The 72,089-nt window shown below is 46.7% G+C and overlaps 2 protein-coding genes and 1 pseudogene across 5 annotated transcripts in view; 2 read left to right on the top strand and 1 right to left on the bottom strand.

The window, feature by feature from the left end:
• The first annotated feature begins 16,201 nt into the window (after positions 1 to 16,201).
• LOC140217241 (uncharacterized) lies at positions 16,202 to 23,031 on the top strand (annotated as a pseudogene).
• Positions 23,032 to 27,605: 4,574 nt separating this feature from the next.
• Bcat (Branched chain amino acid transaminase) lies at positions 27,606 to 66,538 on the top strand. Its single transcript, XM_072287896.1, has 11 exons — positions 27,606 to 27,966; positions 28,801 to 28,869; positions 29,486 to 29,692; positions 32,358 to 32,468; positions 36,295 to 36,414; positions 38,621 to 38,781; positions 39,241 to 39,383; positions 47,313 to 47,398; positions 50,899 to 50,967; positions 58,853 to 58,999; positions 61,594 to 66,538. The coding sequence occupies exons 1-11, from the start codon at positions 27,931 to 27,933 to the stop codon at positions 61,633 to 61,635; spliced, it is 1,191 nt and encodes a 396-aa protein (XP_072143997.1). The 5' UTR covers positions 27,606 to 27,930; the 3' UTR covers positions 61,636 to 66,538.
• Positions 66,539 to 69,323: 2,785 nt separating this feature from the next.
• LOC126536561 (uncharacterized) overlaps positions 69,324 to 72,089 on the bottom strand; it is a 161,188-nt gene continuing 158,422 nt past the window's right edge. For all 4 annotated transcript variants that reach the window (XM_055074097.2, XM_050183578.3, XM_050183579.3 and 1 more), the window contains 2 exons: positions 71,694 to 71,906; positions 69,324 to 69,802 (listed from right to left, as the gene is read on the bottom strand). In XM_055074097.2, coding sequence (XP_054930072.2) covers positions 69,767 to 69,802; positions 71,694 to 71,906 — 249 coding nt within the window. In that variant the 3' untranslated portion in view covers positions 69,324 to 69,766. The remainder of the gene's footprint in view (positions 69,803 to 71,693; positions 71,907 to 72,089) is intronic.

The raw sequence follows: 72,089 nt of genomic DNA, 5'->3' as shown, positions 1-72,089 counted from the left end.
AGTTATCCAAGGAACGGCAGGGTTCCCGGAACTAATCGAATTGTTATCGCCGTCGTCGTCCACGCCTCATTTTCAACACAGGTGCGCCGCTCGTAGCTTCGTAGCAGGCTGAACTTAGCTCAAGGGGAGAGGGTGCAGCCAGAAAGCCTTAAGTTCTCTAGAGGATGTTGTTGGAGCGCGGTCGCCGCGAGGGTAAGGGAAAACGACGTTCGGATTGAAATTTCAAACCTTTCCGAGGCGCGTAGCGATGCGACACTTTGCAAACACGAACGCTAGCGCGCATTGTACGCTCTGCGCTTGTCAGCTCAACATGGCCAGACCTGGTGAGAGGCCCTTTACTACATACCTTTACTGTCGTATAGTGATACTGTTCGTGTGCGTGCTGTGATTGTGTGCTTAATATGGGGTGTCTAGAATTTTCCCTTGATTATATTCTTCCTTATTCTTTTCATAGTAGCCGACCCTAAAAAGGACCTACCATCATATTTTTTTCGACATCTTAAATAAAAAGAAAATATACGAGGTCCACGATCGTCACCCCTAGCATCGTAACCTGCTGGGCGCGCTTCAATGAACTTATGGAAAGCTGCTACAATGAACCTGTGGCTGACATCCAACTGACACGCAGTAAATGAAAATTGGTTTGATGTCCAATAAAGTAAATAATTCGATTAGTAAAGGCGGAAATACGGGGAACGAACTGCGAAGGTAGGAAATGGAGTGAAATAATTGAGAATTCTTTCTTTCATGGGGATTTTTATACCGTTACGACATGGTGGCGACAGTTAATTTTTTAGGGGGGGGGGGGGAGGGAAAGTTATGGACAGTAAATCGAGATCTCGGATGTCTTTCTACATAAGTCTAAAGTACTTCTTCAAGTAGAATTTGTATGAGAGCTGTCTTGGAAAACACTCGCTCATTTTTTAGGTGTTTCTTTTTAATTGTTATGCAGAAAAGACGAACGCCGTGTGCTGCAGCCACATCGCCATCTCTCTGCCAGTAGCAGAGTTCACGGAGCCGGAGCCTCGACCGGTTTGTGAAAACGCTGCTGTGTCCAGCTATCCCGTTGCCTTGTAGTTATAATTCATGTCACTCGAAAACTTGCAATATGTTCTCTCCTTCTGCTGTGTTGTGGTTTACAGGGACAACAAAAATATGGCGTCCGGGCGATCTGGAGTCTCTGCGCTTTATCTTCTTGCGATTTATCGCAAAGATGAGATCAAGTAGAGGTTCAAACGTGCCGTAGGGTTACAGCCATAGCTCACAAAATTAAAGCCAACACTTTGTGCATACGATCTGGCAGTTACGGGTTTGAGACACCAATGGCGCTGAAGCTCCAGGACACAATAATTTCTATATGCAATATACAGCGACTGAACAAAGCAGATGAAATAAAAATGTAACTCCTTTGTTGTTGTTTTTCGCTAAGTCAACGTTAATTAATTAAATTATGTAATGTTACGTGCCCAAAACAGGACCTGATTATGAGGCATGCCGTTGTGGGCAATGGTATAGTGGGGGACTCCAGATTAATTTTGAACACCAGCTTGGGTTCTTTAACGTGCACCTAAATCTAAGTACACGGGTGTTCTTGCATTTCGCCCCCATCGAATTAAATGCGGCCGCCGTGGCCGGGATTTGATCCCGCGACCTCGTGCTCAGCAGCGCAACATCAAGGCCACTAAGCAACCACGGCGGGTGGCATGTCGACGTTAGTGCTTGAGAAGGTCCTACCACACATGCGAGTTGCCCTGGTCTCCGTTGCTTTGGTCAAGCCCCATACCGGATGGAGTCAAGCCGGTGTTGGCAAAGAGTTTGTTTGCGCTTGTTGAAATAACGAACCATGCCTTCGGCTTACTTTGACACAGATCTTAGGAAAGATCCTTCTATCATTTGGTAAGTGCGTAACAAGATTCACATATCGGTTGCGAGGCTGCTTGGTTTGTTCCATGGGTTTTCAAGCGCCCGGTGTGGTGTATAGCGCGTGTTAGCTAGTTAGCTATTTAATTTCCTGATGGTACCTCGTGCCCAGATATATAGACAACGTCTGTTGGTATACGGATGTGTTTGATAGCACTCGTGCATAGTTCTTTGGGAACTTGCCCTCTCTTCAGGATCTTGCGCACTTGCAAATCCATATATTTGTGCGGGTGATTTTGTTAAGCGTATGTTGCAAGGATTGCTGCGAGTTCGGCCGGTTAGTTTCCAGTGGGGGCACGCATCCTTTATAAAGGTTGATGTTACTGTCAGCTATTACCGGGGCCTCGTCACTGACGCTAACATCGGTGTATATGTGTGCAAAGCATTGGTTTATTTGGGTGTGGTTCTGGCTGCCTTGAACCCTTTGTCTGCGTGTTGACGCGGGTCTCTGGGCTTGGGAACTTGCGCAATGTTTAGAAGTTCTTTTGTGTTTGGCATTACTGAGCGTAGTTCTGGCTTATAAAGAAGTGTATACTGTTAACATAATTTTTCAAAACCCAATTTTAATTCATTTAGCGGAAAAGGTTGCTTATTGCTAAAGACGATGAAAGCAAAGCGTCCGCCTTGAATTGAGCGCAATAACATCAGCGTCGGTACGTCTTTGTGACGTCCAAGTATATCTACTCCTCTTTGGGTCATCCTGTCGCTAGCTCTCGAAGCTTCGTACCTTGAATGCTTATTTCATTTAGGAAGCGATTGTCGCCATGCATGGGAGCGGTCCAAACATTTGCATTTTTCTTTTCTTTTTATTTCTTTTTTTTTTTTCGCACGTCGCCAGTCCGTGGTTCGCTTTTGCCCATTTGAACCAGTGGGTGCCCGGAGTTGGGTTACCAATTCGAAATCACTATATCCGTGCAGACGCAGACGCTGTTAAAATGCCTGACATCACGATGAACCAAAGTGCTATTATTGGCACTAAAAAAATCTGCGATATTCTCGACTTCCGACGTGTTCGCTTCTTGTACCAATCAGAGAGGGCGTAGCTAGCGACCCTGTGACCAAACCAGAGCTGGTGAGACAGCGAATTTGACAATACGGTGGAATTTTGACAGTGTCCAATGTCAGGAATAGCATCCCTGGTGTGGGAACTTGAAGGCGATTTGTCGCCACTGCCGTCTTTAGTGTTTGCGTATTTCCTGGCTTATATGTCAAGCCGCCTCTCAGAATATACCAGTGGGTTCTGCTATTGCAGAAGCGTAATTTACTAGTACAATTCAACCTCGTGTTCCTCTCAGTGCCCCTTTAAGATGGGGTCAACCGCTGTAAGGGCATGCGCCGCAGCCTTCTCACTGCCGCGCGTAGCACTCGAAGTGCTTGCAGCGCCAGGCTCTATGCAGGCCTCCGCGAAATACGTACAAGGTGGATCGTCTCTTCGTCGAGCAGTATAGCCATGTCCCTACTATTCCGCCACTGCACAACAACTACTGCAACTACAACAATTACTAATTGTAACAATAATATACGATAATAATAATAATAAGAAGAAAGAGAATATCTGCCGTGGTGAAAAGGTCAGAACTCTTGTCTGAGTGCCATTCGATGTCTATGTTAAGTCCTTTTCATGTGGGATGTGCACGGCGCCTAGACACACACAAAATTACGGCAAAAAAACTCGTCTCACGATGAATGTCGATGGTAATGCGATTGGCATTCAAGCAATGTAGCGATACACCGTATTTCTCAAGTCTCGTTTATTTAACATATGCAGTGGTCATTCTGAGACTTCCGTTGTGTAGCAAGTAGGTGACGCCCCCTCCGACATAATCTTGGTTCACCCGCCAAGCTCGGCGGCCTGCTATAGCTCGGCAGGCAACAGTGGTCACCCGCACCACATTAAACACCGACGAGCACGGCAGCTCGCCGGTCAGTAATCTTTCAGCACCACCACGCTGAGAAGCCCTCCCTTGTTCTCGACCCGGGGTGGATTGTGACACTGGCGACGAGGATGGGATCCTCGTGACTCTGGCGAAGAAGCTGGCGACAAGTACCTACGGAGCGTCCCACGCCGCCGCGAGCGGCGAAACACCGCCCCCCGTTGCTGTCGCCATGCCGCTGTACGGAAGGCTCGAGCCGTTCGAGGGAGATGGGTCCGCCTGGCAAATTTACGAGGAGCAAGTCCACGTGTTCTTCCGGGCAAACGACACACCCGAGGCCAAACAGCGGGACATTTTCCTGGCCAGCTGCGGGACCCGCGTCTTCAGCCTCTTGCTCGACCTTCTGAAGCCAGCCACGCCGCACGTTAAGACGCTGGGTGAGCTGCTTGCCATACTACGCTCGCATTTTAACCCAGCACCGTCCACACTCATGGAGCGTTTCCGCTTCAACAACCGGAGCCGCCGGGAAGGAGAGACCCTCGGGCAATTCGTTGCTGCGCTACGAGGGTTAGCGAGTGCCTGCGCCTTCGGGGACCAACTGGACTCGCTGCTCCGGGACCGTTTCGTCTGCGGTATCAACAACCCCGCCATGCAGACGCGGCTCCTGGAGCTTCCCGACCCGTCGCTGGACGACGCCGTGAAGGCAGCTCTGGCAATGGAAGCTGCCGCCAAGGACGCCGGCGAGATTTCCCGTGCGACTGGCTCACCGTCGACGGAAGCGGCGGTCAACAAATTCGCGACAAAGGGCAGTACCTGCCGTCGCTGTGGTGGTGCCCACTCCCCTTCACAGTGCCAGTTCTCTCAAGCACAATGCTTTACGCGCGGGAAAACTGGGCACCTGGCACGTGTATGCCGAAGTGGGAGGACGAACAGCAAGCAGCAGCCGGATTCAAGCCCAGGTATAACACAAGCCCGCGGCCAGGGTAGCCGTCGCAAGGGTACGCGGCGGAGGCATGCGGCAGCCAGCTCAAGCTCTTCCGCGGCCAGGCTCTACGTCGTGGCCGAGGACCCGCCGATTTTCGACATGTGGCACACAGGCTTTGTACCGTCGTCTGTGCCGCCATACATGCTGACCGTCGAAATCTGCGGGCACCCCTTTTCCATGGAGCTGGACACGGGGGCCAGCGTGTCTGTAATGGCCGGGAAGCTCTTCAAGCGGACTTTCCCCGGCGTGTCCGTCGAGGCTTCGGGCGTGATGCTGCGCAGCTACTCCGGGCAACTCTCCCAGGTCCAGGGTCAGGCACAGGTCAGCGTTCGCTTTGGCGACAGGGAGGCAACCCTTCCCCTTTACTTAACGAAGGGGTCGTCGCCGACGCTGCTGGGCCGAAACTGGATTCATGCATTGGGCGTTCGTCTGCCACAGTACCAGAAAGCCAGCCTGCATGTAGTGCAAGACGTTCCGAGCCTCCTGACCCAGTTCAAGTCCCTGTTCCAGCCAGGGGTGGGCACATTTGCCGGCACGACGGCTGGCATCTATGTACCTGAGGGAGCCCGGCCACGCTTTTTCAAGCCTCGCCCACTGCCGTTCGCCCTGAAGGACGGGGTTACCCAGGAGCTGCAACGGTTGCAGCGAGAGGGCATCCTGGTGCCCGTAAAGACATCTGAATGGGCCGCTCCCATCGTGCCAGTCTTCAAGCGAGATGGCAGTGTCAGAATCTGCGGGGATTTCAAAGTTACCATCAACCCTGTCGCTACCGTCGAGAAGTACCCGCTGCCCCGGATTGAAGATCTCTGGTCAGCATTGTCCGGTGGACAAAAGTTTACCAAGCTCGACCTCAGAGATGCTTACCAGCAGCTGGTGCTCCAGGATGCCTCCCGGAAGTATGTCACTATATCGACAACTTTGGGACTCTTTCAGTACACGCGCTTACCGTTTGGCGTGGCCTCAGCCCCAGCCATATTCCAGAGGGAGATGGACAACCTCTTCAGGGGCATGAGGCACGTGGCGGTGTACTTGGACGACATCCTGGTTACTGGCAGCGACGACGGGGACCACCTGCAGAACCTGCACAACGTCTTGGCACGACTACAGGACGCCGGCCTCAAGCTCAAGCTGGAAAAGTGTGTTTTCCTAGCCCCCAGCGTTGAGTACTTGGGACATATCATTTCCCAGGCAGGCCTAGCCCCGGCTCCCCGCAAAGTTGATGCGGTGCTCAAGGCACCTAAGCCCCAGGACAAGAAGGAGCTTCAGAGCTACCTGGGCCTCATCAACTTCTACAGGAGTTTTCTGCCGAACCTGTCGCAGCATCTACAGCCGCTCCATCTTCTGCTTCGAGATGGTCAGCAATGGGTCTGGAAGAAGGAGCAGGACCAGGCTTTCCAGCGCAGCAAGGAGCTAATCACCAAGGCTCCAGTGCTGGTGCATTTTGATCCTGCTAAGCCTGTAGTCCTTACCGTAGATGCGTCGCCGTACGGTGTGGGAGCCGTCCTGGCACACCGGGACAAAGATGGCCAGGAACACCCTGTGTCGTTTGCTTCCCGACGGCTTCATGCTGCAGAACAACGTTACAGCCAGCTGGACAAGGAAGGTTTGGCCCTCATGTTCGGTGTCGAACGCTTCCACCAGTACCTTTGGGGCCGGAAGTTCGAGGCGGTCACAGACCACAAGCCGCTGTTGGGGCTGCTGGGGCCTGACAAGGCAGTTCCTGTGCAGGCATCGCCTCGAGTAGTACGCTGGGCCTTGAGGCTGGCAGCTTACAGCTACCAGCTGGTTTACCGTCCGGGAAAGGACCTGGGACCTGCTGATGCCCTGAGCCGCCTGCCCCTGCCAGAGGTGCCTGATGCTGTTCCAGAACCTGCTGAAGTGTTCATGTTGGAACACGCGTACCCGGAGGTGCTCTCCAGATCTGCGGTATCTCAAGCGACCAGCCGGGACCCAGTCCTGTCTCAGGTGGTCAAGGCGGTGTCCCGTGGAGAGGAATTGGTGCAGCAGGCCTATAGCCACAAGGCCACTGAGCTGAGCTTGCAGCAGGGCTGCCTACTGTGGGGTTCGAGGGTGGTGATCCCACAAAGTCTCCGGTCCAGGGTTCTGCAGTTGCTGCACGCGGGTCATCCAGGGATAGAGAAGACTAAGATGGTGGCCCGGTCCCATGTTTGGTGGCCTGGCCTGGACCAAGACATCGCGCATTTGGTGCAGAGCTGCCAAATCTGCCAGGAGAATCAGCGAGCCTCGCGTCGTGTGGAAATCACCCCCTGGCCGTTTCCTCAGAGACCCTGGTCCCGCCTACATGTGGATTTTGGGGGACCCTTCAAGGGCCATTACTTCCTGGTGGTGGTGGACGCCTTTACGAAGTGTGTAGAGGTTATACCCGTCACCACCCCATCAGCAGGCGCGACCATTGCAGCGCTACGACAGGTCTTCGCCGCCCAGGGGTTGCCAGATGTCATCGTGTCCGACAATGGTCCTGCTTTCGCCAGCGCAGAGTACCTGGCCTGGCTGACGAAAAACGGAATCCGCCGGATGATGGTTCCACCGTACCACCCTGCTTCAAATGGTGCAGCCGAGCGGGTGGTGCAAACCATCAAAGACAAGCTCAAGAAGAGCCAGACTGGGGATTTCCGGACGCAGATTGCTCGGATACTATTCCAGTACCGAACCACACCTCACGATGTCACTGGCCGTGCCCCCTGTGAGCTCCTGCTGGGTCGGATGGTCAAGACACCCTTGCACGTCTTGCATCCGGACCTTCGATCCACAGTGCTTTTGAAGCAGCTGAAGCAGAAGCTGGCTGCTGACCAAGGATGCCGTCCCGGGCCTTTGCCAGAGTCGGGAGCTCCAGTTTTCGCCAGGAACTTCCGTCCTGGCTCACCCTGGTCTGCCGGACAGGTGGTGTCTCCTGCCAGCGCCTCATCGCTGCTCGTCCGCATGCCAGACGGGGCCATGTGGCATAGACACGCCGACCATGTCAGACCACGCCTCGGGACCCGGCCAGCACCCTCGACTGCCACTGAGTTCCAGCCCGCAGGAGGACTAGCGGCAGCACCAGTCGCTTCTAGCGGAGTACCACCTACCTCGGAGGCGGCAACCGTAGCCAGTGGTGCGGCACCCGTGGGACCGGTGTCAAGCCAGGCACCACTCGCAAGGCCGACCACTACGGACCCCCCGGATGGAGCAAGGCTGGCTCAGGCAGCACCCGGCGTTGCCACACCCGACCCGTCAACACCGGTGCCCAGGCAGAGTACTCGACGGCGGAGGCCACCAGACCGTTACTCGCCTGGGTAGCAGGCACCGTCGACCCAGCTAGGGTAGAGGCAGAGCCTCATAGTGTGAACTTGGACGTTTGTTTTTTATTTAACAAACAAACTGGGGGTGAGGGGTTGTAGCAAGTAGGTGACGCCCCCTCCGACATAATCTTGGTTCACCCGCCAAGCTCGGCGGCCTGCTATAGCTCGGCAGGCAACAGTGGTCACCCGCACCACATTAAACACCGACGAGCACGGCAGCTCGCCGGTCAGTAATCTTTCAGCACCACCACGCTGAGAAGCCCTCCCTTGTTCACGACCCGGGGTGGATTGTGACACGTTGCTTCGGGTGTATGCGACATGCTCCGGTATCTTCCCGCTTTGCTATGTCACTCGCTTGCCAAGGTCACCCACGAGCTTGGCGGCATGGCGATGACTGGATGACGCCGACTCAGTGACGATGATGGAATGACGGAGATGGAGCGACAAAGCGGTATGACGACAGTCGCATGACGATAATGAGATGACGAATCTGAAATGATGACGATGGTATAACGACGACAGCGTTAGGACGACGATATGAGGACCCTAGGATGACGAAGAGTGTATGAAAAAGATGGCATGACGACGAACGTATGACGGCAACTGGATGACGATACTGAATGACGACGATGACATGCCTATGACGGCATAACGACGAAGGTACGTATGACAACGGATGCATGATATCTACCATTTGACGACGACGCAATGACGACGGAGGCATGACAATGGCGGCATAACCGCGACCTAATGATGAGAGAAGATGACGTCGATAGACCGGCGAAGGCGGTATGAAGTGAAGTGAAGTGATGACGATGGTAAAACGACCGACAGCGTGACGACGATCACGTGATGACGACGGTATGACGATAGTCGGATGCAGAAAATAGAATAATAACAATGGAACAACCGTGACGTCATCTCGACGACGCTACGACAAAGAATGTATGTCTACGACACAACGACGATGCTGGATGACAGTAACATAAGGAGATAGTAATGACTGCGAGCGTTCACTACAATAGCGTGACGATGACTGTTTTATGAAGCCTGTACGATGACAATGGCGAGACGACGAGGCATGATGAGAGTCAGATGACGAAGCTGGAGTAACGAAATGGTACGACCTCGTTGGCACAATGACAATGGTATGACAACGGTGCATGATAGCGACTGTAGACGACTGTGCAATGACGACGATGGCATGACAACAGCGGCATAATCACGATTGAATGACGACAGCATAATTACGATAGAATTACAAAGAAGGATTGATGTCTGTGGAACGATGATGACGGTATAACGACGGCATGAAGACAATGGGTTGCTGAAGTGGTGACGATGGCAAAACGACAGCGTGACGACGGCGGCATGATGACAATTGTATGACAACGTCTGTGCGACGACGATGACGTGACAATCACGGCATGACAAGAGTCGGATAATGGAATGAAAATGACGACAATGGAACGACCGTTACATTATCACGACGATATATAACAACGAATGTAAGACGACAACACAATGACGATGCTGGATGACAACGATATGAGGACATTTATATGATGACGGGTGCGTCACTACACTGGCGTGGCGATGAGGGTATCATGAAGCCTATCTGACGACAATGGCGTGACGACGAAGGCATTACGATAGTCGGATGATGAAGCTGGAGGGACGACAGAACGACTCCGACGGCATCATGACGGTGGGGTGTGACAACGAATGCATGACGACTGTGCGACGACGATGGCGTGACGACGACGACCTGAGGAGAGTCGGGTGACAAAGCTGGAATAACGACGATGCAACGACCACATCCGTATCACGAGCACATACCTAGTTCCCCAAGCTGGTATAGTCAACTTGGGCCACATGTGTCGTCGTAAGATAGATAGATAGATAGATAGATAGATAGATAGATAGATAGATAGATAGATAGATAGATAGATAGATAGATAGATAGATAGATAGATAGATAGATAGATAGATAGATAGATAGATAGATAGATAGATAGATAGATAGCCTGTGAGTACCATGCTTACGTTCTTGTGTCTTGTGTTATACTGTATGTACTGTTTGTTTTACTATATATTTATTTTGACTTTCATCTTCTTTACTCTATTTTTTTTCTGAGTAGTGTTTGAGCCTTTAAGATAGCCGGTTCTAAAGAGAATTTCTCATTTCTCTTCACTCAATATAATAAATAAAACCCGTTTAGAACGTGTTGCTCACAGCCGATATTTCGAAACCTGCTGGGGACAAGAGTTTTTATATACACGTTTTTCCTATAACTGCGGACAAACAGGCGCGACTAGCTGTGCGTGAGCCGCATAATGACTACCTATACATTTTATACATGTGCGCCTTATCGCATGGCGTTGCTCTCCTTTCCTGGATGAAATAGCTGTAAAATGATTCAAGGCTAATGACCTCGTCAGACAAAAACAAAGGCCGTGCTTAAAGAATTCCGGCAAAACCAACTTTGGGTTGATATCTATGAAAGCAATAGCTTGCTTTGTTGTGCCGCTCGTAACTGCACATGCCTCTTAAGATCTGCATCTCTTTAGCGGCAAAGAGACGACGTTCGGCCTCGGCTCTGCGCCGTTTAAAGGGACACTAAAGGCAAGCATTAAGTGAACATAGTGATCGCTTACTGTTCGAGAACGTCTAAGGCGTCAATATTATCGCGAGCAGCGCTTCAGCAACCAAGAAATTGTGGCAAATGAGAGACGCCATGCGAGACTCCCCCGAAACATTCAAGCGCTAGCCATATGACATATGCACTCCTCATTATAATTCTGTAACTAGTGCTCAACAACCCGTAATAAAAATATCATTGTCTTACATTATCAGACTGAAGTAAGTGCTAAATGATCAGTTCGGTTCGATTTTTAGAAGAATAACTCATTGGTGTTACCCTTGACAACGACGCAGGTGGTCAAAAGGTTCCGTTTTCGCTCGACTCTGCCCCACCCGCGCCACCGCGTTTGAACAGTTTCGTTTACCGCTGTTGTGATCGGCGTTTACTCCGCGAAACCAGTCGCTCACGGAGAACGCGACAATGGTGAACAAGACGACGACCTCGTCAGAACCATCTCAAGCTGCGATTATACATGGCAAAGAGTTGGACACTGCCAGGACGGGCTTGTGCAATTTGCAAGGGGGCATCCCTTCACATGACCTCAGGCCCAAACTGCCTCGTCCGCGTCGGAGACTGGGTCATTTGTGCTTCCTTCTTTCCTTGTTCGTGCACAGTGATGTGCGTGTGTTTTGGGTGAATCTTCCCTCGGAGGTCAATCAGGACGATTGGCCAAGAATAGGCACATGCCAATATCACATGTACAGGGGACCACGCGTCTCCTCCTATCACGCCATATATCTCGGAGGCTCGCTTGCTAAGCGTACGGCACATAAGAGACGCTGGAGCACCTCCTGTGCTCTTGCCCTGGGCAAGCTGCTTGCTGCTTCTCCTGCGGACCTACTTTTCTCCAAAAGTCAACACAGCCTATATTCTTCAGAGCTCTCCTAGAGCCCCATGGAGATAACCGGGCTGCCGGGCTCGCTCTAGGGGCCCGTCTTGATATACTGCCCGCGGGACGGTGCTGCCAACGACCAGTCCTATTGTCTCCCTTTATCCCCCATTCCCCCCTTTATTCCCCTTGATCCCCATAGAAATGAAATATACTTCATACTCTGCGCTAACCCTGGTATCATACAAGATGTGGACGTGCCCGGCAAGGTGTGCTGCACTGACCATAGGATGGTAAGAACCAGAATTAGCCTAGACTGGAGGAGGGAAGGAATAAACTGGTGCATAAGAAGCCGATCAATGAGTTAGCAGTAAGAGGGAAAATAGAGGAATTCCGGATCATGCTACAGAACAGGCAGGCCTTAGTGTTGAAGCAATGAACGACAACCTTATGGGCATCATTAAGGATTGTGCAATAGAAGTAGGTGGTAACTTCGTTAGCCAGGATACCAGTAAGCTGTTGCAGGAGACGAAAGATCTGATCAAGAAACGCCAATGTATGAACGCCTCTAAACCTACAGCTAGAATAGAACTGGCAGAACTTTCCAAGTTAATCAACAAGCGTAAGACAGCTGACATAAGGAAGTATAATATGGACAGAATTGAACATGCTCTCAAGAACGGAGGAAGCCTAAAAGCAATGAAGAAGAAACTAGGAATAGGCAAGAATCAGATGTATGCGTTAAGAGACAAAGCCGGCAATATCATTACTAATATGGATGATATAGTTCAAGTGGATGAGGAGTTCTATATTTATACAGTACCAGTGGCACCCACGATGACAATGGAGAGAGAATAGTCTAGAAGAATTTGACATCCCACAAGTAACGCCGGAAGAAGTAAAGAAAGCCTTGGGAGTAGGAGGTAGAGATAAAGGGGAGGAAAGACAGGGAGGTTAGCCAGTGTAAGTACCGGCTGGCTACCCTGTGCTGGGGAAAGGGGTAAAGGGAATAAAAGGAGAAAGAACAAGAAGAGGAAAGGAATGGAAACCAGAAAATTCACACAGTAACCCGATACTACGCGCTACAACATTCAAAGGCGGTCGCACAATTCGCATGTCCTTAAAATCTTCAGCAAAGCCCTTAAGGCCTTGTGGGCCGAAGCCCGTCTGGACCAGTGTCCTAGAAAAGCCTTGGGAGCTATGCATAGGGGGAAGGCAGCTGGGAAGGATCAGGTAACAGCAGATTTGTTGAAGGATGGTGGGAACATTGTTCTACAAAGACTGGCCACCCTATATACACAATGCCTCATGACCTCGAGCGTACCGGAATCTTGGAGGAACGCTAACATAATCCTAATCCATAAGAAAGGGGACGCCAAAGACTTGAAGAATTATAGACCGATCAGCTTACTGTCCGTTGCCTACAAAGTATTTACTAAGGTAATCGCAAATAGGATCAGGAACACATTAGACTTCTGTCAACCAAAGGACCAGGCAGGATTCCGTAAAGGCTACTCAACAATAGACCATATTCACACTATCAATCAGGTGATAGAGAAATGTGCGGAATATAACCAACCCATATATATAGCTTTCATTGATTACGAGAAAGCGTTTGATTCAGTCTAAACCTCAGCAGTCATGGAGGCATTACGGAATCAGGGTGTAGACGAGCCGTATGTAAATAGAGTGAAAGATATCTATAGCGGCTTCACAGCCACCGCAGTCCTCCATAAAGAAAGCAACAAAATCCCAATAAAGAAAGGCGTCAGGCAGGGAGATACGGTCTCTCCAATGCTATTAACAGCGTGTTTACAGGAGGTATTCAGAGACCTGGATTGGGAAGAATTGGGGATAAAAGTTAATGTAGAATACCTTAGTAACTTGCGATTCGCTGATGATATTGCCTTGTTTAGTAAAACAGGGGACCAATTGCAGTGCATGCTCGCTGACCTGGAGAGGAAAAGCAGAAGGGTGGGTCTAAAAATTAATCTGCAAAAAACTAATGTTTAACAGTCTCGGAAAAGAACAGCAGTTTAGGATAAGTAGCGAGGCACTGGAAGTGGTAAGGGAATACATCTATTTAGGGCAGGTAGTGACCGCGGATACGGATCATGAGACTGAAATAATCAGAAGAATAAGAATGAGCTGGGGTGCGTTTGGCAGGCATTCTCAAATTATGAGCACCAGGTTGCCATTATCCCTCAAGAGAAAAGTGCATAACAGCTGTGTCTTACCAGTACTCACCTACGGTGCAGAAACCTGGAGGCTTACTAAAAGGGTTCTACTTAAATTGAGGACGACGCAACGAGCTATGGAAAGAAGAATGATGAGTGTAACGTTAAGCGATAAGAAAAGAGCAGATTGGGTGAGGGAACAAACGCGAGTTAATGACATCTTAGTTGAAATCGAGAAAAAGAAATGGGCATGGGCAGGACATGTAACGAGGAGGGAAGATAACCGATGGTAATTAAGGGTTACGGACTGGATTCCAAGAGAAGGGAAGCGTAGCAGGGGGCGGCCCAAAAGTTAGGTGGGCGGATGAGATTAAGGAGTTTGCAGGGACAACATGGCCACAATTAGCACATGACAGGGGCAGTGGGAGAAGTATGGGAGAGGCCTTTGCCCTGCAGTAGGCGCAGCCAGGCTGATGATAATATGCGCTGAGCCGTGCTCCCTTCAGGGAAGCATAAATAGCACCTATCTCCTCTATACAAGCTCTCTCTTTATCTCTACCTCCGAGATATTCTGCGGCTGGTGCAAGTACTGGACGAGCCGAGATGGCCAGAGAGCCGAGTGTGCTGTCCTCCCGCGCGTCTATAGTGTTGGAGGTCGCGTAATCTCAAATTTCAGAGGTTCGTTGAAGTGAGGTGCAGCCTGAAGCATTCGTTCTGATAGCAAGTGTGTGCAGTCATCGAGTGAGATCTGTCCATGTTTGCCTGTGAGCTCGTGGCACCGTGCTTGCTAATTTATTAGTAGGCGAATGTTTACTGCAAGTATACGGCCTATGAAACTACGAAGCTTGATTCCTGTGGTTGTTTAATACATTGCTGTCGCTGTTAATGCTTCACCTGTCGGGTGAAATTTCGACTTTTTTGTTACTCATTAATACGAAGCAACAAACGATGAAGCTGAAGAAAACACAGGGGAATTTATTTATATTGTTGTTTAATTGAAATGTTGACATAATTAATAGAATAAAGGGAAATGGGAGTGGACAGAAAGATGACTTGTCGCATTTATTTATTTATTTATTTATTTATTTATTTATTTATTTATTTATTTATTTATTTATTTATTTATTTAACAATATTGTGAACCTTTGCACAGGCCCAAACACGAAGTCGATTGTAACAATGCACATGAGCATGGGAATAACAGGGAAAAGAAATAAAAATATATGAAAGAGAGAACTGCCATACAACAACACTGGCATTCAATACAACAAGAAAATTTCTTTGTTTCCCGTGAATCAAGGAGAAATACCAAAATGTGCTCAGAACAATTACAATATTAGTCGTATTACATTATTGTAGTTGTGACCGAGGGTTCAATAAAATATCACTCTTCGGCACAATGAAATATCTACATCTCGAATCATAAAGTAGCATAGCACACTTAGGGACCGAACCTACATCTCTGAGTGGCTAACACTCAGGGCTAACGTTTTACACAAATGCCCAAGAAAGATGGCAGGAATATGGCCGCCGCTGTAGCTTAAAGGGACACTAAAGGCAAATACATACGTAGCCGACGTGGACTGTTTAAATACCATTCCAGAAAGCTCGCAACGCTTGTTTCGTGACAAGAAAAGACTTGGTTTATGAGAAAATTACAATTAAAGGGTTCGAATGCCTTTTTCGTAATTTAAACCTCCCGCCACCCACCCGGAGGAGTGCTGACGTTGCATGCGCCATCACCACCATTTGGTGCCATAAAGTTCATATAAGTAACTCTGTGTCTGCTGCCGTCCGTGAGTAAAACGGCGCCCGACAGACGGCGGTACCGACCCATGACAGAATGACAGAGCGGTGAATTGGTCACTGCAGCTGTTTTTTAGTCAAGTGGCGTAGACCGCTCGGGCATCCCGTGACACCTCATGGAGGTTGAATTCTCTGCTACTTGCCTTTTGTGCCAGTTTCACGAGCCAGCGAAACCAGCACAGCACTACGCGATAACGAAACTACTGGAACGCGAAAGCGTGGGCGGCGCAGAGTCGAGCGAAAACGAAACCTTTCGACTGCCCGCGTCGTTGCCAAGGGTAATTTCAACGAGTTCTCTTTTTTTCTAGAAATGAAATAGAACTGGGGAAGTAGCATTTTATTTCGTCTTATAATACAATACAAGGATGTCTTTTTGCGACGAGCGGTCATCGGGCAAGTGCTTGAATGTTCTGGGGGAGTTCTGGGGAGTTCTGCGAGCGGCATCGACCGATACCAGCTGACCCCAGAGGTGCGTTTTTCTTTGCCACATTTCGCGACTACTTCTACTGCCGCCGTGCGAAGGATTGCTAGGCTTAGGCGTGTTCCGCGGACACTCGGCCCAACACCGTCGCACCGACAGCGGCCTGCCGTACATCCCGGCGGCTGCCGCTCGTCAGCTCCAAGATGGAGGCGCCCTCTCAAACAACAATGATCGTGGACAACCACATGTGCGTTCAAGTTCAAGGAAAAGAGATATCACCCGAGGAATACCACAGCGACGCCGGATGGACGCTCGCGGGGGAACGCATGTCGAGGCTGCGCCAGCGGATCCCCGCCAGCGGCAAGCCCGACGGACCCGGCGGGAGTCAAACAAGCACGAGGTCGAAATTCTACAAGAACGTCAGAGCCTCGGCCATCAAGGCAGCACGCATGCCAGCCATGCCACTAGAAGAAAGCAAGATAGTTGTTAGACCCAGAGGGGGACTGGACATCGTCAAAACCGGCACCACCACCATCGCTGCGGCCATACTCGCTGCGGCCAAGATCACGAGCGAGGAAAGCGCCGCGGACACCATCTGCCCCAACACACAACAGAACATCATGGTCGTAAGTACACCGAACGAAGACAACGCGGCAAGGTACGCTAATATCCAGGAAATATCTATTCAAGGCAAACCCTACGACGTCAGCGCATATCGCACGGCACCTCACGACACCGCAAAGGGCGTCATCAGAGGCATCCCCATCGACGCGAGCGCCAAAAAGCTCGATAGAAACATCGTCAACGAGAGGAACCCGCTAGCAGTGGCCGCAAAAAGGATTGGAAGCACGACCACTGTGATTGTGGTGTTCCAGGGGCCCAAGGTACCGAACTTCGTCCGATACGGAGTCACCCTGATACCGTGCCGCCTCTACAAGAAACAGATCGACGTCTGCCAGCAGTGCGGCCGAGTGGGACACCGCAAGGACGTGTGCCCGACCCCCACAATCAAGACGTGCCTGGCCTGCGGACTCGCGAACCCTACAGAAGACCATCGCTGTACCCCAAAATGTCAGTTGTGCGGAGACGAACACCCGACCGGAGACCGAACGTGCAAGGCGAAATACAAGATCCCCTACGTAGTGCGCAAGCGACAATGGGAGCGCCGACAGGCCGAACACCAGCTGCTGTCGGAGAGCGATTTCCCGCCACTCGACAAGCCGGCAGATGCGCGAAAGTCAAGGACCCCATCGGAAAACCGCGCGCCCAAATCCAGAGACAGCAGCTGCTGCAAGAGAAGCCTCAGCAGGAAAACATCACCATCACGTGAGCGAGTGAGCTGGGTCGACGCAGCGAAAGGAAACAATATAAGGAACGCGCGGAAAATCACCGACACCACGAAGAAATAAGATATGAATAAGGTGCGGAATAAGGTGCGGGAGGCAAATGAGATCCTAAGACAAGAAAACGCGGCGTTGCGAGCGACCATCAACAACCTCACGAAAGAGATCGCCGAGATCCGTCAGTTGCTGCTATGCAACAACGAGCCTCAACGGAGACCCACGCCAAGCACAGGCAAGACCGAGGAAACGACAACGAACATCCAGGAGAAAGCCATAGAGGAACCGGCACCGAAGAAGCGAGCCGTCGAGGCCACGCGCACGCAAACAGAAAACGACCGCATCGACAGCCTCGAAGCGAAATTCGAAGCGACATTCAGCAAGCTCGAACAGCTAATCACGACAAACATCGCAGCAGTGACAGCACTGAAACAAACAATAGAGACCTACCAAGCCGAGAACAGGAACAGAGTCGCCTGCATCGAAATGACCCTACAGCCGATGGTAAGCCACCCGACGTTTGCGCCCCTCTTCACGCAACATCCACCCAGCCAGGGAGCCCCGTACACGCCGACGCAATCATGGCCGCCAACGCAACACCAGCAGCAGCAGGTGTAACCGCGTGGCAGTGGAACTGTCGCGGCTTCGGAAGGAAGAAGGCAGTCATCCAACAGCACATCGTACATGCCGCGCGCAAGCCAGACGTTATACTACTACAAGAAACACTAACCGACGCACCGTCCCTCCCCGGCTACAGAGTGCAGAAGGGACGGCCCGACGGCAGAGGCCTGTGCACCCTGGTCAGGAAGGGACTCACGTTCGTCGAATATGAGCTGCAAAGCAATATCAAGATCGAGCACACACTCACCGAAATCATCCCGGGCAAGAAGATAAAAGGAAGCATATTTCTGCTCAACGTCTACAGCAACCCATCTCAGAGAAAACAGAGATTCAAGACATTACTGCACAGAGCCAGCAACGCAGCGGGCCGCAACACGCTGATCGCGTGCGGAGACTTCAACGTGATGAACCCTGCCTGGGGCTACAACAAGTACACAGCAAAGGGCCGCGACCTGTACCAAGACGCCACGGAACTCGACTTCACCCTCATCACGGACCCGACACATCCGACGAGAATTGGTAACTCCGTGTCCCGGGACACCACTCCGGACCTCACGTTCGTCAGGAACGGGGCGCGATCACCTGGAGAAGCACAGGGATCGACCTAGGCAGCGACCACACCATCGTAGAAATCGGCATACCGGAACACAACGACACCAGCATCAAAACACACAGATGGATAGACTGGGATGCCTTTCGAGACGCCAGAAGCCAGAAGAGCGACGGTGACGACGAGATCGAAGACATCGACTCGTGGACGGCCGAAATCACCAAGAGCGTACGCGACGCGACCAAAGAGATTGAAACGGGCGCGAAGATCGACAAAGTAGACAGCCGGCTTGCGCATCTCATCGAGGCCAAGCAGTCGATATTCAATCGCTGGAAGAAACAACGGCTTAACCGCAGATTGAGAAAGAAGGTGGCGGAGCTGAACCGAGCGATTGAGGATCACTGCCGCGCTCTCTGCACGCAACAGTGGAACGAGATCTGCAACGTGGCAGACGGGCAGATGCATAGCGGGAAGACGTGGAACGTACTGCGGCACCTGCTCGACGAAACCAAGACCAAGTCGCACCAAAGGGACAGACTCGCCAGGCTCATACATCGGGCGGTCTCAGCACACGGCGTCGACGAAGTCACCAGGCGCATTAACGACAAATAGCTGCCGACTACACCTACCGAACAACACGCGCCGTACAGCGGCCTGCCTAACGCGAAGCTCGATCGTGACATCGACGTCGAGGAGGTACGCGCGGCCCTGCACGACCTCAACAGCCGGTCGGCAGCCGGCCCGGACCTCGTCACGAACAAGGCGCTCAAGAACCTCGATGACGGCTCGATTGAAAAGCTCGCAAAATACTACAAGTGCTGGAGAGCGGGCGCGCTGCCAAAGCTGTGGAAGACAGCCAAGACCATCCTGATCCCCAAGCCGGGGAAGCCACCGGACACGGATAACCTCCGGCCCATCTCGCTCACGTCCTGCGTGGGCAAGGTGCTGGAGCACGTCCTGCTCAACAGGTGGCAAGACTACCTGGAACGAGAAGGGCTGTACCCGGCCACTTTGATCGGCTTCAGACAGCACCTCAGCACGCAGGACGCGATGCTGCAGCTCAAACACCAAATCATCGATGATGGCGGCAGCGCCCGCGACAACAAAGCCATCCTAGGGCTCGACCTGCAGAGCACCTTCGATAAGGTGAAACACTCGGCGATTCTGTCCCAAGTCTCCAAGCTCAACATGGGAGAAAGATCCTACAACTACATCAAGGACTTCCTCACGGACAGGACCGTCGAGCTACGAGCAGGCGACCTACAGACGCAAGAGAAGAAGCTCGGGAGCACCGGCACACCGCAGGGATCGGTCATTTCACCGATGCTGTTCAACCTGGTAATGATCGGAGTGGCCGAAAAGCTCGGGCGCATCGAAGACGTCAGGCACACCATCTACGCGGACGATATCACGATGTGGGTGACCGGTGGCAGCGACGCCCACATCGAGGGCGCGCTGCAAGCCGCCGTCGACGCAATAGAAGACCAGCTGGAAGGCACCGGACTGAGATGTTCGCCGAGCAAATCGGAGCTTCTCATACTCCCACCTACCAAAAACAGCAGAGGCAAGACCAGACAACGCGAAAACGAAAAAATCAGAATCGTCACCAAATCCGGCAACGTGATCCCCGAGGTCGGCAAAATTAGGATCCTAGGCATGGTCATCGAAAAGCACGGAAGAAACGGCGAAACCATCACCCGTCTCAAGGCAAAGGCAGCCAACGCGATTCGACTCCTCAAACGAATCACTTTCCGAAAGGCTGGCATGAGAGAGGAGAGCCTAATTAGGCTCGTCCAATCCTTCGTCATCAGCCACGTCGCGTACGTTGCAGCCTACCACAGATGGCTGCAACACGAACGAAACAAAATCAACGTGCTCATCAGGAGAGCGTACAAGACGGCGCTGGGCCTGTTCGAGTCCACAAGCACGACCCGCTTGTTACAACTCGGGCTACACAATACGCTCGAAGAAATAGCCGAAGCGCAACGGACCTCTCAACTGGAGCGGCTGTCCATGACCAAAGCCGGGAGGAAGATACTGGACGATCTGGGAATTAGACGCTCGAACGAGGTGGAGATGAAGCTCCCCATCCCCGAAGAGGTCCGACGCCAGACCAGAATCGACCCCATACCGAAGAACATGAATCCCGAGTTCAACAAGGGAAGAAGAGCGGCGAGGGCCAAGGCTCTCATCGACCAGCATGCCAACGACGAACACGCGCGGTACGTGGACGCGGCCGAATACCAACGGAACGCCTTCGCAGCGGTCGTCACAGAGGCGTCAACCGGCGCCACGAGGACGGCAGCGAGCGTGAGAAGCGCCGGAGCGGAACAAGCAGAGGAGGTAACCATCGCCCTGGCCATCGCCGACGCAGACTGCCACACGGTGCTGAGTGACTCACGACAGGCGGTGCGAAACTTCGCCAAAGGGCAAATCTGCAGGCAGGCTGAGCGCGTACTGCGAGCGGTAAAACTAGAAGAACGAAAAGTACGACTCAAGTTGTTCCCGGCGCACGCGGGCGACGCGTCGGAACGCAATGAGAACCATAATGAGACGGCACACGCAGCGGCGCGAGCGCTAACCAACCGCACCCCGGCGACAGACCGTCCGACGTGGTTCGGAACCAAGGACCGCATGACGGATTACAATGAAATCACGAAGGCCTACCGCCTGGCTCGCAGGACTCTCCCACCCCCGCACCCGAGACTGAGTCGAGCGGAGGTGGTAGTACTGAGACAGCTCCAGACCGGATCGCTACCGAGCCCGAAACTGATGAATCGCATGTACCCCGAGACATATCCGACAGATATGTGCAGAGTCTGTCGGAGGGAGACCGCAGACTACACGCACATCTTGTGGGACTGCATTAAATATCCAGAAGACGCTAAATCAAGAACACTCCCACCGCGGCTCGAGGCAGCCGCGAAGAGCTACGACCGAGACGATCAGCTCTGGGCCGTCCAGCAGGTCCTCGAGGCGCTCGAAAGGCACGGACCCAGCGAGCCGGCAACGGCGAGCGGAGACCCGCGCCGAGTAACGGCAACTTCGAGGATGACGTAGGCCCTCGTCGGGGCGCGCGAGCGCTCATGGATGGATGGATGGAAAAACTTTATTTTCGTCAGAACGCATGTGCGGACGATTCCGTGCTAGATGGCCATCAGCTCATGGCTGACGGCGACCTGGGTGGCCCACTCCACGGCCCTGGTCTGGACGACCGGGTCTGAGCTGGCCAACACGGCCTCCCACTGCTCGAGAGAAGGATCACGCATAATATCCGCCGGTGGCGGCGCTATGCTACAGCTAGCTCCATAATATGTGGTCATAGGTGGCCAGTTCCTGGCACCATTTGCATTCCGGCTGAACGTCCGGGTAGATCTTGTTTAACACGTATGGGTTATAGAAAGATCTCGTCTGCAATCTTCGCCAGACGCTTTCCTGCGCCTTCACCAATTGCTTGTCCGGTGGAGGGTAAATTCTCCGCTCAAGTTCGTAATGGTTGGTAATGTCGTGAAAGGACACCAGCCCATCTCTCGTGGACCTCCCCGGAACGTCCGGCTCACCTGCTCGGCTGACGAAACCTCGAGCATTCATGTGAGCCGCCTCGTTCCTAGGGTTCCCAGAGTGTGCCGGTACCCAGACAATTTCCACCTCCGTAGTCCCTCGCCCCGTGGCCCGATTTAGTAATCCTGCCGCTGTGACAGAGATTCTGCCCCTCGCCAAATTTCGGATGGCTGTTTTAGAGTCGCTGAAAATCAGGTCAGCTTCAGTATTACCTATAGCTAGCGCTATCGCCGCCTCCTCTGCAGTTTCTGAAGAGCGGGTTTTGACTGATCCAGAGGTGACTAAGCGTCCCCGCCCGTCCACCACCGCAACTGCAAATGCGTCCTTGTTCTTATACTCGGCGACATCTACGTAGACTGCCCCGTTGTACTTCCCGTACTTAGCATGTAAAGCTCTGGCTCTTGCTTTCCTACGGTTCTCGTGATGTATCCGATGCATATTTTTAGGCAAAGGTTTTATGTACAAGCCCTTGTGCATTTCTCGCTTCACCTGAATTTTCATGTCCCCGGCTGGAGGATCAACTCCAATGCCGATCTTCTCCAATATATCCCTCCCTACTCTCGTTTTGGAAAGTCTACTGAGTTGCATCGCCAAGTGTGCCTCCCGCAGTTCTTCCAAGGTGTTGTGCACCCCTAATCCCAGCAGCCTTTCGGTAGAAGTATTGTTAGGCAACCCAAGGGCCGCCTTATACGCCTGTCTAATCATAGCTTCCACCTTGCCTTTCTCCGTCGCGTCCATCTTCATATAAGGCGTCGCATACACGATTCTACTGAGCACAAACGCCTGTACCAGCTTACACAAGTCCTTTTCCTTGACGCCTTGCTTACGATTGGCGATTCTCCTGATAAGTCTCACGGTAGCATTGACCGTACTTTTGAGCCTTTCCAAGGCCTCCCTATTCTTCCTGTTAGTCTGCAGATACAGACCCAGGATCCTGCTCGTTTGGACCTCAGCGACCGGTGCACCCCCCACTTTCACCTTCAGCGGTGGTGGCGGCACATAGAGCCTCGCATGTATCCCTCTTGGTTCATCCCTAAGCACAAAAAGCTCGGACTTGGGCTGAGAGCACGAGAGTCCTGCCTCCCCCGCTAGCTCCTCCACAATATCCACTGCCTGTTGTAAAGTTTCCTCCATTTGTGCGTCGCTTCCCCTTGTTACCCATAGAGTAATGTCATCCGCATAAAATGTATGTTTAAGTCCCGATATCCTTGCCAGCCTGGGCGGTATCTTGATCAAGGCGAGATTAAACAAGAACGGCGATAAAACCGACCCTTGTGGTGTCCCCCTGGCCCCCAACGGGAAAGGATCCGATTTAAATTCTCCGACTACAATCTCCGCAGTCCTATCCTCCAGAAATGATCTGATGTATCGGAAGGTTCTACCCCCCGGTCCTATGTCCGATAGGTTCCTTAATAGTATTGCCTCATGGGTGACATTGTCAAAGGCCTTTGTGAGGTCGAGCCCCAAGATAGCCTTGGTGCCCGTGCCGTACCCAGGATCAACCACGTCCTTTTTGAGCTGTATCATGACGTCCTGCGTTGATAAATTAGCCCTGAAGCCAATCATCGTTTTAGGTATGAACTCCTTGTCCTCCACATAACCCTGAAGCCTGTTGAGGACCACATGCTCCATCAATTTGGCCAAGCAGGACGTCAGTTACATTTATTCCTAAACCAGGGAAGAAGATCTGTATTGAGAATCTTCGACCCATCTCGCGAGCGCTCAACTGCAGGCATAAATAAAGTTTCTCCAATCCAATCCAATCCAATCTGGGGAAGTCTCTAATGATGTCCTGCATTTACCTCAATTTCTCGATTATTGAGGCCCTGTTTGCGATAATATTAGATATTTTTGAGCACTAATCTATCGCTTTAGCTTGAGTTAATATTTGCCTTTAGTGTCCATTTAGCTGTTAAACCATCGCACGCGTAATGCGGCAGATTAAGTTTAATTGGTCCCCGCCTGCGGCAAGTTATATTTTTTTATTCACATTCATTTTCCTTTAGCTCATTATCTCTACATTTTAATTAAACATAACATCTCTATCTTCATTATATGTTACTTCGAAAAGCAGTAACTGAAAACTACAGTAAATACAACTACTAGCTTTAAGCACAATTTGCACATTCGTCATAAGTCTGTACGTACATTTGTCAGATACACAGGCAGTTCAAATGGTTTAAGAAATTGTGACGAACATACGGAGAAATTGTATAGAAGATGTTAGATATAAGGATATTGTAGTGAAGTTATGGAACGGAGAAACGAGGCCTCTTGGGACGCGGAAAATAAATTACCTATTACACAGAGAAGTGGTTCTTGTGGGGAAGGAGGAAAGGCTAGCACTATTTAAAACCCCTCAATCTCTCAATGTAGCGCCATTCGCTTCCCTCCTCCTCCGCTCGGCGCGGCCTCGACGGTGGCGCCGCCGGTGGTGGGCCTGCCGTAGCAGACGACGGCTAACACGCTACGGCAGGAAATCCGCAGAAAAGTTCGTTCGAGCCCTGCGGAGCAGTTCTTTCAATCGAGATATTTCTTCGTCAGTCGGTAACTGGCCTTTAGAATTTCGTATTAGAATTGCGGAAGAAATAGAGAAAATGACCATTATTCAAGGCGTATTTAAGGCGTAAAGCGCGCGACGTTGAGAGTTCGTGTTGCTGAAACACGACGCAAGCACGCGGTGTACTCAAACACGCGCGTAATTACCAAAGTTTCAGGTGTTAACTGTGTGAAAGTATGTGTACGTGGTTTCGTAGGTTTATTCACGTACCTGCAGGACACTTTTGTTCGGTCGGCGCGTGAGAGATTCCGGCTGTGTGCGGTCAGCAATGCCTGGCAACAGGGCCGTTTTTTCATTGCGGGGTGCTTTGGTAATCGTGACGATATATTGTTTTTTTTTTTACAAGTACTGCTCCAGGAGGGCACATGTAATGGTCAACGGAGGCCTCTGAAGAGCACGTAACATTACACTAATGCAGGCGTCGCAGGGAGTGTTCGCATACAAAATTGGCTGTCCGCGATCTTATACCCCCTTGGCATGCACAGGCTTCGGCGAGCCCCATCCAGCCCTGGTTCTAGCTTTGGTGTTCCCGTTGCCGCTTTGGTGCCCTGGAGGCGCCGTCAATAATACGAAATAATGACAAGTTGTTACACTAGTAAATTAAATTTATTGAAGAAATACAATCGCGTCGAGGCGCCAACTTCTAAAGCAGCGCTAGCGCGCGAGTATTATGAAACGCCAACGAGGAATTTACCGGCCCACGTACGATCAAAGTGCACGTTAAACATCCCCAGGCGAGCTAGATAAAGTTATCCGGAGCCATCCACTACGACCTCCATCCTAGCTTTAGTCGCTTCGGAACGTTAATCACGTCAGTCCGCCTGCCGTACTTTCGTCGCGCAGGCCCAACAATGGAGGTCGGCGCGCGCTGGAAAGAAAAAAATATACAAAAGCGCGGCGCCTGCTCCACGCTGGAAAGAAAAAATATACAAAAGCGCGGCGCCTGCTTCCACGTGACACAGATTGGCCAATGGGGGAGCGGGGGAGGCTGGGGCGACAGGAAGCGTGTAATCATTGAGGGGCTTTAGAAGCGTGGAGAAGGACGCGCCAGGATGAGCGGGGTGGCGGAAAGATCTAAGAATGGCGCTACTTTTGAAAAATTGAGGGGCTTTAGCACTATTTTCTGCAACCCATGTGGGAGCACGGCTCAGCGCCAGCAGAGTGGAGGAGATGGGATTAAAAGAGAGAGAGGCATAAAATCTGCAAGCAGGTACTAAATTTACACACACAGTTGCGCCTACGTGCGCGCTGACAATAAATGAAGTAACCTTGCAGTGACGAATATTTGAATATTTGCTTGCAACGATTCTGTCTAATCACTGCTAGACACTTTCCTTTCCTGTGCACCTCCAGGAGAAAAAGTCATGAACATCACGGCAGCTGTAAACGAAAAGGCGAGATTGCTGCTGCGTGTATGCCTCGGAAACGACGGTACATGTCTTCATGTTGTATATTTTATGCAGGGATACAACTATTTATACAGAATTCACAATCGGCCGTACGCCGGCTTCCATGGCATGGAATTTTCTTTTATGGCAAGGTGATACACATCTGTCACCGTCTGTCTGTGTCGCACGCGGGCACCTGTCAGACTGCATGGATGGAAACAACTTTATTTTAAATCCGGCGAAATTTAACGACTCGGGCTCAGGTCTTCCATGAGGGGACTTCGAGGCATTGCCTCGTCGCCGCCTCTCGGGCCTGCTGGACTGCCCACTCTTGTGTCTTGAGGTTGGAGCTGCTCATAGCGGCGGTCCACTTCGACGCAAGAGCTTCCGGAGCTACTGCCATTGTAGCTGATACTATAACACGACACTCCCACAACATAGGTGAGAGCGTCGCTCTAGTTTCCTAACATAACTTGCAAAGAGCACTCGAGTGCCTGTCAGAAGGCTCTAAAAACTTAATTTGCTCTCAGCATGAGAAGATCGAACCACCCACGTGGTCGCATACACGTATACATGGTGTGCAATCAGACCAGCATGCAAAATTCTTGCAATATCTGTATTTGTTTTGGCAGCATTCGTCTCATTGATATTATTAAGCCGTTAAAAACAGAAAAATAGATAAATTCGTATTCATACTTAAATTACAAGGAAACACTGTCATCCACCCGAATTCATTTACAAAGAAAACGGGTTTCTCAGAAAAAAAGCCTCGCTGTTGAAAAAAAATTCATCCTGGTCCGGAATTTTTCTTCGATTGCGAGGCTTTCTTAAGAAACCCGTGTGGGTATCCTTTGTAACTTCGTGCTACAGTCCGGGTAGGCGTCAATTTTCTTCCTTTCACGCACTTTCCTTCACATTGCGGGCTTCAGCACAACAGATTTGCCCTATTAATATTTAAGAGTAGCGACTGCGGAGCGATACGATCGAGCGAAAATAGCTCTCCAGTCGGTACTCGCAACTTGCACACAGCAAAAAAATTAAAAAAAAGGGGAGGGTGTTATAGTGCAGGTGGTCTGACGGATAAATGGTAATCAAAGAAAACATTTACCCGTAATTTGCATACCTGTTATACGAAGCGTGTATGGTGCGTTCCAAAAGCATTAAGCATGGCGCGTCACAGAACAAATTCAGAAACGCACAAACCCAGGAACGCTTTAATTTGAGTTCACCGACTCACCCAAAATGACCGATAATTCGCCAGTACAATTAACTATACATGTTCCACTGAGCTTGCGTTCGTGTATTCGTCGTATTCAGTGGAATACCAGTTGCCGTGCGTAATTGTACTCTTTGAACGCGTACCTATCTGTGGAAGTATTGCGCAACTTTGCCCGTCAATTTGTTAACCACAATCTGGAACACTGCCACGCGAATTGCGCCGCATGTGTGTTTACTGGCCTGTGCCTGGGCGCTCGATTATTTCCTCACGGGTGGCGGCAGATCGTCTTGTGACTGCAACCGCGTACGTCATTTCGACGTCAAGGCGAGCCTCCAACGTTCGTCAGCTGCGTTGCAACCGCGCGCGACGTAGCGCATTTCCCCGAAGCGAGTCGTGGCCGAAGAATCCGCGCCTATACTGAAAATACCGGTGTCACAGGTATCTCTCGATTCGGAGCCTTTGCCACGCTGCTGTCAACAGATATAGCACGTTTTCAGAGTGCTGGTTTTCACACAAAGCGGTTTAACGTTCACAAAACGCGGAAGGCGACTCTAGCGCCGCCTGCAACTTTAGCGCAGAAACTATCGCGTGGTCTTTTCTTCTTTTCTTTTTCGCTTGCTCTCTCGTGTCTCCGGCGGCCTCTCCGGTTCTCCCGGCCTCGACAATCTCGCCTTGCGGTGGCGTGTGTGTAAGCTCCGCGCTCCCGCCGCGTCAACGTGCTAGAACCGCTGGAAGATGCTTGCCCGGTCTCTTCGAATCATCAGAACCAACGTAAGTTTGTGAGAAAATAATATGCGGTGTGCTGCGTTTACTTTCTTTGGAGCAAACGAGCTAGCCGGCACGCTAGCAGCAGCAACGTGCGAAAGGCGCATGGGGCAAGTTTCCTCACGTTTCAACAGTCAAGGTTCCTCTAACATACCGTTAGGATGAAGCGTGTTGCCACTTTGGCGAATCTTGTACAAAATGTGTCGACAGTCGTCGTCGTAACTTAAATCGTTCTGATTACGTGTATAAAGTACAACCACAAAAGAGTACAGTACGCGAGTACGACTACCTTCGCTGCGACATTGCAAGGGCGATGTGGTGATTTACTACACGAGGCCGGCGTCAAGGTTCCTCGAAAGAAACGTGGACCTGTCGCTGTTGAGAGTGTGAATATACGGTGTTACATATGTGCCACTGGTGTGTCCGTATATCCCGTGGTGAATTCAAGCGCCATAGTTGATAATGGTGCTAATTTCTTTGTGCCAGGTGCGTTATCGTCTTGAGTGCCGCGTGAGAGAGTCGTACGAGCTGGACTGTTTAACATTGCTATGTTTACTCTCGTGCATTCATGCCGACTGTCTAGACTGAATGATAACTTCCTAATCGGTCTCCGCGCGGCAAACGGCCACCAGCTATCAAGTTTGTTATAAAGCAGATAACGAAGGCGATAGCAATGTTTTGGCGCGGCTGCCAAGGCAGGGGTTTGTTATGGTTCAAAAGTCTATTACCTTGAGCTTTCTACAAGGCAGCTTGGAGTACTATGACGGGAGATTAAAGGCACTCGGTCATTGATTACGCGTAGTCTAATGTCATGTTGTTTGTTTCTTCAACCACATTCAGGTGCGGTACTCTTGGAGCGCTGCCGACCAGCCTAAGAAAGATGCCGAGAAAGCAAGGTCTACATTTATGGTAAAGATCTTTGCTTGTTTTTATTTTCTTCTTTCTTTTGCATGTGCAGCGGTTATATAATGTGATTAACAGATGTTGAGCTCTGCATGAGAGCATACTTTGCGGCATACCTTGTTTTGTGATCTCTCATTATGAGAAGTCATCTGCTGCTCATGAACCCCGAAGATACACTAGTACAGGTACTGTGTGTCTTGCGAAGCTCATCCAGTCATGAGAAGTAATAAACAGCCTGTAATGGTATAATGACTGTGGATGTCTGTGTTTCAAGAATTGCATTTGCGTGTTATGTTTTAATAACTGTTGTTTGCCAAGTTTGTTTGTGTCCCTGTTTTTTTTTTTTTTTTTTCTTGGTGCAAGAATGCTTTTTTCTCTGGTAGCTTACAAATAGCAATTAGTTGCAAGTAAGGAGAGTTGAGGCTGCTGATGTTACTTTTCAATTTTATAAATATGCAGTTTGTTTCCCTGTCACGTTAGAGCATACATACTAACCATGGAGTATGATACGTGAGCTGCAACCAGGATTATCTATAAATGTCATCCCCAGAGAAGAAAGAAATTTGACATCTTGCGTTAAAAATAGGCCATATTGCACAAAAGGGAACCATTCTTGTTTCAGTTCAATGAGCTTGAAGTGGAGCTCGTGCCAGCTGCCAACAGGAAACCAAAGCCCGACCCCTCGAAGCTGCTATTCGGCCAAGACATGAGTGACCACATGTTGACTGTGAGATGGACCAGTGCTGAAGGCTGGGGCAAGCCGAAAATATCACCTCTACGCAATCTGGAACTTCATCCTGCAGCCAAGGTTCTTCATTATGCTCAAGAGGTACCTTGGCCAATTTATATTTTTTTCTTTCCATGCTAACTTGTACATTTCTTCCAAACACTGCACCCATAAGCAAAATTATATGGATCCCACACCTGTACTTCTTCCCAAGCCTAAATGTATTGCCTGATGCTGGCAAATGCACTACAGTGTTCCTGTGGCCAAATTCAAGCTGCACTTCATAGTTCAAAGCAGCATGGGAATGGGGAAGCAGCAGAAAATGGGATCTCTCTTTTGTTTTGTTCAATGGTATATCTGTTTTCAATACGTCCCTCGTCTGTGAGCATGTTACCGGAACTGACTACAAGCCGTGCAGCGCAGGGCTGCTGTTTTGTCCTCAATCATGCAAAGCTCTGTAGAGTGAACAGGATTCTTGTTCTATGCGCTATCCTTGAAGCAGCACTACACAGCCCTGGTGCAGCTCTAGTGATGCACATAGGGGGTGCAGAGAACTGACCACTGTTAAAGGGAAAACACTGTTTAAAGGTTGTTTGTGTTCAAGCTGATACATCCTCAATATGTATAGTGAAAAACATGACTGATGCAGCGCATTTGGCAGAACACAAAATTTTAACTTTATAGTGCTTGAGCTGTTCGTTTTCTCTGTATACAGGGATATCTTTGGCCATGTATTAATGCTAAATGTTACCTGAAACATACTCTAATTTCTGAGACTTGGCCTAGACATGAATGGGATGTGTATTTTGGCGCAATGAGCTTCTCGTGACTTCAATGGGCAGAAATTACCAATCGGGATGTTTGAGCTGACATTTCTGCTGATGTTGAGATCATTCACTAGCAGGCATTTCGGATCTGTACCCTTGCTTACCATTGGGGGCTCCCAACAACCTTGCTATTGTATAGGCTGTTGGTTAACATCAAGAAAAAAAAACGTACATCATAAAGCTAAAAATGTATATGGGGCATGAAAACGTCACGAGTGAGCAAGAGCAGAAAAACAATACAAGCATTCTAGCTTATATGGGTGTCATGCGCTACACCTTGGTCACGATCAAGCCCGATCTGGATGTAAATTCTTGACTGCGATTGGCGCCCTTGCGCAAGCTAGATCTGGATCAGATTTATCGCTTGTGATTGGCTCCTTTGCGCACATTGTGCAAGGAAGCAAAGGCATCGTGTGACAATGGTATTAGATACATAGTACGGTATCTAAGGATGCACCCATGAACAGTACTTCTCGGCACACAACTTCACCCAAAATGTGTTAGAAGCTTTATGCGGCCCAACCAAACTGTTCATAAAGATACAAAAATTTTACTCGTATAGCCACTGGCACATTATACCAGCAGGTAGTAAGTGTTCAGCAGTTTGATTGAATGCAGCATCAAATTGCACTGCCACCAGGCCTGCTGTGAGAGTCAGTGCCTTTCAGTGTTTCGGTGTTATCTCCACGATAGTACATACATCTACGGTATACTATTAACACTCTTGACACCTGTCACGTACGTACAGGATATGTCGCCATTCATCCTACTGCCAACCTTAAAATTGTCCACCCTGTCGCTGTTTGACACTTGCATCAACTTTCTGATCTGCTGCTTTGTGGCAGAGTAAATTGAATGCAGTTAAACCCATCCAGAATAGCAATGATTCTAACCTGCCAAAAACATCAGCTTCACTTCATTACAGTATGATGATGGTGATGGTGATTAGGATATTTTTAACGATGTGTGGCATGTGTGTGGCTTGCAAACAAATTTAAAAACTAACATGCCCCTAGCACATGATCACTGCATACATTACATTGATGTAAACCTCATTTACCTTATGCTGGTAGCAGTGTTCATTTTGAATCTTAGACAGGATTGGTTGTGATTAAGGGTATCGATAATTGATTGCAATGGAGGAAATGAGGTACCATTCTGTGATTGAGTCCCGAGACACAGACAACAGCAGCAAAAAAGAAAAACAAAAGTTTAATGCCACTGCTTCAAATTAAGCCCAGGCTACTGTGATTTTCTCAAATTTAAATTCTTACCAGTGCTGGAATACCGGTGAGGTTTATTCTAACAGTTGACAACCCTCTACATAGGCACACCTTTTGTGACTAATCTCAATGGTGATATAGTGGTTGAACGAGGAATGTTCCTGGAACCAATGTTTCGACAAGGGGACTTGTCTATTAGTGGACTTGTCGTTAGCGAACTATTGTAATACTATCAATAACTTTTGTTACACTATCAATAGTTTCATAGTAAAATATTGTAACACTATTCATAGCACTTTATCAGTATAGTCTTTTTTTACACTATCTTTTACACCACCTTATGCTGGTAGTCTTGGTTTTACACTAACAATAGTTTTGCATCGCTGATTTCTCAGTGTTGCCCACAACTTTCTCACACCTCTGTCATTGAGTTTTTAGATGTTAATTAGCTTTGTGACTCTTGTATTAAGATATTGCTGTCTAAAAAAATAGTGATTGAAGTGTGCACATTTGGTTACATATGCACTAAGCCTTTGTTATCAGTATTTAAAAAAAATGTTGTGTGACTGCTTAGCTTGAAAAATGTGTGTGTATTTCAGCCATCTATTGTAAGCTCTCTTTAGTGGGGAAGAGGTGCTTATTTTGACATATATGTGGAGACGTAAAATTGTAACAAATTTGCCTTGTGCTAACGATGTAAACTTTCCTCTGGTGCAGCTGTTCGAAGGCTTGAAAGCGTACCGTGGCCACGACGACAAGATTCGACTGTTCAGGCCAGATATGAATGTGCGACGACTTCTAAACTCCGCTGCGAGACTCGACTTTCCCGTGAGTTCTCTTTTTTGTGGTTTATGTTGCAATAATCTTTATGGTTTAATGTACAAAATCTACACTATGAGCAACATGCCCGGGCCTTTGCAGTGGAGTATTTTCAGTTAGTTCTCACCACCTATGGTTATTGACCATGTGTCCAAGTGTAAACGTATGATCGTTTGTACTGTCATCAGCACCTGGTCACTGCCACCGCCAGGATTCAGTTCTGGGATCTGTCGGTCAGCAGCAGACCAATGTAGACACTGGGCCATCTAGTCCACATTTCTGATTCGCATGCTACCTTAGCTACCATATCAGTCAGCTCAGGGCAGTGGTCGCGAGGCATACCACGACCATGTGGTCAAAAGCTGAACACGCTCCGCCACATTGGCCATTTTTTTCCTGTTTCATTCCACGCTTCTACACATTTGACATGGGATAAGTCTACTCCTCAGCTATTATTACCCTAGGAATAGCGACATCCTTTCATCTTTGTAATGTCTGCTTGCATTTCATCTGGCGTTGTACTGATCAAGTGTGCCTACCTTACGGGATCGATCTCACTTGCAGTATTGCGCCTCACAGATGCAACAGTGAAGCTATGGTCTGGCCGATGGCAAGGCTGATGCTTGACATCTGGTATATCAAGTAATGTCAGAAGAGACCAATGAGGAACCGAAGAAGTTATGTCACTCTCGCAGTCTACCCGATCACACTTTAAGTTGTGTATTTAAACAGGCATCGCACTAAGCGATGGGTTCTTTCCTGCCGTAGGGCAAGTAAGGAAGCTTTGTATGCTGTAACTGCGGACTCGTGGGAGTTGCTCTAGATTACCTGCCACCAGGCAAATTTTGTACCGCCCTTTGTTGTATGCTGTTTGCCCACATTAAGCTCGTTCATGTTTATACAGGGTGTTTTTTCTTTTTTTTCTTTCTCCCCGCGACAATACAGATGTTTTATAAAAAAAGTAATGAGGGCAGCAAACCTGGTGTTCTTGCAGATGATTTCCTAGGCGAGGCGGACATACTTTGCAGCTAATAATGTGAGATTCAAAAGACAAATTAACAAAAATTAACATTACCTTTTTTATTAGTGCCTTTGGGGCAGCTGTCTAAATGGCTATCTTGGAGGCATGACATTTTCATGCACACCTACCAAAAATCTTGAAAACACGCCTAATTTGAGATATTCATAACAAAATTCCAAAACTCAGTCGAGGCAATACCGAGACTGAGCATGTCCCGCTGCGCATCAGACGGCAACGCCACCTAAATGAGGCGTAGCAAAGTTCGAATGATAACACGTTGCACCAAATCCTGACCTGCACACGCTTGCCAGGCAAAGCGTGCTGTACCAGCTGCCACAACTGGCCAAGATTTTCAGTTTCCAACCTTCCTCGCGCTTGCTGTTACGGGGTGTTTCAGTCAGATATGAGGGCGGGGACGCCTTTCGTGCACTCTCGCAGCACTTGGTTTCATTGTCTGGATTTACAGTTTAAATTCGATGGTTAATATATCGAATTAGGTGGGACATTGAAGATTTAAAAAAAAAACGAGGGTGCAATGAAATGGGACTGCCATCAATTTCGCCATTTAAGCAGCTGCTTATTAGTCTTCTGAAGCTGCCATTATTAGAAGCAAAGTGTGCCCGCCTCGCCTAGGAACTCGTCTGCAAAAACGCCATGTTCGCTGCGCTTATAGCCTTTTACAGCGAAGCTGTTTATGGCTAGGGTTCCATGCATTTTTCAACTTTGTAAGCAAAAATGTGGGCCGATCCTGGTGATAGTACAGAAAGGGTCCGAGCGCAATGGCACATACCCCCATGGACTCTGGGTGGTGAGCTCCGGACCTGTAAAAAAACACCCTGTATAGTGGACTTTCCTTGATATTTTCCAAGCAAAGTCCTGGAGAGGTTCAGGAAGCAAGAAGCTGAATTTACTGTATTCCTAACCCTGTTTATACCAAAAGAAATAAAAATGTGCGCCAATTTTCTCAGATTTCCAAAAACATGGTTTCATTATAACTATACTTGTTATCGGCTACATTGGTACCAATTTTGATGACAACTATACTCATCAGTAGTAGGGAACGGGTTGACAAGACATGCTGTTGGGTGAGTTGATTTGTGATACGCAATAATTTCAAAAAGTGCAATAAAACACAAGGACAGGACAGGAAGCAGCACAAGCACGGTAAGAAGAAAACTGAAAGTTTTATCCACTTGTGCTGTTCCCTGTCCTGCTCACATCTTTCTTTGCACTCTTTCAATTCATTCTTTCTTTTATCTTCTGTCTCCTCTTATCCTGTTGACTGACTCGTACGCTCGGCCTTTGCAACCATTGCACCGGGCTGACTGAGTTGCGCATCAGTTGTGTGTGGTACCTTGCAACTACCACTTCTGATCCCACAATTAAATGGATGCAGCATGACAAAGTGAAAACAGAGTAAGATGACAAACACACAGTATTTGTGTGTGCCATCTTCTTTCTCCGCAATCATCTATAGTCGTGCTGCACATATTTAATCGCGAATCCGAGCCAATTACTAGCCCGCCAGCATGCGCCAGTGAAGCTAATTTCTGATTTCAGCCATTTAATGACAAAGCTTGCTTCAAGTGAGAAGCCATGCTGCACTTCAATGTGCTGTAATTATTAATACGTATTCGTTGCACTCCTGAAGAACTCGGACCTAATTCATGCCATGTTAATGTGTATGTTGTCTACTTCCTGTGCATCACTGGTATTGTGCTACTATAAACAAGTGAAAGTATTTTGTCCTGGTTTGATTCTTTGCTGCACATCTTAGACTTTAGAGATATCAACACTGAATTTGCATTATACCTAACCATCTGCTTCAGAATTTGTTTTCATAATAGTATGCAGTAATGTGTATGTGCTGTTTTACCTCAGTATTACAGCTATGCCATTTATGTTGATTTTAATCTGATCCCCTGGCTCCTTTGAGGAACCTGTGCTTGTGCATTAGCAGTTTATAACTATTCATTGCCGTCGTTCATGCAAATATATGAAAGTGCTAGAGAGACTTGGAAAGGTAGTGTAATCTAACATTTTTTCTCTCTTGTAACAGTTCAACTACCGAAGTGCATCAGGCACTTTAATTATATCCGTGAAAGGCTCCTGTCATTGGTACACTTCTCCATTGTCTCAACAAAGTGCTTAATAGGTTGACAAGTGCACAATTACTAAGCAGAGCCTTTTTAAAGGCTTTGCTTGGGAAGATTTAGCTCTAACATAGACACTTGACAGGATTCCTGACCATAGAGTAGGCACAAGACAATGACACTAATAAAAAATATTTGCAACAGCTGGCAACAGTGAAGAATTTCGCATGATTTGCATTCATGAATCGTCAGTTCGACAGTCACTGTTTTCCGCTTGACTATGGGATCACTTTGGAAGTCTTGTAAGAAGCACGAACATTCTCTAGATAGTGATGCTTTAAACATCCATGTCTTGGGAGCCCTCACTCATCTTTTCTTTTTATCTGGGAGGCAAGTAGCTCCACTAAGCTTATTGCTGTTCTATAGCCTAGCCCACTGAGCCAAGTATCTGTGCTGTAATTGTATGTAAGTAATAGTTTCAACACCCTCCATAGTCCCACTGTTTGCCTGATTGTCATTTCCACATGCTGTTAAGGCAGGTGTGCGCTTGGCTGTCATAACTTCAAACTTGTATCCTATTGATCATGTTGGGTACCTAGGTTTGGGTGGTGCTCTCCAGTGTTAGAGGCTGTCAGTCAAGCAGCAAACTGAAATATATTCATTCGAATGATAAGGCTTGACAAACATCTTGCATCTCACAAGACCTTCTTCTTTCTTCCAGAAATTTGATGCAGACGAGTTCTTGAAATGTCTTTCAAGGCTTGTGTCCATTGAAAAAGAGTGGGTTCCCAACTACCCCATGAGTTCCCTCTACATCAGGCCAACACTGATAGGCATTGAGGTATGAAGCATGCGCAACAATTTCTATCACATTTATACTTGTGTATTTTAAATGGGCTGTGCTGCCTCTGGGCCCTATACATGCGTCATTGACAGAAGTTCTAAAGCGTCTGTCGCAAGTTTACGTTTTCACAAGTACAGCTCTCGTATTCTTTGTATCTCTCTGACTGGCTTGAAAAGCACACTGTTTATCCTGTGACATTGGGAGCTTCACTGGTAGTCTCTGGCTAAAGGCAAAATTTCTGAAAATATTAAGCAGATCGAAAAAAAAAAATCCCCCTTTTTTTTTCATCTTAGGAAATTTTTGAGAAAAAGTGACACTCCAGTAAATGTAGCTTATATTTATTATTCAAGTAGTAAAACATAATAACCCTTAAAATACATGCAAGAATTACGCAGAGAATGCAAAGACAACGAAATGAACATCTTGTCTTGTCTTCTATGAAAGATTGGTATAATCTGATACCTGAGAAAAAGATCACTCAGTGTCCAAGCCACTTTCGCTGGACACACTCATACTAGAATCGATCGCAGGTGCTTCCACATTCATATTTGGGTGTACATAGACGAGTTTATAACATGTTTACTCGTGAGCCTGTTGCGAAGCTTGTTATGAACATTTCCAAACAAAGAGCAGTTTTGTTCACAACTGGCAGATAGTGAATGCATCAGCAGCTAATTAGTGAAAAGGCCTTGCCACAATGTTGACAGTTCCACATGCTTCGCAGAGTCCCAGGTGCCAGTCTTGGGCTGAAACCAAGAGGCCGGTCTGCACTCTGCTATGTTTTCAAAACTAAACTAAAAGCATACAATGAAGACACTTGAAAACTGTGCTGCCATTTTCTTGTCATCGTCACACCTAGAAATGTATGCTGCACAGCAGACAATGACAAGTATAACTATACATGGAAATTTTAATGTTTTTTTCTTTTTCACTTGCTGAGTGCTGAAAAAACAGGGAAGAAAACCACCCCCCCTTTTTTTTTTTTTTTTGTTAATCTTTCCGGGTTTTTCCCCAGCCATTACATCTCTATCTGTGACACCTACAGATAAACGAGCTAGAGAGTTATAGCTCTGTGTGTGTATTTGGCACACATAGAGCTATCTGTCTGCATAACCATTACCAACCTTAACCATAACCAGAACACTGTCTGCATAACCATTATGCAGACAGTGTATCACACTGTGAACATCTTTCACATTATGCACGCAATGCATAATATGAAAGCTAAGCTATCACAGCGGTTCAGTATGGGTTGCCAGAGGTGGCTTGACTCCCCATCTACGGCAAATGTCCTCATGTCCACTATAATTTCTCCTTACATTATCATTTCTACATTACAATTAAAAACAGCCGTTGATTTCCCCTCTTGGCTTCGTTGTCTGTGGGCTTTATGTAATTGTAACTAACAAAATATAAAGCCCCTGGGTTCACCCTTATTCTCGCTCATTGCACAGCAAGGGTGTAGACTTTGGTAGCCTTGATGCCATGTGGTAGCATACAAGGACTCATTGGCTAGTTGCCTGCTCGTAAGCTCTCGTACTATGGGACGTCTGCAGGTAAAAAGATGTCTCCATCCTGCTGCCACGAGTAGCACTAACACTTCCCGGGCTAGATGTGGTACATATGCGTGTATACCGAGAGAGTGTATGTGAGGACAGTCACTGGCAGTAGCTCAATAGTTGCACATTGCATGCGTAATGCACAGTACGTGGGCAAGTTGTCTTTTTTTTCCACTTTTATTTCAGTTATTACGTTCAAGGGTTAAGTAAAAGGAACAGTTAATTTCCCCTAAGCCTTTTCTGGCTTCTTGTGGTTACAGTCTATAGTAGAATTATGAGTTATACCAACAGATACACTTGCAAAACAATCTTGTGAAAAGCAGAAAAGTGAGGAACTGCCTACCACTGGACTCCGTGGCTGTAACTAGAGAGAGAGTCCTTGGGAAATGTAAATCTGGGATATCACTGCCTTGAATGGATGGTTTGGTGAGTGCTGCAGTTTCATAGTTGCAGTTATCAACATATATGTATAGCAGTCTGAATAACATCATGTAAACACATCTTGGTTACTCATGCCTTGTGGGTGTTCTTTCATTGATCACTTTATCCACATTGCTCTGTTCTCAGAAGCCGAAAGCCTTTCCCATCACCTATTGACCCTTCCATTTTTGCCTCCGCTATATTTTGTCACCATTGGTCTTTAGCCCACACTGGGGGTCGCACGATCCAACGAAGCTCTTTTCTTCGTCATCTTGAGCCCTGTTGGTCCCTACTTCCGTACGGGCATCAAGCCGGTGTCCCTGCTCGCCGACCCCAAGTATGTCAGAGCTTGGCCTGGAGGCACTGGTGACAAGAAGCTTGGCTGGTAAGTGGCGTGCTTCGCTGTGACTGAAACAGCTAATTTTTTTCTTGCTGTTAAATTCTACTGACATGCTTGTAAAAGAGCAACAAACATAAAAATTAAGTATGATCCAGGAGGACTTATTAGCTCAACGCGTGACTAAATATGGCAGTGACCTGCTGTGATGGCTATGGTTCTTAGCATAAGGTCATAGGTTTTGGCCCCTGCAACCATGACTGCATTTCGAGAGGAAGGGGGGATATGCTAAATGCTAAGCGCCCCTGTGCTGTATAAGTGCCTGTTAAAAAAAAACCCAGGCAATTAAAATTAGTGCAATTACAGTGTCTGTCATAATAGCCGAGTTGTCGCTTTGGGGTAACCAACTGAGTTGGTCAGTTAGTCATTGACAAAAGAAAAAGGGCATGAAAACTTGATGGGACAGAAATAGAGTATCTTGTCATTAATTTTTTTCATTCTCTGCAGCAACTATGCACCAACCCTCATGGTGCAGAACGAAGCTGAGAAACTGGGTCTTCAGCAAGTCCTCTGGCTTTTCGGAGAGGATGAGCAAGTCACTGAAGTGGGTGCCATGAACGTCATGGTGCTTCTCAAGAACAAGGATGGAGGTAGGGCATGGGCAACCTTAGCAACTATGATTATGTTGTGCGTGTGGGTTGCTGTATTGCCTGTGAGTTGTAAGTCTAGAGTAATAGCACACTACAGCACATCAGAAACATTTTTTTCCTGGAGTGCATGCTAAACGAATCATACTAGTGTTTGGTGATCTCAGGCAAGTTACTAGTATCTGGGGTGGTTGCTTGGGCTAGTTGGTAATTCATGATAAAAAATAACATACAGCGCGAAGGACAAGGACTCTAAGAGATGACGCTGTGTATGTCGTCTCTCGCAGTCCTTGTCTTTCGTGCTGTACGTTATTTTTTATTACTAGTATCGTTACAGGTTGTCAGCTAGCTGCAGGATGAAGGTAATCTACAATTACAGTAGAACCTCGTTCATACGTGTTGAAAAAAAAAATCTACCAGGAAATAGTTTGGTCCGAAATTACTAAAAGAATGTGGCAGACAGAATGGTAGCTGAAATCTTCATAACATGCCACATTGTGTGAATCGTTACAGCACAAGATGACACACTGGGAAATCATACGAAACGGGATCATATCAACGAGGCTATATGTATTTACCTTCTCTTGGGATTGGGATTTCGTGCTCCGGAAGCGTGCGTCACACAAAGGGTTATGCTCCTTAGCCTACACCACCAGTGCGTCTCAAAAAGGGGGTAGCGGCGCGTCGCATGGAGGCTGAACAGGCCCACACCGTCATCTGCACCTTCACTACGAGAGTTGCTTGCTTGGTAATGAGTTGTGAGGACAAGGGGTTGGAGGAACGAACTGGGAATTTATTCATATTGGTACAGGAGAATTTTAGGGAAACTTATCTGCAGGTAAAGGCATACTTGTACTGACAGAAACACAGAGCACAGTACATCTGTCTTCCCTAAGTTGCTTGCTAGGGAAACAGATGATGTCATATTGGTCCAATCCGGTGGCCTTTAGGTGTAGCAAAATGCTGCTGAGGAGGAAGAGTACCACACAAAACACACGCGCCATCTAAAATGATAATGGAAATGGAAAAGTAAGTACAGGCTACTTCCTTTAATTCAACCGTGACAGGACCGACAAAATTTATTGAATTATCCAGCAGATAGAATTAAACAAGATGCAGAAAAAAAAATGAAAACATGCTGCTTGATTCATTTGGCAGTATTTGTTAGTTTAACAGGCCTCCGAATCAAATGCACACTAACTTTCTATCTGTCCAAAGTAGAAAACTAATGTAGAAATGACTTAAAGCTCCTAACCAATGTAGAAATCCAATGCACACTGAATTTTTTAATATGGCAGCCAGTTTCCTAAAGTCAGCTTCGCCCCAATACAGAAATGCTATGAGGTAAAGCATAAGAAGACTGCAAAAACGGTTTTAGTTTTGCATTTGATTGCACCATGCAGGCAATTTTTGGCCACATTTCCTTGATAAACAAAAGGCGCCCATTAAAATCTAGTAAATACCATAATGAGACATTGTGAGCTACTATTACTGCTTGAAAATTTTCCTATGGCAGGCTGAAAATAAGCGCTTTTGATGGGAGATGACGTGTGTTCAACGAATTCACTCTCCTGTAAGCTCCATTGAGACAGATGCTGCCACTAAAGGGGTCGTTGTTGGGGCCACCATGTGCTTGCATGCAGACTGGTTAAGTTCGAATTATCTGCAAATGCCAATTTTAGGATTGAAATAAAAAAAAGTTTGGGCCCATAGAAATGCATGGTCACTGGCCAGGATCAAATTCGGTCAGGATCAAATTAACCCCAAAATTTAATTAACCAGAGTTGAATTAATAGAAGTCTACTGTGCACCAGTCACATTGTTCCAGTGATGAGAAGGGAAAGGTCAACTGCACGAGCCCACAAAAAGGAAATCCACTCCCCAGCATGCCCAAGCACTCCTTGACTGGGTGAATAAGTTGGCATGAAGCCCAACACGTTGCAACAGGGATTAAACATCACCTTAAATAGTATGTAGCCCGGGAAGGCTACTTCACAGTGACGTCACGGGCAAGTCATTTGGGTAGAACAGAGACCCACCCTCTTGTAGAAGTGCCAAATTTATCAGCATCTCTGTGCCCACGCTGGCTCAGTGAAATGTTGTTTTACGTCGATGCCACAATGACACTGACCTTCTCCTAGATCAGGTCACTGTTTTGTACCTGCATGTTTCCTTATTTCATTGCTCTGACAAATCCTCTACTGCCCCCAAGTGCTGGTTATCTGTTCCGTGCATATGATCTGCCCAGCTGTTTCTTCCTAATTTTGGCTAGAACGTAAGATATAGTAAAACCTTGTTTATTCGAATTTCGTGCAAATGAAAAATGTTTCAGGACCCATACTGTTTCAGGACCCCATCTTTCAGTCTTAATAATGAGCCTTTCAGTTTCTGTCGTTGGCTTCTTTACAAGTTTCTTTGTTATCCGCTGAGTTTCCGTCTTGCAAGGCAGTGCTGCCAAAATGCACTAGTTTCGTCACATATAAGAAATGATATGAAGTCTAATATTGATTATAGTCTCAGCCTTTAAAAAAGAGAAGAAAGTTTTGTTGTACTGTGCTGCCTTTCTTTCTGCAGAAAAAGATTTTGCTCTTACAATAATGTTTGTCAACCAATTAGAAATTTTTCTCCTTTCTCAGTCAACCGCTTCTCTACACATGGCAAAAGTGTTTCACTGGTGACTGTTTTACAAACGAGCCTTATCAGGCAAGCGCAAATATGTTGAACCATTAGCTATATCAAGCTCTTGTGAAGTTTTACTGGGAATTAGGGGGGCAGCTGTGACGCCGCAGACATTTGCGCCTCTCCCATGCTTGAATGCTATGGGCTCGTAAAATCCATTGAAATCCAATCCACGAAATTCAGTCTGTTGCAAGCACCATGGTGAGCATAGCAGCATGGTGGGATGGCTTGACTGCTCAGCCATGACTTCTGAGATTACACCATTTACAGGCCATGGCTCAATGGCAGGGCACGGTTGTGTACAAGCAATGCCCCCACCGCTCCTTCGCTGGACAAAGCACCAGCACAGCAGGAACAGGAAGCGACCCCACTCCGAGTGAAGTTGCGAGACTGCTCCACCGCCCCCAGCACCTCGGCCACCGGACTGAGACCGACAGTTTGCCCCCTCAAACACATGCGGCTCTCGCCTGTGTCTTTTGTAGAAAATAAAATCAGTCTGTCGTCTGCCACCATCGAACGCACAGTCCTTTTCACGGATGGGGCCAGACCCCGTGTGTAACACTGGCGACGAAGCAGAAGTTGCGAAGCGAATAAGTTTTTGACGTTAAGGCCACAGCTACAGAAACCTTTCTCGACCAAATCGTGAGCTTTATGGACCCAGTGTCTCGACTTTTACTTCATGGCTAATGACATCAGCATTGAAGCAAAGAAGTGGACACTTCTCCTCGTGCCTTGGGGTGGCGACACTTTCGATACTGTGCGCGTGCTGGTCGTGCCAAAGACCCCAGGAGAAGTCAGCTTCAACTATTTAGTCATGTTTCTCCGGCAGCACTTCGACTCTAAACCATCCGAGCTTTACAGCCAGCATGTTTTTCAAAGACGCGACCAACAGCCAGACGAGTCGATCAGCAGCTACGTTGCAGCCCTCAGAAGCTTGGCAGCGGACTGCAACTTGTGCTGCCTTGTTGTTGGTTATGAAGGGCACCGGGTGCAATTTTTTAGGAAGAGATTGGTTCTTGGCACTTAACATTCATGTGAAGGGAATCAACCACATTGGAGAGCCAGTACCAGAGATTGCAGAGGTCGTCAGACGACACCCAGATGTATTCAAGGAAGACATAAGCAACTATATGCGTCCTTCGGTTCACCTGGAACTCGAAGACGGCATGACGGCGAAGTTTTGCAAGGCTCGTCTGGTTCCGCTGGCGCTGCAAGGGCCAATGGAGGACGAACTTGATCCTCTACAGTGCCAGGACATCCTAAAGCCAATGCAGCCTACTGAATGGGCTACACTGCTGGTCCTTGTTCAGAAAAACAACAGTACACTATGTATCTGCGGTTACTACAGGGGTGCTGTTAACGCAGCAGGGAAGAAGGGATTGTACCCGCTACCAACTACAGATAAAGTATTCGCAAACCTACGTGGGGGAACCATCTTCTCAACAAAACAGCAGCATTGCTCACAGTGAACACCACAAAAAGACCATTCAAGGTGGAACGCCTCCCGTTCGGAATTTCTGCCACACCAGCCATCTTCCAGCACACGATGGAGACAATGTTGACTGGAATTCCAGGGGTGATTGTTTACCTTCACGCCATCGTTGTCAGTGGGAATGGCACAAATGAGCACTCACAGCGTCAAAATAATTCACGCACAGTGTCTGAATCAGGTTCTATCGAGGCTAAGTGAGAAAGGCCTATGCCTTAAAAAAGAAAAGTGCAGCTTTGGAATCATGTCAGTTGAGTTTCTGGGACATCGAATTGACACCAATGGTGTTCACACCACCGAGAAAAAGCCTGAGGCTATACTTAAAGCACCCAGACCATCTGACAAGACATCCCTAAGGGCTTTCCTGGGCCTTATTTTATTTGACTGCTGTTTTTTAGAGAACAAAGCGATGGTCGCAGTAGAATTGTATAGGCTCCTAGCGAATAACACACCTTCAAAGTGGGAGAGCAAGCATCAAGCCACTTTCGAGGTGCTTAATTAAAGAAATGATCCGCACATCTACAGTACTCGCTTACTATGGCGAGACGAAGCCCCTTCTTTTGTTCGTGGACACATTGCCGTACGGTGTCGGTGCCGTCCTCGCTGAAGAGGCGCGCTTGGCCGATCGACACCCATTGCATTCGCTTCGCAAACACTGGGAAGCACTGAAAAGAACTACTTTCAGCTTGACAAAGGTTTAGCAGTCCTCTACATTATCAGTCATCTTCATAAGTAAATCGCGGGCCGGCACTTGACCATAATAATGTATCCCCAGCTGCTGGTTGTAATCATGGGTAAAACAAAGCAAGTACCCCGGGTTCTTTCACCAAGGATGATGCGACGGTGCCTTAAACTAGGAACATACGATTACAAGTTGGTGTACTGGCCTGGCCGACTGCACCAAACTGCGGACGCTCTCAGCAGACTACTGCTACCGGCACAAGTTGATTAACTTTATCCTCTGCGAGACATGCTCATGTTGGCTTCCACACCCAGCTTTCAGCTCTCACTGCATCAACTCGCTTGAATGACTCAACAGGACTTGGTCTTGTCCCAAGTGCTGCAGGCTGTCTCACACGGCGAAGTGCATAAGCTGCCAAAGGAACAGTTTTCATCGTACGGGAAACTTGGGACAGAGTTTTCAGTGCAGGACGGGTGCCGAGGCTCTTGACTGGTAATTCCAACAAAGGCGACAAATGACCTTCTTGAATTCGCACGTGCAAACCACCGTGGAATGGTGTCCATGAAGGCATGTGCACGAAGTTACTTTTGGGGGCCAGGCGTTGACGCAGATATCATAAGGCTCGCTAAAAGCTGTACAACTTGTTGTCAACACCAAAGGGTATCAGCCAGTGCACAGGTTCCTGAATGCAAACGTGCAACAACGCCTTAGGACAAAGCTGACGCAGCCTTCGCTGGTCCCGTAGAAGGCAGAATCCTGTTAATTGTGGACGCATACAGCAAATGATTGGAAGTGCACTCCACGCACCACAAAATCGGCCACATTGATTGAAGAACTCCGGAACCTTTTTGCAACTTTTGGGTTCCCCAAAAACTTGACTCATGATGGACCATCCTTCATTTCAGTAGAAGTTGAGAGCTTCCTAAAAAAGAATGGGGTGGCCCACATAACAAGTGCACCGCATTATTCTACGATGAATGGTGAAGAAGAAGTGGGGTTATTGAAACGAAACAAGCATTAGCCGTAAACAAGGATGGTACATTCGCGTGTAGGCTGGCCTGGTTCTTGCTGAAGCAACGCACCACTGTCTCCAGATCAACGGGCAAAACGCCAGCTGCACTTATGTTCGGGTGCGAGCTGGATACAGCACTCATGTACTTTCAGCTTCAAGCAAAAGCGAGCAAAACCCATATTAACTGCAACAGGGACACAGTGTCGAGAGCACTCGCTGTTGGACAAGCTGTTTTCTTTTGAAAATTTGGAAGGGACATGACATTGCACTCTCGACTAATTGTGGAAATGGGATTTTCTACTTCAGTGCTTCCCTTTTCATTCCGCGAGTGTAATATTGCACCTGTTTCTGGGGTCTTGGCACTATTTGACAACCATGAAAAAAATTTCCCATTCCAGCACTTAGCATTACATTGGTGTGGCAAAAACTTAAGGAGTGTTTAGTTTTAGTACAAAGCAAGATGTGAAGTATATGCCCACTGAATCCTTCATACCGCTTGATTCATTTCAGCAACCTGGGCAGTCATGGAGTAGCTTCTGGCAGTACCCTGCTCATGATTACATTGGGACGATAAATGTACACCGGCCGGGGTTTTTACTAACCACAGGTGTTAGCGCATGAAATGGCAGTGCCCTGCATACCAAGCTGACCGTTTATTACCGTATTTACTCGCATAATGATCGCACTCGCGTAATGATCGCACCCCTGAATTTTGTCGTCAAAATTAGCTCTTTTTTATTTCCCGTGTAATGATCGCACCCGAACTCGCCGCAGCGATATGTCGTGTGCCAAGTCTAGCTAATAATGATCGCCCTATCTGTCGATTGCTACGCGAACGACTCTTGAAGACATACCAAGCGGTCTGCATGCACCAAACGTTCTTAAGCAGATGCCCAATTTCATTCCTTTCATCACTTTCCCCGCTCCCATGAAAAAAAAAAAAAAAAAGAAACTACAACCAAGCTTGCCTTGTCTTTATTACTTGTAGTATTTATAATGGTTTTGGCCAACAACAAAAAAGGTGCTTTTCGATTCTTCTCGTCTGCACTCGTCAGCATGCAACGAATTGCGAGCGGCAACTGTAGTGGCCACGTTTACACTAATACGTTAGAAGTGTACCCTATTCATATGCCAACGCTTGTAACACAGCTAAGATATTCGCCCACCCTTAGCGGAAACGTGCCGTATTAGGATAGTAGTGAAGACAAATGCTGCAGTTTCCGCAGCATGCCCGCCATGTGTTTCTATGTCACTGGCAGCTACGCGTGCCCATCTCTGTTTCTGTCCCCTCAAAGTGGACATGGCTACGTTATTGCCGCAAACTTGCCAATATTAACGATATTATTCATTACTGATACGGAAGAAACTGTTTCAATGCACGTAATGTACTCACGAGAAGAATAAAAATCGCGTTCGGCGCATTCGGCTTGCTCCGCTGGCCGCCATTTTTGTTTTGGTGTCCCGCACTACATACAGGGGCAGCCGCCTATTTGTTGACCTGTTGTCATCTCGCAGCAAATGCAATATGAAAAAAAAAATGTCTTTTTTTTTTCTGGAAATTTAACCCGTGTAATGATCGCACCCCTGAATTTGCGTCAATTTTTTTTTGACAGAAAAGTGCGATCATTATGCGAGTAAACACGGTATGTTGGTTTGCAGCTGTCACTCATGTTTGGTTCACCTGGCAAGTAATGAAAGGTTGCAGTGGCAGTCCTCGTAGCTTTGTTGATTGAGCTGCTCCGATCTGTTTTCAACATACATTTTTGTAAAATTTTACCTATATAAGACCAACTTGGTTTAAGTAAATGTGGCTGTTTATTATAATGTGTAGTTTGACTACAAATGGAAGTAGAGATGCTTGTTCCAGCTATTCAGATTTCTTATGCAGCAGTTGCATTTTTGCATTGCATAGTGCCCATGCTGTAGTCGGCATCATGAAATAAAACTACCAGTGCTGCAGTTGAATATATGTTGGAAAGATGTTCTGTGTAGCTGCTGGTGGGAGGGGTTACTGTTTTACAGGAGTGACTGTGTTTTACATTCTTTGTTTAACTCGATGTCTTGATGCAGGCACTGAGCTGGTGACACCGCCGCTGTCTGGAATCATTCTGCCTGGTGTCACTCGCCAGAGTGTTCTTGACCTCACAAGAGAATGGGTAAGTGTGCAGAGAAAGAGGGAAAGAAAATGCCTCACAGATGTGTGCGTATCTGACAACTGATACATCAAAGACAACGAAGCTGTATTAGCGAGCTACGACACCCTTTGGTAATACTGAGAGTCTGTTTGCTGGCTCATAGCCTCGCTCGGACGCAGCAACTGCCGCTGCATTCGAGCGCAGTTTTGGCTGGCTGTTTTTGGCGACTCCCACACAGGCTGCATTGCAGCATGACAGCGTCTGCTTTCATCGCCACAGCCGTCCTGGCTGACACAAGGTAACTTTTATTGTAAAATCATATTTGATTACATTTCAAAGCAAATTTGGGCCTTCAATACACGTTGCATTGCATTTACATTTGTAATCAACCACTTCGTCGCAAACCGCCACAGAAAATCTATTGCAGAACTCCCTTTAAGAGCTTGCTGTAAAAAAAAATTATGCATCATTGGTTCTAAAGCTATAGGAGTACACTAACTTGTTACATAACAAATGAGTTTGTTGTGTAGCAAGTTAGTATATTCATTACTTAAGAAGTCTGCCTTTGAAGACTAGTAACTAAAATTTAAAGAACCTGTTTGTTATACAGTGATGCAAAGTTATACTTACCGTATTTACTCGCATAATGATCGCATCCCTGAATTTTGTCGACAAAATTTGATTTTTTTTTCTTTCCCATGTAATGATTGCACCCCAAACTTGTCGCAGCGATATGTCGTGTGCCAAGTCTAGCTAATGATGATTGCTTTTACCATCTGTCGAATGCTGTCGAATGCTACGCGAACAACTCTTGAAGACATACCAAGCGGTCTGCATGCACCAAACGTTCTTAAGCAGATGCCCAATTTCATTCCTTTCTTCACTTTCCCCACTCCCACACAAAAAAAAAAAAGCTACTACCAAACTTGCCTTGTCTTTATTACTTGTAGGCTTCATAATGGTTTTGGCCAACAACAACAAAAAAGGCGCCTTTTGATTCTTCTCGTCTGCACTCGTCAGCATGCAACGAATTGCGAGCGGCAACTGTAGTGGTCACGTTTACACTAATTCGTTAGAAGTGTACCCTATTCATATGCCAACGCTTGTAACACAGCTAAGATATTCGCCCACCCTTAGCGGAAACGTGCCGTATTAGGATAGTAGTGAAGACACATGCTGCAGTTTCCGCAGCATGCCCGCCATGTGTTCCTATGTCACTGGTAGCTACGCGCGCCCATCTCTGTTTCTGTCCCCTCAAAGTGGACATGGCTGTATTAGTGCCGCAAACTTACCGAAATTAACAATATTATTCATTACTGATACGGAAGAAACTGTTTCAATGCGCGTAATGTGCTCACGAGAAGAACAAAAATCGTGTTCGGCGCGTTCGGCTTGCTCCGCCGGCCGCCATATCTGTTTTGGTGTCCCGCACTGTTACAGCGGCAGCAGCCTGCTTGTTGACCTGTTGTCATCCCCGCAGCAAACGCGGGATGAAAAAAAATACATATTTTCGCAGGAAATTTAACCCCCGTTATGATCGCACTGCCAAATATGCATAATTTTTTTTTTACAAAAGAGTTAGATCATTATGCAAGTAAATATGCTATACAGTCGCTGACCGTTTATTCGGATCTCATGGGGACTGCGGAAATGTCCGAATAAGCAAGTGTCCGAAAAAGTAGATAAAGAAAAAAAAAAGAAATCCTTTATTTTCACGCACTTATTCGGGCTCGGCAGTAAGCTTGAAGAAATCATGAATGCGCCGTTTATGCGCAATCAGATTAGCCTAAATCTCGGGGAGGGTCATACGGTCACTATAGGCGGATGAAAGCACAGTCACTGCTTGTACACGCTTAGCATGCGATGGCAGCGTAGCACATGGCGCGTCACCTTCCGATTCGGGAGTCATCATCCGGCGGCGCAGCAGAAACCTGACGAATGATCTCACCGTCGTCGAGTTCTGCGCATGTCAGTACAGCAGTGTCAGCACTTGTGAAACTGTCAAATGAGACAGGGTCCGAAATCGCTATGCAACCACTGCGCAGGTCTCGGCAGAACAATTTCGGCGTCAGTAGGGAGCACATCAAAAGGCGACAAATCCTAGGCTTCCTGGCACCCGCTTGCCAGCATTCCCTAGTGCAGTCTGCGCGGGCACTGTCGGTGCCATTAGACACTCGACGCAATGTTTCCGTATTCCACGTTGCATCACCGCAACCCCGACACAGCACACAAAGCAAACATCGCCACGCCGACACCAGTCGCACAAACGAAAAATTTGGCCTACTCGCTGCGTTGTGCACAAACAAAGAAACGAATCGGCTGCTGGATTGTCTTGACATGGCTTACTAAGCTGAGACTGGAACTGCTGTAGTTACGAGCAGGGCAGAAACGATGATGATGAGCAGGGATTTGCAGTAGCGCCACTTCGTGGGGCAGCACGGAGGCTCCGTTCAAAACAAAAATGGCGTTCAGCAAGTCGAACCATGCACCAGTCAGAGTCGGTGCATGGTGCTCTCGATCGAGTTGGCTTAAGGAGTGCCCGACAAATCAGACGAGAGGTTGCAAGGTGTCCGGACTTTCTACAAATCAGACGAGAGATTGCAAGGTGTCCGGAGTTGTTAGACGTTATGGTCTATGGGGAGAATGGTGGTGCCGCGAAGCAGACTGAATAATCAAGCATGTCTGAAAAATCAGTCGGCGACTGTATATAAGCTTATGGTCAAACTCATCTTAAGGAACCTCAACCTAAAAGGTGCCTGCTCCACACAGTGCTATGTTAGAGTAACAGTATTAGCCCTGTGAAAGAGTATTTTATCATAAATTTCCGGCAAGTTGTCTACAGCTGTAATAGTAATTCTTCTGTCATTATAGTGAAACTTCATTATTGTGAACTTCAGTTTAGTGAAGCTCATGATATGACAAGCATTTTTCATTTTGTGATCTTTGATTTGTAAAACATTAATTTTTTAGAGTTTAGCGATGTAATCCTTTACTTTTAGTTTCAATTTAATGAAGTATGTGCACATCTCATGCATGTAGCCTTTGTGATAAGCAAAAGGAAAGAATAGCATCACTCAACAGTGAATTCATCATTTGCTTGCAATGTGGCTAGTGAGCAGTGAAAAGCGGCAACCGTCAAGGCAGTGAACGGAATGCACCACTGCCTTGTCGTCTGTTGTGGCGGTTCAGAAACTGCTTTAGACATGCCCAATTTGGGGTCATGGTCTCACATATATGCTTCAAGATGTGCTAGTGGTAAGTCAGCAGAACAAGAAAATGCCACTCAGCTTATGAATTGTGTGTCTAGGCATCGTCATGCTGTGACATTATTGTAAACCACATTACTGCAATCTTGGCTTCGCAAGTCGTCACACCATTGGAAACAAAAAAAAACAAAAAAAGAAAATACTGGTCCAGCATCGGCTGGCCATGACGATGATTTGGTTTGATTGTGTATCCAGTTATTTAGAAGCAGTCCTGAATTGAAAGCTCTTGCGCTGTCTTCATCGCTCTCCTTGCAGAATGAATTCAAGGTCTCTGAGCGTAAAATTACCATGGCAGAAATAAGGGAGGCCATTAAAGAAAACAGGGTGAGTGTTCAGGCATTTGCTCTCTCTTGTTCGTTGTACTTTTACAGTCACTGACCAATTGTTTCAGACAGCTGGTCTTTGGTGGACTTCCTTGAGTACTTCAGCTAGCCGCAGCTGCTCGACCTTTTCATAAAGCCAACATGTCTAACAGCAACCATAATTTTGTATGCTGTGCACTGTCCCAGTTGAATTTTCAGACATGAACTGCCCATGTGATGTAGCACACACATTGGCTGCGAACAAAGCTACCAGCATTCCTTGTCTGTACTTTTACTCTCATTGGTGAGGTGATATGTTAGCTTTTTTGAGTGCCAGTGGGCACTGTGATGTATGGAAGTGACGAAAATTTGCCACCAGTGAACGGTGAGCCGCTGCAGGAAGCCTGCCATCATTACGTTATACCAGTGGTCCTTTTCAAGCATTAGGCCATAGATAACTTGCAGAGACTACTGACTAAGCCAACGGCCCTATAAACAGCATTGTAGCTGGTACTTAAGGCAAGTGCTTACCGAGTTTATCTGCTGGCTGGACAGACTGGTGAAACCTTGTGTAGGCAGAAAGCTCAAAGTGAATTTAAGTAGCACAGCCTAAACAGCCTGTGTTGGGCGTAGGAGGCTGCATGTGACATCTGCACTACACTACTGCAGTGAAATGTGCTGCATATTGGGCTGTGCACCCGGCAAATGCAAAATGCCCTTGTTGTGTGGACCATAACAAAATGTTTACTGGAGAACAGAATGAAGCAGAAGTATCTGTAAACAAATTTTTGGGACTGCTGGCCTTTAAAAAAAAAAAACAACACAGATAGCAGTTGCTCCCTTGAAATCAATTTCTAATTTTAAAATTGGTTGCCTTGCAAAAGTTCCTAATGTCCTCGCAGTAACATTTGCTTTGTAAAACATACCCTTTGGTCCACTGGGAAAAAGAACACCAAATGATATTCCGGGGCTGATTCAAACTCAGTTTTGACACGATGGCCTCGGCAATAACTCGGCAATATCAGTCTACCTAACGCCTCAGATGAAGCACTTCTTTCCTGCAAAGTTGGTGATACAGCTGAACCTTGCAATAACGAAATCGTTGGGGAGCGTGAAAAAATGTGCTTTTGCAAGAATTTAGTTGTTGCAAAATAAGACAGCACAGATAGGCAGTGCATCGCAGAGCTAAACCTTACCGTCAAAAGTCCATTAGCATACTTTGGCAAGCTTGCTCGAGGATATTGAACCACATTGCCAACAGTACAAAGTGTGCCGCACACGTCGATTGGCTGTGGCAGCACTGCCATGGAGCAGTATTCTCGGTCAATTGCTTTCCGAGATACGACCGATTTTGCGAGACTTTGCGTAACTTGGCACGGGACGCAGAGCAACAGTGCTCCATGCATGCAGCAGCATTTCTCCAGTGCACGCTGTCGCCTGTAGACACCAACACATCTGGTGCTGAGCACGAAAGTGGTCGTATCTCATATACGCAAAGACTCAATTGAGATTGCGGTCCCTTCACTCAAATCTATGTCCAGCACCGAAACTGCACACCATGCCTGTTGGGTGGAATCAAAACCAGTTTTCTTGAACAAGGCAGTTTAGGATTTGGTATAAAACACAGTAGTAACTTCTTTATGCAAGTACCATGTGTTAGGTAATCGGCTGGCTGGAAACAAAACAGCGTTTGTTGTAAAGATCTGTCCATGAAGCTTCTGATACTGCAGCAGCATAGCACTGCATGGATGTTTGCTAAGCATTGACTGATGGAACAGGACAGTGCTTACATAAGCATTAAAAAATTGTTGGGTGTGCTTAGGTGGCATGTGGTATTGATTCAGTTGTTAAAAATTATTAAAGGGTAAATAAAGATTATTACCTGTTCTTCTAAAAAAGTTGCCTATAGTATTCAATTAAGGGGGAACACGGGTCTCGAAGACAAAAATAGTGAAGTTGTATTTCTTTAATTTTGCCATAATTGTATTCAGTGCATAATTTTGCACCTACTCACAAAAATTTAGTGCTGGAGAATGCATAGCTTTGCTAAATAGTAATAGTTACTATGCAAACACGTGATTTTTATTCCTGAGAAACGCCCCCAAAATACCAATTTCCCGCTGTTCGCAACTTCGCAGCCATTCACCACAGTGTGGCAATATTGATCACCTCTGACAGTGTGTCCTTCGGGCTTTCTTACCCACCAAACACGAACATTCAAATCTATGCTGCCTATGGGCTATCAAACAAGAAAAAATAACTAAAACTTGCTATCTCATTGGCTGTTAGTTGTTTCGGTGGCTTCTGGCACAAACAAGGCCGCTGCCATCTTGCCATAGACTGTCATTGAACACCGTTGAGCACTATGCCCAGTGCATATAGGAAATTTCGCTGCACGTTTTGCAAAAGCATCGAAAATCCGCCGTGAAGCGAAAAGAGGCATCGCTCCATCAATGGAGATAAAAGTTGAGCGTCAGAACATCAGCAGAGATATCGACATCGAGGGAATGTGTGCTGGCAACCGACGCGGGCCCCATGAGCGTTGCCCCGACAGTTTCGATAGCAGTCCGGCAGAACGACATAGCCGTGCCAGCCATGGGACCCTAGCGGACAAGGTTTGATTCCACTTTTTTAACTGGTGCAGTTTTTAAGCAGCAAGTCCGGCAGAGAATTTCGGAACTCGTATCGGTTTCGACAATGGAAGGAAAAACAAAGTGCCTGGTGAGTGAGTGCGGTGCCCTAAGTTTGCCCACGACATATACGGTTATAGGCCTGGATGCCGTGAACAGCTTGCTGGATGTTCCTGCTTGTTGGGTGTGCAGTGAACACATGTCCTTGAAAGGGACATGCGTGAGTATGGCATAGCCATGAAACTGAAATTGTTATGCAGCAATTGTGGTGAACATTGTTGGCACTGGGGTTCTTGACAAGTTGCAGTTTTGGTGAACTGCAACACACGTAAAATGAACCTTCCGGTGGTGCACAGTGTGGAGAGCACAGGAAACGGGCAGACTGCCCTAGCGGACATTTTTTTTCCGCAACTTGAGTTTCCCACAGAAGTATGTACAACAAGACATACCAGAATTGAAAAGCAAGCTCAGCCCAGCAGCAACCAGAGCATGCGTTGAGAACTTAGAAAAATTTGCTTCTACCGTAAAAGAGCTTTACAAAGAACTAACTTTTGGAAACCTGGGAAACATTGCCATTAGTTTTGATGGCACATTGCACAACAGATGTCACTCTTCTCACCTTAGGATAGCTACTGTAATTGAGCTGTTTTCGAGGTATATGCTTGATTATGTGGTCCTCTCCAATTTTTGCCTCTGCTGTGAGGGTGGACCACAACCAGACAGCCCAGGCTGTGATGAATGGAAGGCAAAACATTCCTGCCAATTAAAACACAGGCTGCAAGGCAGGCCAAATGGAAGTTGAAACAGCAAAGATATTGTTTCAAGGTTCACTCTCGTTGCATGGGCTCAGTTATACCACCATGCTCTAAGATGGTCACAGCAAGTCATTTGATTCCATTGATGAAGGCAATGTTTATAGCCCTATTCCAGTTAAAAAAGGAGGCTGCACAAATCACGCGCACAAATCACGCGCACAGAAGTGCGTGGGCACGCCACTTCTTAACCTTGTCCGAAAGCGCAAGTCTGATGAATATGGACAGCGCATTAGTGGTTAAGGACAGCTGACCGGGGACCTGATCACGAAGATCTTCAACTATCATCGATGGACAATCGAGTCTTGCTGAAAACATGGGCAAAATGTATGGTGCAGTATGGGCCACATTCTAGCGCATTACATCGACAGATGAGCAGCCCAATTACAACTTCTGCCCGCACGGTCCCAACTCGTGGTGCAAGTATAACTCCGTCACAGCAAGGAATGAGCCATCATCAAAAAACAGGTACAACCTGCCAGAAGCCGTCAGCAGTGCACTGCGCCCAATCTTTGAAGCATCTGGCTGACAAGAAGCTGCGGCTACAACGGTGCCAATGAGGGCAGACGCACAATACTAATGAGACACTGCACTCTTTGATTTGGAGACCTGCTCCTAAAGAAAAAAGGCATCATTGTTTGCAGTTGAGGCATCAGTTGCAGAGACTGTGATGCACTTCAGTTATGGCACCCATGAGACCAGCTCAAGCATATTGAGAGAGTTGCAGTTAGAACAGACCTCTAAAGGTAGTCTGAGGACCACTGAAACTGAATGCCGTCGCACTGTTGGTGCAGAGAGAAAGCGAGTGTTCTCAACAGCTTTTCAAGCAGCTGCAAAGTGGAGGCAGCGAGGAAAGCCCCATCTAGATTACTCCACTGAAGCCTTCTGAGCGATTGGCTATGACGATTTCCTGCATTCAGGAGAATAAAATGCTTTCTTCACATGGTGATTAGTTTTTTTCCTCCTTTCTGAAAACAATTCTTTGGGTGGTCAACAATTTTCTGAGAGGCATAGTTGCTCTCCAAGCAGTGCAGTAAATCTATAATATTCTGCCTACGTTCAGACACTACACTCCGGCTGCGTTTAGTAGGCGGAGTGTTGTGGGCATGCTTTGCTCCACTGTTCTCCCCCGAGAAGTCAAAACTATTAGTCGTTCGACAGAAATCGCGAAGAAAACTCAATGAAATACCCCACATCACGCTCGCCCTCGACGGCAAAAGAAATACCCACAGTAAACCGCGTCCGCATTCTCGGCCTCCACATACAACAGGACGGTGGAGGCGAATACACCATCCAACGTCTCTCAAGCAGACCACCTTCCAAATCATGCGAATGGTCAGCCGCATCACCACCAAACAATACGGACTGAAAGAAGACGACAACACAGCTTGTCCAGGCCCTGATAATCAGCCTCATTGCCTACGCTGCCCTGTACTTGCCCCTCACTCCCAAGGATACAGATCAATTAGACGTACTTCTTCGGAAAGTATACAAGCAAGCACTCGGCCTACCACCGGGAACAGTGACACTCAAACTTGAAGCCCTAGAAGTCCATAATACAATAAGAGAAATTATAGACGCCCACCTCACAAGCCAACAAGAACGCCTAGCCCTCGCACCAACAGGAAGAACAGTGCTAGCGCGCCTAGGCTACCCCAACAAGCAATCCATGTGGTCCCCAACTTCCGGGAGCACATCGAGGTAGCCCCTATTCCCAGAAGCATGCGCTCGGAACATCATGCTGGTCTTCGCCAAGCTCACGCAAAGACTTTACAGACAAAATATGGCAGTCTCCCCACCACATTATATACAGATGCCGTGCAGTACCCCCAAAAAGCAGCCATGACAGCCAGCATTGTCGACCATAACCTTCAAGAGGTGGTCTCGATGACGGTCCGCACCGCCAGCGCCCTCGTAGCGGAGGAAACGGCCATCACCTTGGCCATCGCCTCTAGTCTGACCATCAAGTACGTCACGATTATTACTGACTCCCAGGCCACTTGCCGTAGCTACGCGAGAGGCAGAATATCTTCAATCGCTCACCGACTTCTCAAACAAGCCTCCCAATTTCCAGACATTGAAATAGTATGGACTCCAGGACATGAGTCTCTCCGTCGAAATCAGCGTGCGCACGCTGTAGCCCGAGCTCATGCCTCCCGGGCCCCACAAGAGAGGGATACGGCCACATCTATGGAGCCCGTACCTTTACAATACAACGCCATACTACAACACCACAGATTGGACAGACGACAATACCCACCTACACATAAGACCCTCTCATGTGAAGACTCTGTAACATGGCGACAACTACAAACCAATACATACCCCCATTTAAGCAGACTACACGCAATACACCCTACACTATACTCATACAAATGTCCCCTTTGTAACAACTACGCCTCCCTATATCACACCACATGGGCGTGCCTCAACGTGAAGGCAGCCCCGCAAATACCCAACAACCCCACACCCAAGCAGTGGGAGGCCATGCTGACTGGTTCTGACCCTCGTAACTAGCAGCAATTAGTGCAGCGGGCCCGGGAGACAGCAAGAGCCGCAGACTAAGGGCACCTCCCGCACAAGCAGAAAGACACCTGCTGGTCCTTTCTTCTTCTTCTTCTTTTTTTTTTTAAATAAATGTTTTTCCTCCTCCTCCTCCTCACTACACTGTAACCTTCCCAGTGCAAAGCATTGAAGAAGGAGTGGGAGCACTGCGAAAGTGATCAAAGTTGCCAGTGACTCCGCTTCTGCTGAATGCGTCGACATACTTTTTGCAGCAAAGTATTTTTCAAATAGTCCATTTTAGCTTCAAATGGATTTCCTGACTTCAATAAAGATAGGTTCAGGGCCCCTTTAAATTACACATTACCAATAATTTTCATCCCTCTAGTAGCAATAGCAATAATAGTACAGCCATGTGCAATATGACCTGCAACACCGGTGCCCATGGTCGACGTGGCTCTAAGACTGTACGGCTGAGCAGACACAGGGTAAGTTCCCGACCTAAACACAGCTTCAATTAGTGGTATTTATTAAAGCGCTATTTCACATGTGAGAGCCGCCGCGTAGCCCTAAAGCCCCTTCAACCACGAACAAGAGTGTTGCAAGTCATATTGCGCGTGACTGTACATTGCTCGAGGCTCACGTCCCCCCTTAACTCTCATTCTTTGTATTTCTAGTGTTTCATGACCTTAAAAGGAGTAGTACTGGCACATAATCTTGTAGTTGAAATAATTTGCAAGATCAATGTCTGCGGAAAGACGCCTACAACATATCAATAGCTTGAAACATTATTAAATTCAATTTTAAAGTATGTGCGGGCAGTCAACGGCAGTGTGCAGCACCTGGCAACGTTGACATCACTGTGAGATACCTTGTAAACATTTGAGGCCAAAACGACATTATTATATCATAAGTTTTTGTTGCAATTCTGCCTACCGTGCACCGAGCAAGCCATGCTGCTTGCGCCGTTGCTCATCCAGGGGTGCTGTGCCGCTATGCGGGCTGTGATGCCAGTCTTTGTCGCCTGGCACTCATGGCAGAATGCTGTCTGTATCCTGCTAGTGTATTTCTCACTTCAAATAGTGTAGGGAAAAAAAAAAAGAAATTATGCTTACTTCTGCTTTGTTCTTACTGAAATTTTGCAATAAGATCGCATTTTATTTTCTGGGTGTTCAATATAACATTTAGCTCTCTTACTTGCCTGTTTTTTGAATGGGGGCAGAGGAGGGGGATGCAAAGATTCCTTAGCTATGGGGAACCCATGCTGCTGCCAAGACTGCCCTAGAATAGACTTGTCACCGCCTATTGGCAACTGAGAAAAGCAAAGTAGCCGTTTCGGCAGGGTTTCCACGTGGGAAGGGTGGTTAGTTTGAATATGCCTACGGGTTTGAAAGTGGTCAGATACATCTAATGTGGTGGCATCTCCTGTCTCCAGAAAATTGTCGCTGCTGGACAACGAAATGAGTATGAGGACATCGTGCACGGCACATGTACACATATACAGAGCAAAACTATAGCAACACGAATTGCGCACACCTGTGTATGCGTCACACTTCTGTGTGATCACAGGACCAGCAGTGTTTACAAAGCCTCGCATAAGGTTACGCACCTCTCATTGCTCTCTGAAATCGAAACTTGTACTGGTTGCTGTAAACAAGGCTCCAAATAATTACCTGTCATGCGCTGAAGCAACGGATGTGCCATGTCATAATTCCCGGGTCATTACCTGCTTATTACAACAGAAAAGACGAGATCCAAAATTTTTTGTGTTTGTACTTCTTGAAGTGAGGTCTGTTGTAACCATACCAGTGGATGTGCAGTGTTTGTGGACCTGTTCTCAGCGAATCTTTGAACTTGTCAAAGGCAGAGTAATTAGCAGGCAGTAAATAAAAACCTTGCCATCGCCATATGTGTGGCAGAGAGCAATCGAGGCAGTGATTGATTGCCTATTGCTACATTACAGTTGCTGGAGATGTTTGGCTGTGGGACAGCCTGCGTCATCTGCCCAATAGAGCGGCTGTACCACAGAGGCGAGAACCTGCACATTCCCACCATGGAGCAGAGCAGTCCGCTGGCCAGCCGAGTGCTGAAGGCCATCTCAGACATTCAGGTGGGTTGTACTCATGGGAGGGGATGTGTGGGAGAGGAGGCAGAATGTTGGCAACGTTTTGAGGTAGCATGACAATGTTACAAGCCATCCAGTCACTCGTGGCTCTGGTTCATGTTTGGTGACCGGTGATGACATACTTTGTGTGGAGGTTAGGTATAGCACCATAAAGCTGGGATAAATACGTAGTAATTATAATGCGAGCTTTCTACCTAGGTGGCTTCTATCTGTGTGGGGTGTGTCCGAAACAAGCTGGTGCAGACGCAAACTTGGCTGCGTTTGCCCCCTGCAGAAAACATCTGTGCCATTTAGATTGATATTTGCATAAGAGCAGCTGTGCAGAAAGAACAAAAATGTGCAGAAACCATGCTATGTGTTATTGCTGGAAACTTGTCTTTCATTTCAAAGCCTGCAGGCTTGTGGCTTGGCAGAATTTCATAAAGCTGTCCAGGTCACATTAAACAGTGCAAGAGCAACCGAGCATAAAGATAGGAGAATGGTTCAAAAGCCTTGCTCCATTCTCTTCCATGTCTCCACATTTTATTGTTTTCACACCGTTGAATTTTACATGCAATTAGCATGCACAATCTTATGCAGGGGCGCCATTTAATGCATTTAATGAACTGTGGTGTTGAGATGAGGCAGTGTTAAATTTAGCTGGCAAATAATAACCCTTGTGTATTCAAGTTATTCATGTGAATGAAGAAGCAGGGGGATCCTTCTCACCGCCCAAGACTGCATGAATCTGTGTAGAAAGCCTTGCCCCAAACATACCAAATTATGAAATCGACAAGCAACGTTGGCACAATTCCCTGTTGTAATTACGTATGGAACCACCGAAGACCTCTTCCTAACTGCAATTTGACAGCTTTGGAACAGTGTAAGGATGTTTCTCTCAGGGCCCATTCGCACTAGAAGTTGACAAACGTCGCATAACCGATCGCATCTAGTGACCAAAAAGCAACTTGTAGCGACCGTTGTTCACGTCAACAAGTGCGACCACCAATTCTACACCAAAATGTCTCGCAGTTAGTGTCATTTATTCCTGCTCACACCATCACCACTACCGCGTAATTGTAAGCACCAGTGTACTCCTATGTTCTTATCCTCCTTTCCCGAGGATTTGGTGTAACCTATTGTGCATTTTCAGGCTTCATACCACAAATTTTTAATTCGCTGCAATGGCCCTGCCCTTCTCAAGTGAGTGTTGGCCATGAGGGCAGATGATTGTTGCATTGCAGTAGTGGATACTATAACAAAGTAATTTCTGCTCCTCCTTCAGCTTTGATATAGTGAGATTTTACTGTATGCTTACCGTATTTACACGATTGTAAATCAACTCTAATGTAAGTCGACCTGCCCATATCGCGTGACAGGAAAAAAAAAAGAAAGAGAGAGCATACCCGAGGGCGCATTTGATAACGAAAATTTATTAGTAGCTGACATAGTCACTGGACTACTCATCTTCACTAGTGCTGCCATCGTCATCGCTGCTATGGTCCCAAAGCGCGTTGTCATCCCGCGAAATTTCACATTTGGCAAATGACCGCACCACGACATCTTGTGGAACAGCAGCCCACACCGAGTGCACCCAACGACACACAGCTGTCAGGGAGGCTCTTTTGACAGGTCCGGTTGGCGTATTTTCGCGTTCTTCCGTCAGCCACTCTTACTCATGGCGGAGCAGGTCCTTAAAAGGTGAAGATCCAGGCTTATTTCATGACCATGTCGCACTTCACTGGCAGGGACTGATTGCGCATTTCAGCGAAGTATGCCAAAGGCTTAGCCTACAGCTCCGGAAAGCGTCCAGACTTTGGCACGTAGGAAATTCCTCACTTGCCGTCACAGGTGAAAATTTCACTTCGCTGCAGTCGCCACTCTCGCACCACCCATTCAGAAACATTGAACTTGCGGCCCGCTGCGCAGTGATTTGTTTCTTCGGCGTAAAGGATGGCAGCCCTCTTGAACGCTGCTGTGAACAAGTGCCGAATGATTAGTGGGCCTGGAGCACTCATGACGACTGAGGAAGCATAAAAGTACCACATAGCCGGCAATCAAGTGGAACGCGTCAAACCAATGCCTTTTGTCAAACTATAGAGAAAGCTGAGCACCACAGGCAAAGAGAAACCTGCGAGCGGTGTCTGCTCTTCCATGAACTACCGTTGCTCCCCGCAAGCGCCGTCGTTCTGAGGGTGCCGCTGCGAATGGAACAGTGGCGCTTCCATCAACTATCGACACCCCCTCATGAGTGTTGTGTGCACTGTAAAACTCTCAAAAATGTTGAAAAACCCTTCCGAAAAGCGAACAAACACATGAGATAGTGAAAAGCTACAAGTAGGGCCATAGAGCAAACATAAAATTGTAACTACGTTGTAGCTCCCTTTGGTCTCGCTTTTTTAACGGTGCCATGTTTTGGTTTCGATTGTAAGTCAACCGCCCACTTCAGATTTTCAAATTTTAAATAAGTGGTCGACTTACAATCGTGTAAATACGGTATATGTGCCAGCTCAATCTCTGCATTTATGCTAATGCACAGTAAAAGTCATTTTGCTGCAATGTGCTCTACTAAGATTGTATTCTCTGTTCTTGTTTTTCAGTACGGAGTCGTGCCACACAGCTGGGGCATAGAAATCGAGTGACCTAGGGCATCAAACTGAATAGCGCAAGCCATGGTTACATACTTTCTCGGATAAAGTTTCCCACTGGAACGTTTCCCACTGGAACTATTGGATGCGTTAGCTATAAGGGAACAGACTGGAGACAGTGGATGGCTTCTGAAGAGACACCCTTCTCATGTTTCTGTTTTTTTATAGATATATATATATATCTATATATATATGTGTGTGTGTGTAATTTTATTTCTTGTTCTTATATTTCCTGTGTTTATGGTCACTGTTGTACCACATCTGCTCTCCTCATGTCTGTTTTGTGGACTCAGCTGACAACAAAAAAGACATTTCTTAAAAGTTACTTATAGTGTGGAAACAAAACCAAGTGAGAGGTTGTGTCTTGCACAGGCAAATTGTGAGTATCATTGAATGTGTTGTTCAGTGCTAATTGTAACACTGCAGTGGTGTTACGAATGGCTTGTGCAAAAAGAAGGAAAAAAATGTTTTCGTTTTTTTTTTTTTTTCACTTTTTTTTTTTCTTTTTTTTTCAGTTTTCACAGGCGTCAGCGCCTTATGTGACAGATGCGTAATGATCCTGAGTTTCATCTCGTGAAATTTATCACGTGTGCAGTGTATTGTGCTTTCCAGTTCTTGGAGAATTGTTTTCAATAGCTCTTCTCTCCTGTTGTACAGCAATTCGTATGCGTAACATGAGGCTGTATGGCAAGTGAATAATCTCGTTTTAGTGCTTTTTAAGAAATTCCAAAGTTGCGCATTTTCTACGCATGCATGCTGTCATGCTTTCACATGCTGCTGGTTTGTGGCAGTCAACTAAGTGCCACGATTCGTATTTTGTATGTTTGTTTTGTCAGTGTGCATTAGGATGAAGTCATGATTAATTGCAAGTACTAATTTTATTAAACCCACTGATTTTTTTTCAATGTTGGGCCATCTGATGGTTTTTATGGTTAAATTTTGGTTAGAAGCAACCAACTCTGTAGAATTAAAGCAATAATCTATAAATTGTGCAGTTGGTGTTAGTTTAGGGCTGAATTTGCATATTTTATGTACATTTTCATAAGGCGCATTTTTCGGCAATTTGTGTTATATTCGTGACAGTATACTGTACGTTAGATTATCTTTTCTAGTGCTTGTGTTGATTTCTACAGAAACACAGCCCCTGTTTTCTCACCATGCTTGTAATGTCCTTCCTTGAGTGAGCAGGACCAAGCATCTTCCAGCATTTCTCAACTCTTGCACAAAGCACATGTTAATGTCACTGGTAGCAATGCCTGTGATAACGCTCCTGCTCCTAAATATAAGGTGTGGTCTAGTCAGGAAAACAATGGTTGTAACGACTTCAATACTTTTTTGCATGCACTTCCCTTCTTCTCTTCATGTCCTCGCCAGAGATTATCTACATCTGCATGCTTTGTAAGTGCACTATATAAAGCATTTTAGGTATGAGGTAACTTAAGTGTCTTTCTTTTTCTAAGGGGTGATAAATGCACATCAACAACTGCTTTAGCTACAAGCAGAAGTGCCTTCCTCTTAAGGCCAATCTCCACGGAGTGAATAAGCAACAAATCTTCTATGCCTGTCGCCCGACGTCCAAAAACTGGCTGTTCGCTGTCAGTCTACTCTCTCCAGATGTTTGCTACCCAGCGAACGCCGACATTGGAATCGGTTGCGCACGCTGGAGAGCTTAGACCAATGAGACCATAGCAGAGCTGTTCGCTTTCGTTGGTCGCCCAGGCCGAGCTCATCTGGTCACAATGACTCCTCCTGGGCTGGGATGGTGGCACGATTGGCGGCGTTCACCCACTCTTGCTTCCTTGGAGTGTGGGGTTATGAATACGCTGCAGCACTTCATGCTGAAATGTTCGTCACGCAAAATTTGTCATGAAAGTTCGCGTTTCAAGTTTTTTGGCATTTTCGCAGTATAACCATGTACCAACAAGCCACTCTTATGGCCTTTAGATGTTCATCCCTTTTCTTTTTCTTTTCTTATTTCTTGTTTTTTTTTTCCTCTTTCCGTTCTGGAGAAATTGTGGAGGATCAGAGTCCAGACAGTTATAATAGAGTGTGTGTGTTTTCTTTTTCTTTTTTTCTAAAGCAGGAAGGTATCTTATACTAATCTCTTTGAGCAAACTGCAAGCTGGCCTAACATGCGGAATGAAGTGGAATTAATTGCCACACCGAGTGGTAATGGAAAACAAACATCTATGCTTCCGGTAGTTAAGGTGGCTCGGTGGCATGTCACATTTATTTGTCCATACTCTTACGTAATTTGTTCCAACCTATAAAATTATTAGTGAGACCTAATCGTGCTTCCATTGAGCCTCTTGCCACAAAAGACGGTCAACCTTCAGCACGGCACCACCGTGAAGAAAGCAACGTGGCTTGATTTCCCTCCACCATCGCCATTGCTGCTACTACAGTGTTCATCACCTCGAACAAGAGAGCCTCGTTCTGCCTTGTCGGTGCACCATAATTGAGTGTCCTCTTGTGTCTAGCTGCCTGTGCAGTCAACTTGTTGCGAGCGATCAGTGATCAGCAAGAACTGCACTTCCTGGATTTAATAGCAGTGTGCTTGTTGTTGAAGACTGCACATCATGGAGTAAGACATACAAGATTGTCAACTCTGCCGTCTTGCAGTGCATTTGGTAAATTACCGAGACTATCGGGCGGTCACTTGCAACTGCACTGGTGCGTCTTGACGACTGGTTGCTTTCGAAGCATACAGTCGTGGAACGCCAAACTATACAGTCGTCACACCACAAGACACTCGAGGCACTCGTTTAAGTTTTTGTGTTCGAGTAGCCTATTATAGACTCTCGTTCTCACAGAAGTCCCCAACCTCCTCTATTTAATTTTCTTGTCTTTGCTTTTTTCTCTGCTCATCTTTCAGTCTTTCGTTTCTCTTTACCCTTCCCCCAGTGCAGAATAGGAAATCAGTCTTCTTGGGTAACCTTCCTGCCTTTCCCACCCTGTTTATCTCTCTCTCTATCTCTTTACTGAGACTGTCACAGAATGTGCCTAGCTTACCACATTTCTTCATTTGGGGGCCCCTATTCATTGGACTTTTGTGGTTCACTGTCTTTACTAGCCGTGAACATTACATTTGCACCTCACCATGTGGTCATGTCATAAATGCATTGACAGCAGCAGCAAGGATAAAAGATGCCTAAAGCATTGCGCCAGCAGAGTAGCGCTTTTGTCATCATGTGAGGTGGAGTACATTCGCAGGCATGCTCTCACCAGGAACCTGATTTTGCCAGGTCTATAGCATCGGCACGTTGTCAAGGAAGCCGACACTCTTGTGCATTTTACTCTAAGTTGTATGCATGGCATTGAATTCTTTGTTCCCACATTTGCTTCCCATGTTGCTTTATCTTTCATAGCTTGTACCACATTCCCAGATGTAGAAGGCAGCAAGGAAGTTTTGTGTTTCGGCATTTGAAATTTTTATGCATTTTGGCACCAATTTGCATTTCTGTGAAAACAGGAAATTGTCGTGACGGTAGTAATTTCTTCTGCAAACTGGATGTTTTAACAGAGGCAGTTGCGTCATAACATTGACACGGAGAATTTTGACTGAGAGACAGCTGCATTTGAGTCACTGACGTTCTTGTGTAACAACAAACTTTGGTGCCATTTCCAACTGGGCAGCTTGTACGTTTTGTTTGCCTTCCCTTTGTAAATTGGTGACTGAGCGAAAGCTGCCATGTCTGATGACATTCATCTCGGAATTTATTTTTAATAGCCAGCCGATGAAAACACATATGGTTATTGAGAAATCCGTACCTGAACCTGTAAGCTTTATTGAATAACTAGCTGTATACCATTTCTTGTGTACAAGCCACCCAGCCTTGTTGCTGCTTTCTGGCCAAATAAATGCTCAGCTTAAAAGAACATGATGCTCTGTGCTGTAATCTGATTCTCAATGAATAGTTAATAAAAAGTCTGGCGGTCAGTTTTTAATTAATTGTGTGTGCTTTGAAAGAAAATGCTTGTTTATTTGATTGATTTGGTGAAAATCGCAAGGTTGAATGTGCGAAATGCAAAATTTGATGAAGCGTCAACAGACCATCTAGCCATAGATTCTCGCCTGCAGACACCAATGGATCCAGAGGGAACCCCCCCCCTCTTACCTCAGAGACATGCTAATGCGTTGACAATGCTGCACATGCAATTTTTATTTGTGACCTCCTTTTCGTGTATCCATATTTTTCACCAGGAAACCTGGTGTTCGTCGCCACAACTCAAACGGGAACAAAAAGATAATTTCTGTGTCAGCATGACTCAAACCACTGTCCTTGCGGCTTGCCCTTCTGCACAGAAAATTTCCTGAAATTTTCACTGTGAAGAAAGAAAATGCAAAAGAACTATTTTCTGGAAACATTAAAAACATCTGAGAAGTACCGTAGAACATTATTAGATAGCTTAACAAAACCTAAATACAATGGTCCTTGCTTTATGAAACGGCGCGAATAACTAGTCGCACGACACAGCGACTGTGTTGTGTGCCTATTTTCTGTGTCCCGTTATTAGCGCTGTTTGCTAAAGAATGTGTTCGTACCAACAAACCCGACTAGCCACTATTCTGAATGGTCCTTGGAAAGAGATGTTTCCATTGTTTATGGCAAAACTTCCAAAATTTTGATCTAACCATGAAAGCTATGTTTGGAACAGAGGCTTGAAGGCTGCGTTGAGGCTTGCTGTACCAAGTTTCTTGGAGCAGTTTGTGCAAATGCAGTGCAAGTTACTATGTCGTCAGTTTCAAATGTGGGTTTACTATGGGGATGACCAAATTGAATGTCTGGGCGAGCTTATTTGTGTTGAATGACAGCATTCTGCTTGCAGTTGCACATTGAAAGTGTCCGTATGAGATGCAAGTCTGTAGTAAATAAATAACTTCTGCACAATCGTATTTAAATATTCATTCCAGCAGTCTTTCAATTCAAAGTTGAGCAGCCAGAGCACCTGCCATCGAAAACTGTCTGAGTTGAAAGTCAAGGGCAACAAGGAACTTCTATGGAACTGTTCCTTGATAGGATGAGACTAAACGAAAAGCTCTAGGAGGACCTCAAAAGAGTGATTGATGAATGTTGGTAAAGCACTTCTCTCAAATAAAAGCAGCTGCTGGCAAGATTATTTCTCGCTTCTCTAGCCTGCTTTTGCATTCTCGCGGTGAAACTACCATAGGATGGTGCACATGGTTTGATGGCAAGGAATGGAAGTACAGCATAGCCAGTGAATACTTCGCAGGGTGTTTAATCTGCCAATTCCTGGGCAGCTTTAAAGACATTTGAAAATGAGGGCTATTTTTGTTCTGTGTACTGCCCCAAACATTTATGGAGAGAAGAGGCAATGCATGTGATGTTCATGAGACTGGATACACTCTGGCTTCATGTTCCTTGTTTCCCAAAACGAAAATGAGTGACTTTCTTGCTTTTTGGTGCTGATGGCTAATCATATTCAATTGAATAATTTAAAGATAAAAGTGCAATATTGTAGCATAAATGGATTAAGAAAATGCTTTCTGAAATTAATTGAGGCATTGGGACACAAGAGTGAAAGTATTTCATGAAAGTCAAAACAGAACAGAGTGCATTTCATGCAGACACAAAAGAATGATCACTATAATGCAGTGCTGTGCAGTCAATACTCCTAGATTGACATAGTTTTCAAAGAAAGGATAAAATGTACTGCTTTTGAAGGCAGTGTACCCAACGCTTTGTCGAGGGAAAAAATATAGATGTGGGCCAAGCACGCTTGAGTTCTAGTTCAATGTAGTGCCTGTGTGTACAGTTCACTTCCATTAATTAGAATCCGGTTAATTCAATTTTTCGCTTTAACAATGGCACGTTCCCTTTCGCTTTGTATGCTTCACCGCAAAACACGGCCGTACTGCGGCGGAGCTAACTTTAAAGGCGAATACTGCCAAGTGAATCAACAGCTTGTTTCGGCGCTTTTTCTGTCACTTTAATTCGACTCGACGGATAATTTGACCACTTTCATAAGTCCCGTCAGGATCGAACGGAATTCGACTGTAGTCTTATTCCCTAGGCACAAAAGTAACTGGCATACATGTGTTCACATGAACATGGGGAGAGTACATGCTATTGGAAATTGAACGTGCCTGGTGTCTACGGCTCAAATGATGCAAAAGTTATGTTGATACTGCATAGAAGCTGAACCATTTGGCACTCAACATAGGCCTTCCTGCCATTTTTCATCTATAGGAGCTCAAATTCTGTCATGCTTGCTGCTCCGAAGAATTTTACATCGCAAATTCGTCTCTTTTGTCACGACTTCTTACACCCCTGCCGTAGGAATAAAATGCAAAAACGCTGCTGCTGCTTCCTGCGCAGCCGTGCGGGCTCCGTATCTTGAAAGCCATCTGCAACATGGCCAAAGTGCGCACCCGCAAATGCGCACGTTTAAAGCGATCTGCGATGTTTGCAGAGTTGCGTAGTGCCGGTGGCTTTGTATGGGCTGTGCTTTCGACGTTTCGTTCGCATTGAAGTGAGTGATGCACGAAGGACAATTTGCTCACTGCTGCTGCCGCGATTCCTCACTCCAGCATTTTGACAGCGAGTTTCCGCGGTCATCAAGCGAGATGTATTCATGTTTACCTGTGTGCACGTTACATTGTGCTTGTTAATTTACTTAGCAAGCGAATGTTTACAATTTGATATGGCCGATAAAAGTACTTTCATATGGTTCTCTGCTAATTTGCTGTCGCAATCTATGCTTTGCCTTTCGGACTAAACTGCGCTTTTTTTTTCTCATTCTCTTTTATGCTCCTTTTCCCTTCCCTCAGCGTAGGGTAACCAGCCAAACGGTTTTCTGGTGGACATCGCTGCGTTCCCCTTTTCTTCTCTCCCCTCCTAATGTCCAACAACTAATCACTTTCATTCTGTGAGAGTTAGGCATGCAATAACACAATAACGAGCAAGTTCTTGAGAGGCTCAAGAATTTCAGGGTGAACAGAATTTATAGAAACATCTACCGAACATGAAAACCACAAATGCAATTGTGTGAAACAAGTGGAGGAGTGTTTGAACCTGGGTGATGTTTTGGCACCTCAGTCAGGCACTCGTCAGTCGGTGGCAAACTGCAATTTGGAACAATGCTCATTTCACCAAATTTTTAGGCACAGTAGTATTGCTCAATGGGCGAGTTTGTGCATCATATTCTCGTCTCGCTTTAGCACAACTCTGCGAGTATGAAGGACAGGGACAGGTGTCCCTTCATAATCAAACTGAGTTGTGCAAATGTGAGACAAGAAATCAGGTATACTAATTCTGTTTGCAGAAAAATCATTGTTGCCTCTTTTTTTTTTAGGGTTAATTGAAGTAGACTACACCATAACAGGCCGAAAATTTTGAAACATTTGCGAAGTTTAGTTGTTTTCGCAAATGAGGACTCCATGCCTGAACTACAAAAACCATCTCGGCTACAGGAACAAGCACAACTTAAACACCCAGAGCCATTTGCCTTGCATAAATTATTACTAGAAACAATCTCATAATTTTCTGGGCATCATGGTGAAAATGGCATTGTGCTACTGCCTACAGTTATTTTTTCAGTAAGCTTTTACTTTTCCTGTTTTAAGTTGGCTTTCATATTTACTCACAAACGCAGAAGATTTGCTAAATCCTCTAGGCATGGGATATACTACGAGAAAATTGACACCTTTATACAAGTGCTCCAGGGAACACATTTATTGATGCAAATGTAGAGGGTTTATGTCACAGTGGGACACAGTCGATTCACCGCATGCCAGCAAGACAAAAACTCGAAACTTTCATCTTTCCTTTATTTACATACTCTGGACAACGCTGGGTCTGCTTATGGTACAACAACAAACAAAATACTTCAGCAAGCTTGATTTATCTGTATGTACAAGAATTTCAAAAAGTTTTCATCTAAGAGTATTCTCCGACAAGTGCTGCATATGCATTTTGTTCTCCATGTCTGCCATTGTTTCAAATGGCCAAGTCTGCATATGGTCATCAGAACAGTGCACAGAACTAAAACTGTTGCAGTTTGTGTCCTGATAGGGTTACATACATAAAAACAAAAACAACTGAACATTGTTTTATGGCTTTCTGAGGCAGGACGCTGTGTAGAGCAATGCGGTTAGGGCATGTTACGGCATCTTGGCGATGGTCAACCGGAGGTCATTCTGAAACAACAGCAAGTAGAAGCATAAAATGCAACTTCTGTCTCTACCCAAATTATATCACAGAGTAACAAAGCCTACCTACTTAGACCAATGACTGTCAAAATCATGCTAAGCTTGTATGGCCTAGTCATGTGATCGCTATAACCAACTTTCGTACCACCAAAATGTGAAGGTGGAAGCAGGTTTGTGTGAGACAGTATTACTATTACAGACAGACTTTACTATTATTTGCACTGAATATACAGAAGGATAAATGCATGCACATGCTGCTTCTGGCTCCTAGCATGGCATATGCCATTGCAGTCAAGCCAGGCTGACTGAATAAAACCAGCAGTTGCGTATTACTACTTGGCGAAACACCATGAGTGCGTCAGTTATTTAATGTTGCTACCTAATGTCGCCCAATGGCAGGGCCATGGTGCATTTATTGGCATAAAATTAAATGCAAACAGGTTAAAATACTACAGCACTCGGAAAAATCCTTCGCATTTCAACTTTTGGTAAGGTACACAAGATCGCGATTCAGACACCACTGAGGAGTATATTTTTGCACTGTGTATTGAGCAACTACACCTTGGCTTCTGAAGCAATCGTGCATAAGAATTGGTGCGATTCATTTTGGCCTGTCCATTTTCACTGATGGTGTAGAATCTTTCACTTAAAAATTGCTTAAAAATTGAAACTAATTCCATACCCTAACTACCTTCCTAAGAAAAACCTTATCACATGCTATCTTGTCCTAGTGTCATTTCCCAAAAAGAAATGTTGTATTGGCCTGGATTGACGGGTAATGCTTCGAGAATTAAAAACAAGCTGGGCTTGCCATGAGCAAAGGGGGCGTGGTAAGCCAGGAAGGATGTAAAATTGAAAAACATATGGCAACGAATCCCTCAAGCTTCCTGCGATATCACAGACTTTGGCAGCATCTTCTCAGTGCTAGTCAACTGTTTTCTGATAAAGAAAGGATTTCATTTGCATTCACAAGAAAGCAGAGATTAAACCCGCCAACATTCTGGAAATATTCCTGCACAAAAACGGGCCAAGTTGCATGAAAATACCTTGAAAACAAAGGCAGGCTGATGTCCTTGGTGGCACATTTTGGGCTCAAGGTTAATGAACTGCATAGATGTTTGGACTTCTTTCTCCGCTAACAACCACGATTTCTCCTCCAAAGGAATACAGATAATGGTCTTGAACAAATACTATGCCACTCGAGGCTGACACTGTTTCTACAGTTTCCCGTTAACAAAATTACAAACAGTCAAAAGCACACTGATGCAAAGAAAAGAAGCACCAGCAGCACATTCTTGGTTATGTTCACACTAAGTGCTCTGTCACATTCCAACAATATGCGATGTTAAGTGTTGTTAAAATACAAGTTTATGAACGATGTATGTGACATTTCTCGGAACACGCTATTCCAAATGGTCCCCGATATGTCCTACTAGTCATGCATTATTTCTTTCTCTGAAATAAGTTGCTTGCGCCATCATACCTACATTAATTTGCTACAGTTTCTTTTACTTATACCATATGTCTTTGTCATGTTAGCATCTTACTGCGCAAAATTTTGCACCCATTACCCAACTACCATATTAGTACTGCAGTATACTTTCCCTTGGCCTACATGCTTCAAATTACATTTTTTTAAATGTTCCTTAGTCTTGTTATGTTAAAATTTGCTTCAATTTGGCATTTGTTCATATGATCTTTGTTTGATTTTCATCATGTACCGTTGCCGACTGCAGCCATGGAGTGTAGGTGACAGCTGGCTTGTGATGATACTCAAGCAGCTTTTTTTCCTTTGTGCCCCCCCCCCCCCCCCCCAAGTGAGAATGGGAAATAATGTCAATACAAGTCAATCAAGTAGCCAATGAGGGAGCACACTCACGTCGGCGCTTGCCATGGCATTCTGGATGGCCACCCTGGCAGCAGTGAGCGACGTGTTCACCAGGCGGGTGTTGTCCACCATGAGGATCTGGTCTCCAGTGCTAATCTCTCCATCTACGGGGATCATGCCGCCCTCGCGCACCTCGGCCACCACGATGCGCCCGTCGTGCGCAGAGTTGAGGCCCCCATCCAGAATCAGGTTCAGTGGGCCATCCTGTGGACAACAATAACAGAAGTTATGCCTAGTTGGCAGAACATTGACTCAAGAAAACTCCCATAGTTTGTTGTTGTCGTCTCCCGTTGCACTTTGTCCTATGGATGGAGCAGAACTATGCACATTGTAGTATACCGTTGACTAAATTGCTTAAAGGGGAAACTAAAAGTGAACGGCAAATCA

Source organism: Dermacentor andersoni, chromosome 4, assembly GCF_023375885.2.
Source record: "Dermacentor andersoni chromosome 4, qqDerAnde1_hic_scaffold, whole genome shotgun sequence".
Taxonomy (NCBI): domain Eukaryota; kingdom Metazoa; phylum Arthropoda; class Arachnida; order Ixodida; family Ixodidae; genus Dermacentor; species Dermacentor andersoni.
Note: the sequence above shows the minus strand (reverse complement) of the source record. Positions and strands in the feature narration are given on the sequence as shown.

Excerpts from the sequence above, each read along its gene's own strand:
- Bcat (XM_072287896.1), top strand. The coding sequence starts at position 27,931 with ATGCTTGCCCGGTCTCTTCGAATCATCAGAACCAAC. Across the intron at positions 27,967-28,800 it reads TTCGAATCATCAGAACCAAC|GTGCGGTACTCTTGGAGCGC; the intron begins GTAAGTTTGTGA and ends AACCACATTCAG. Across the intron at positions 38,782-39,240 it reads GGTGACAAGAAGCTTGGCTG|CAACTATGCACCAACCCTCA; the intron begins GTAAGTGGCGTG and ends CATTCTCTGCAG.